Consider the following 72,089-nt stretch of genomic DNA (forward strand, 5'->3'; position numbering starts at 1 on the left):
GTTTGACAACATACTGGTGACACATTTGTGAGTTTCTAATAGAGAGCTCTGTGGCTTCTTGCTGCCTTCTTGATGCTGTGGAGCTGAAGGACTCCGTTCAAGTGCAGGTTCCAGGTGTGGTCTGTTGAAAGGTTTGGGACCTCAGGCCTTCTGGGCTCTCAGATATGGGGTCTAGAAATTAGAATCTTTGGGCCCCTTGGCTTCAGCGTGAGATGACTTCCTGTAATCTCCTTGGAAGAGAGCTGCCAGGTTTTGTCCTTCTACTCTATCTATGTAGGGTCCCACTGATGACTTTCAAGGACTTTTTCTGAAGTCCTTCAGAGTAAGAAAAAAGGCAGAAAATTCTCCAGAGCTGAGAGCAATCTATTTCATTCAGAAAAAAACTCCCAGTGTTTTGGCTTCTCTAATTTATTTTTTTTTCTTCTTCCACAATGTCCTTAGTTCTGGATACTTATAATTCTTTTCTTGTTCTAATTCAGAACAAAGCTTTCACCAAACACCAGAATTTCCCATAGGAAAGAAATCTTGTTTTTCAAGCCTATGTACAATGTCTTTGGATTTGATCTCTATGGGGATGGTGCTTGCAAAGGACATAGTAAGGCTTCAGTGGGCCACTAACTGGGCCTTTGCTTTTTAAGAACCATTTCTGGATCCACTGTTGAGATAAATTGGAAACAGTGTTCCTGCTTTGGCTTAACTCCCTCAGAGCACACTAGAGCAGTCATTATAGCTGCATCCTGCTACCCTTTCAGATGTATTTCCTAATGCATGTGTTAGCCTCATTAGACTTCGTTATTCCATCATGGGGATGTCTCATATTTTACTTGATTATTTTTCTATTAATCTATTTCTAGAATTAGACTTCCTACAGAAAAAAATGAAACACAGAACACAGAGTAAATCCTTTCATCACATTATAGCCTGTCTAGCTGATTTCCCATTGCCTGCCAGGGCTAGTATTTAATGATTTTATATGTTGTCCTGGGCTGAGCTGGCAGCAAACCTTTCGCTAAGGCTTTACATAAAAGGCGCTGGGGCAGTATTTCTTCTGCAGTGAAATGGAGCAGTTGTCTCTTCTGTCTCTGCCAGATACTTGTTCTGTTTTGCCTGGTCTGCGCAGATCTGGACTGTATTATTTATGCTGGATTCACAGTATTCTTGTCACAGGACTGGGTGCTAAACAGAGCTGACATTTGGGAAGGAGGAGCAAAGAGGAAACTGCCCTATCCACTTTATTACTTATTTCCTCACTAAATTTTAAAATTGGAAAACTAAATAGATTTTGCAACACTTGTTATCAAGATCAACAATATCAGTTTTTCAAACTACATATACTTTGTGCAACAGAATATGCTAATGTTTTCAAATATTAATGTCCTGCTTTTACTTGGCCAGTAATCTAAGAGGTCTGTTCTAGAACAAGCAGCAATCACAAGCATTGAGGCCATGTTGCTGAGAACACAGCTGTGCTGGGCAGGGCACGTCTCCAGGATGAAGGACCAACCACCGCCTCCCTAAGATCTTGCTTTAAGGGTGAACTTAGCCACCGGCTCCGCAAGAGAGGAGCCTCAAAGAGGAGATACAAGGACTGCCTGAAACAACATCTCAGCCTTGGCCATATTGATCACCATAACTGGTCTACTCTGGCCTCCAGTCGGAGGTCTGGAGACACCCCATCTATAACGTAGCTGTCTCCTTTGAGAACACACGCAGGATCACTGTCGAGGAGAAAAGGCAACGCAGAAAGAACCGTGTTCTGCAGAATACACCATCTAAGGAGTCTTTCTACTGTGCCTTTTGCAATTGGATATGTCTGTCTCGTATTGGCCTCATAAGTCACCAGCGTGCCTGTAACAATTGTGGATAGAGCCTTCCCAAATCTTCGTTCGCGAAGCCCAGCCATGAATCTAAGAGGTAAACAGATAAAACATCGGTCATATTCACTAAGGAGGACTGTTTAGGGCAATTGATGCTTTAGTGTATATGAGGGGTCTGAAATTACCAGTGATTACAATGTGTTTCAAGGGCTCCTAATCCATGTAATCCAGAGGAAAAGGCAGAACTACAGAACCAAAATTCACTCACTGAACATTTGTTTAACTTCTAGTTCATAGTGCTGAAAAATAAGGTCTTCCTTTTGGAAAGGTTTTTGAGTTGAAGACTCTGGAAGCATTGTCTGATTTAGACTTGTGCAAAAATGAATGAAACTGTTCAACCAAACTCATTGAGCTCCAACCCCTGATTAGGGACCACAGCAAAACATGGGTCTGTGCAGGGGCAATACTAGTGCGGCATCTTAGCAGCAGTGCTGGTTGACACTGGGAATTTCCCTCAGGTGGACAAATTCTTGATACGAGCAAGATAAAAAAACTATCCTGATATCTGCTGAGTGCAATTGACAGCATAACTAGAAATAGGCTTGGTTGTTTTGATCTAATACCTGAGGCAGGAGGAGATGGCACTAAGGAATGTCATCTTTCAGATCAGCTAGGGCCATCTCGCACATCAGAGCCAGCTAATGCATTTGTTGACCTTTTGAGGGGTTTGGAGTAGGTGCATGTGTGAAAACTGGTGTAGTTTGATCCATGCTCAGCAAAGGAAAAAACACTGAAATAGATGCTGATAAGCTCTACTAACAGTTCTAAAGCATCATTGTCAGACATACTCAGCTGAGTGTAACAGGCTTCAAGACACGAACCCCCTGGAAAGCCAGGTACTGAGCACAGTTCAGTGCTGACAGGCTTGCAAAATCCTTCTGCCTTGGGAAAAATGAGAAGGCTGCCAGCACAGTAGTTTCCTGGGAGACTTCTGTTGCTGACATCCGCTTCTTCAGAGGCTAAACCTTCATGTAAATGGAAGAACTAACTTTTCAGTCTGTGCAAAGAAACCCTTCTGAGCATGAATGTTGGCAACTGCTTGACAGGATACAAACAGTTTCTAAATCTGCCTCAGTTCAGCAGCAAAATGAGTGGAGAGGTTTCAGTAGCCACTTGTGCAGGTTTATTTTGAAGCACTCTACAGAGGCAGGCATAGCATGGGCTGCTCAAGTTCCTTTTCTTCCCTGGAAACACACATGGGGTTTGTACTGCACTCTTTGCAGCAGCAGGACCTAGAAGGCTTGGTGTTGGTAGCCCTGGATCTTTTCAGGCTTCTCCCAAGGACTCGAGAGGGAAATACCTCTCCAGGATCAGGCCACATGATCCAGTGGTTTTGCTGTGCTAAGTGAGCAGGCTTAAGGAGTGTGGAATATCTGCTTATTGAGGGCAGGCTCCAGAACAGATCTAGAAAAAAAGTTTGGGAGCACAGTGCTCTTCAGATCAAGAATGGTTAGAGGCTGTGCAGGTGATGCATGACCCCTACTTCTCCCAGAGAAAATTGGGGAATCATGTCTAATTCCTTTGAATAAATCTTCACTCCAAATGTTATAATGATTCACTGAGCACATGGAGCTGAGAGAATACTCTGGCACTAGTGAAATGTCATACGTTGATAATGCATGTCTATTGTGTGTCAGGAGCAGAAAAAAGTAAAATAAGAAAAGTACTGAAATTATTAAAAATAAATTGTGTGATCATGTGATGCAATGTCTGTTCGGAACTGTAACTTACTGTCTGCTTTTCTCCCTTTATGCTTTCCTCCTATTGCTTTGCAAATTTTGCTGATAAAGGGAACCATGCGTTGCTCTCTCCAAGTCCTTAAAAACACAGACGTTTCTTCCAGGTGGCATGTGGATTTTTACTTTCTTCACGGCATGACTATCAATCATGACACATTTTCCTCCACAACTGTGTGTCCACAGCCCTCCATCCCTCTTCAGTTCAGAGTCACTTGCTGTGCTAAAGTACCAGCCTTTCATTTATACTCTTGCTAACCATTCTGCCCAGCAGTAGGAGGATTATAATAATTTATCATTTTTAAACTCAGTAGGGGTGTATTTGACTTTTAGTCATTCACAACATGCATCAGAGGGGGATGAAATGAAACATTAGCAGTGCAGGTTTTCTCTACTCTCTGAACCCTCTGAACCACTGGGAACAATGGGAATGAGCTCTTGCTGGGTGTGGATTGTTTAGCTAGCACAAGAGCATTATTTCATAGAACACAAGACCTTAATGTACAAGGTAGCTCATTTCTTCCATCTCAAAAGCAGCAGGTGGGTGTTTGCCCTGTGGTTATTTCCCTTTGTCTTTTGCAGTGTTTTGAGGGGGCTTAGCAGATGATTCAGCACTGTGTGAGAGTGAGGGGTTTTAACAAACACACCTCCTAAGGCCTTGTCCTTTGTTGGTGTCTCAGGATTCATCATGACAGAGGTGTGTGTTCCCTGTGTGCTGTCTGTGTGGCTGGTACCACTCTCCTGTGCTCAGCAATGGTGCTGAGAGGGAGCTGTCCTCCCACAGGCCTGGCCTTGTGAGCTTTTGAGCCACTGTCCTGAGCGACTCTACTTGTTGAGTGTTCCCTCATCCAGCAAAGTGATTTGGTCACAAAACAATCACATTGGTCACAAAAACAGTCTAGGAAGAGCTCATAACCCTTTGCATATCTTACTCCTGAGGTGAAGCATCAGGAAATGTTCATGAGGCAGTTTAATGGTATTGCTTATTAAAGCAACTGCAGCATATGCTGTAAAACCTGACAAAAGCACAACAGTGAAATAACAGCGGTTATTAACAGATTGGTTCATGCTTTTTGAAAGGTTTATTAGAGTGCTGTTTAAAAAAAGAAGTCATAACTTACAGAAACCTGAAAAATGTTTTTCTGGGTTCAGGTGTTTAGCACTCTCTTATGAACTACACAAGTAGCACAGGTTGTCAGTCTGCTGCTGCTGTGGTAAGCTTGCTGAATCATGATTTTCTGTTACTACTGATATAATACAATCTGTAACTGGAGTTTCACAAAGAAGTATAAGGAACTTACTAGCAAGGATAGGCTTTCCTTTCTCCTTCCCTTGCCAGCAGGTCACTCTGGATGGGCTCTGTGTTGGAAATGGACAGCTATGGCAACACCAACACAACACTTCCTGTTCTTCCTGTTCAGCCTCTGCTACCAATCTCTGGCTCTTTTAGAGACAGTAATTGGCACACAAAATTTCTTACGCGACGTAGAGAAAACAGCCTAGTGTTGAAAGGAAGACACAAGGAAGAACTTCCTCACAAGAAATCCTCTGTGCTGTTAATATGTTGATATGTTATATTTCATTTCTAGACAGTTTACTGGATATTGTGTCTCTCACCATCTGATGTGGTGAGAAAACAGGCACAAGCCCCCTTCCCTTCATTGGTATTAGTTATTGCATTGGTATTCAGAGACAGGTATGGCCAATGAACCCCAAAGGTGTGTATTTCTTTAACTCCGGAAGTAGATGCTTCACTTTCCTTCCTAATGTGTGTTTATGTTGCTTTCCAGGTTGTTGTAGTAACATTGTTGCAGTCATTTATGAGCAGTGGTGGTGTAACTGAGGCAGGTCTATATGGAGAGGAAATGCTTAGAAATCTATAGCTGTGAACGTTGAACAAAGATGATAATAGGCCCTACTGCCATTTTACAGGGCTGGACATAGATGGAAAGGGAGTCAAATTGGCACTGGAAGACATGTGTCGTCATTCCCATTTATGTGCTTGGTGATTTCTCTTCAGTCTTCATCTCTAGACGTGTGAGCAAAAGGCACTGACATAAGTCTGGTTAATGCTGAAGCTCGCAAGCTGATCTAAAATTGACTTTATCATATACTTAATTTCCAGAAATTAATGGTCTGGTATTTGCATCTTCACATATTAATCCTTAAAGCACCCAAAAGTAATAATGACTGATAAGACACATAAAAGGAGCCTTTCCTTCATTCTGTTGTCTTTGACAGTCATTTTTCATTCTTTGGTTACACATGTGTATTTTGAGCTTCAGGAAGTGTGCAATCCATGTGGCTTTGCCAGATGGGAACTTCATAGTCAAGATGGTGAAGATATGGACAAGTGCAAGAATTAAGTGGGCTGAATGTGAGGCAACAGTAGGTTATGCTGAAGGGGGGGGGGGGGGGGAGTAAATGTTAGAGAAGTTTTACAAATGGACTGGTCTTGTTTAATGTATTTGTAAATGGCATGGGTAGGTGAGAGTACACATATAAAATTCTTCAAAAATTTAGAAGATTGAAATATACAGGAAAAGCAGGAGAATTCTCAGGACTGAACTAAAAAAGTGAGCAGTAATTCCACAGAGCATGGCACAAGTCTGTGCTGCTAGAGACCAGAAATAAGTTTCTTATATGCTGTTGGAGCTCTACATTTGAAAAAGAAGAAAAAGGAGAAGCAAGGTATAAATATATTCATTGATCAGAAGATGACTGTCACTATAAGGGAGATGAATGTGGACCTAAAATATCAGGCAATATTTTCCTACTGGAGATAAGGCTGTGTGCAAGGTCCTCTGTTAACTTCATCTTAAACAGTGTGAGTATTTTACTCACACTTGTGTTCAGAAAGGACTTATTCACACTGAAAAGGTACAGGAAAAGGCTACAACAATATTAGAGGTGTGAAAAAACCTGTCTTATAAGTGGAGACTAAGCAGACTTAGCTGGTTTACTTTGGCAAGATAATTATTCTCCAAGTATATGCTGTGGGGTAACATCAGAGGCTGGGTGCAGAACCAGTTCCATAAAACCCAAAAAGCAGGATCTGATGACTGATGTCTAGAACTTGGAGGAAAAACCTAGAAGTAGTAGTTGTGTAGGCAGGGTAATAGCAAAAAGTGTAAATGAGGGAGCCTGATCAGTTTGTGAGAAGATTTAGTGATGGGGTCAGATGCTGCAGCCCAATACTTCCAATCTTGATACTGTTAGAGGCCAGGGGAAGCTCATGGATTTATTTTTAAGTGACTTGAAACTACTGAGTTGTCAGCTAGTCCTGTAGGCCCTTGAGTTCCTGAGAAGTGTGTGAAATAAAGTTCCATGCTTCGTAGTAAAGTCAGAATGGCTTTTAATCAGATTGCTTTTGGCTGTTACCAAAGACCCACATGCTCAGATTTAATGTAAAATTCTCTTGCACTGTGGTTAATAGTTGGATCATCTTCTAAAGTCAGTTAGTATAATTACTCTGATTTCAGTGGAGTTCCGCTGATTTTGAACAGCCCAGTAGTTTGGAATTACTGAATTTTATATTAAGTCAAAGAAAATAATGTAGCTGGGGTTCCCTGTGCTATCTGGAGGATTATAGTAAAGAGTGTTTAAAAAAAGTTCCTATCAACCTGTCATCATGGAACTTTGTGATATATAGAGATCACTTGAAAACCTTTAGAACTCTGGGATTTTAAATTGTCTTACTTGTACTAGGAGCCTGTTGGCAAGAATCACAGCATCACAAAAGTCTAGAAAGCAGTAAACTAGATGGGGAAGGGACAGATTGCATAGATCACATCTAACTTCTTACTTGCCACTGTGTACTCTGTGTTCAAGGAAAAAAATTGTTTTGGAAAAAGGTAGTCTTCAGTTTGATAGTCCATAATGCACCTTTCAAATCTAGGGTCTTCAGATTTGAAGATCATGAAAGATTTGAAAAGATCTTTCAGATCTTCAGACAGTCTTCTAGGAAAATAAATCCAGGAGAATCTAATCTGAACTAAAGTGTTCAGGTTTAACACCGAACCAGGATCACACAGAATCACAGAAACATGGGATTTGGAAGGGACCTCTATAAAGTAGGTTGTTCAGGACAACATCTCGTTGGGTCTTCAGTATTTTAGAGGATAGAGACTCCATAAACAACTTGCTTCAGGATTTGACCATTCTCACAGTAGAAGTAGCGCTGGGGTTTTTTTCTCATGTTTAATAGAGTTTTGTCTATTCAGTTTGTGCCCACTACTATTTCTGCTTTCACTGGGCACCCCTGAGAAACATCTGGTTCATATTCTTTATTTTCTTCCATCAGATGTTTATACAAAGAGGAAAAATCCCCTGAGCCTTCCCTATTCTGGGGTCAACAGTCCCAACTCCTTCAAGCTTTTCCTTACCTGACATGCTTCAGTCCCTCAGTCATCTTTTTGACCCTTCCCTGGGCTTGCTATTTCCCAGGGATCGAGGTGAGGCTGACTGGCCTGTAGATCCCTGGATTCTCTTCCTTACCATTTTTGAAGATAAAAGGAAAATTTACTCAGAAAAATCCCCTGGTCACTATGACCTTTCAGGGGTAATTGAGAGTGGCTTTGCACTGTCATTGGCCAGCTCCCTCTGTGCTTGAGTGCATTCCATCAGGCCCTATGGACTTGGATGTGTACTGTTTGTTTAAATGCTTCCTAGGATGCCATCTTGTCATGTAAGAAAAGCTGCCTTTCATCTTGCATGCAGCAAGCTCCAACAGAAACTCCATGACATCCAGAACAAGTGGTGGATCAATCTAGCTGAGAAAACTCAATTATGTGCAGATAAGGGTGATCACAGAGGATTCTATGAGGCCCTGAAAACAGCATATGGGCCTACATACCAGGTCCAAAGCCCTCTACTCAGTGCAGATGGTCAAATGCTTCTGACAGATAAAACCTCCATTCTGAATCGATGGTCTGAACACTTTCAGACTCTTTTCAGTACCAGCCGCGTAGTCCAAGACTCAGCTATTCAGTCCATCACACAACAACTGGTGAAGAATGAATTGGATACTGCCCCCACTTTAGGAGAAACTCTTAAGGCCATACAGCAGGTGAAAATTGGTAAGGCAGCTGGGGTTGATGAAATTCCACCCAAAGTCTGGAAACATGGGGGCCTTACTCTCCATGCTAAATTTCACGAGTTTGTGGTGTGCTGTTGGGAACTAGGCAAACTACCCTCAGACCTTTGTGATTCAGTCATTTTCACCTTGTATGAGAAGAAAGAAGTTAAATCAGACTGCTCAAATTACCATGGTATTATTCTGCTCTCCATTGCTGGCAAAATCCTGGCCAGAATACTCTTGAACAGACTAATACCCACTATAGCAGAAGGAATTCTACCTGAAAGCCAAGTGGTTTCAGAGCCAACAGGAGTACCAGAAACATGGTATTTGTTCTCAGACAACTGCAAGAGAAGTGTAGGGAACAGAACAAAGGTCTCTATGTAACCTCTGTCGACCTCACCAAGGCTTTCGATACTGTGAGCAGAAAAGGTCTGTGGCAGATTTTGGAACGTTTAGGTTGTCCCCCCAAATTCCTTAAAATGATCATCTCACTCCATGAGGATCAGCACGGCCGGGTCAGATATGGGAACACACTTTCTGAGCCCTTTTTAATTAAGAATGGTGTGAAACAAGGCTGTGTTCTTGCTCCAACCCTATTCACAGTCTTTTTCAGCAGGATGCTCCAAAGGGCCACGGCAGATCTCGAGGATCAGGACGGGATCTACATTCGATACTGTACTGATGGAAGCTTTTTCAACCTAAGGCGACTGAAGGCCCACACCAAGACCTTAAACCACCTTGTCCAGGAGCTGCTTTATGCTGATGATGCCGCCCCTGTTGCCCACACAGAAGCAGCTCTGCAGCGTTTGACATCCTGCTTTGCTGAGGCTGCTGAGCTCTTTGGGCTGGAAGTCAGCTTAAAGAAGACAGAGGTTCTCCATCAACCTGCACCTCAGGAAGTCTTCCATCATCCCCATATCACCATTGGCCAATCAGAGCTCAAATCAGTCAAGCAGTTTAATTACCTGGGTGGCCTCATCTCCTCAGATGGTAAGATTGACGGAGAGATAGACAACAGGTTAGCAAAGGCATACAGTGCTTCATAAAAGAGTTTGGCAAAATAAACACTTGAAGAAAAGTACCAAGATCAGTGTTTACAGAGCCACAGTGCTGTCTACTCTCTTATATGGTTCCGAATCATGGGTCATCTACTGCCACCACCTGCAACTCCTAGAACACTTCCATCAACGCTGCCTTCATACAATCCTAAACATCCACTGGTCAGATTATGTGACCAATCCATCTGTTCTAGAACAAGCAGCAGTCACAAGCATTGAGGCCATGTTGCTGAAACACAGACTGCGCTGGGCAGGGCACGTCGTCCAGGATGAAGGACAACCACCCCCTCCCTAGATCAGTTGGCTCTGTGGCTTGACACTTGCCACTGGTTGCGCATGGAGAGGCAGCCCGAAGAAAAAGATACAAGAGAATCCCTGACAACAACATCTCAGCCTTGGCCATATTGATCATCATAACTGGTCTACTCTGGCCTCCAGCTGGGAGGTCTGGAGACACACCATCTATAACGCTGCTGATGCCTTTGAGAACGCACACAGGATTACTCTTGAGGAGAAAAGACAATGCAGAAAGAATCGTACCTTGCAGAATTTACCACCTAAGGAGTCTTTCCTGCTGTGTCTTTTGCAACCGGACGTGTCTCTCTTATTGGCCTTTTTAGCCACCAGTGCGCTTGTAACAAATGTGGGTAGAGCCCTCCCCAGATCTTCGTTCACGAAGCCCAGCCGTGATGATCCTAGGCAGCTTCCACACTACAGAGCATAAATCTCCTTTTCAGCAGTAACAAAATTGAGGAAAGCATCAAGTAAGCTGCTGTCCTTGCAGTGAGTTGACCTCACAGCAGGCTTTCTCCAGACCTGTGCTGAGTGCTTGTAGGGTGTGTTGTTCAGCAGTGGGCAGAAAGCCTTAGCACCTTTGCACAAGGAAATTTCCAACACAAACCAGTCATAAGTTGCTTAGTGCCCATACACTGAACAGTTTTGCAGCTATGTTTGAGAAATTATAAAAGGAACTTATCAGTTGAGCTAGAAACATGATGAATAAAGGAATAGAACAACATGAAAGCAAACCACTAAATGGATTATTTTCTCATGTACGCTTATATCAGTTTAAATATATATTATCAACATGCTGTCTGACATAGACACCAACTGAATTTTCCTTCATCAAACATGTTTCCTTCAGGAGTCTTTCAATGCCACTTTATATTTTCTAATATCTTTCATTGTTTTAATCCCTGCTGTATCTTGAGATGAAATCCAGTACTTTTACAGACTTTGTTTAAGGCAACCCTTTGAGAATGCCAGCTGCAGCCTCACAGCTTGGCAGACTTTGACCTCACATGACTCTTTTTCCTCTGCAACTTCTTCTCCTTTCTATATCACATTTTGATGCTGAGATCTCTGCATGTCTGCTCTGTTTTTCTATTGCTTGATTCAGCATGTATATTTTTTTGGATCAATATTTGAAACCACCCTGTCAGACAGCTGACTTGCATGCCTTGTAACAGCACTGGATGATCAGAAAGAGTCTCTGAAAAGACAAATAAATAAATTAACTTTTATAGGTTTGGGAGAGTGGTTCTTGGTATGACTCACTGCTTGTTCTAACCACGAATTCTGACTCACTGTGTAGAGTAGCATGGAAAAGTTATGATAGAAATAGCAGAAAATCTCTAGCAGTCATACCTAAGGCCCTATATGGTGATTCCTGGCATCTGGAGTTCACTCATCCCACAGTGAGTACAACAGATTGTTATTTTTGGAAGCCCTAGTCTCCAGTAAGTCAGTATCTGATATATTTTCTCCCCTGGCCTTTGTGTACAGGGGTTTCAGTAGGGTCAGGCTGTGAACCTGAGGTGGTCAGGATCTCTCTTGTGATGCCTTTTGAGTGGATGTGGGGGCTACAGCAGGTGAGGAGGTGATTTTGGGACTGCTATTTAACACCCAGGATTCTTGAAGCATGAGGTTCTCCTTTAGCTTCTGCCACACACCTTTGTCCTCTCAGACCACCAGTCAGGCCTTGTCCCATTGGCAAACCAAAACAAACAGTGCAAGCCAGTTCACTAATACTAACAATAAGGATAAAAGAAGGAAGAAAACATTCTACCTCCATTTTAAGTGTTAGTACCCTTCTGTAAGCTTAGGAATGCCTATATGTCCTTTTGTGCTTCTTTCTCTTGCACCTTGTGGTTTGTAGCTCGCTGCTCCACCAATATAAGCCAGCAGGATAACTTTAGGCTTTTACTACTCTGGTGGAAATAAATGTGTACAAATGAATTTTCACTGATACTTTGCCCCAGTCTGAGCTCTCTAGTTTTGCTGTAGAGGGTGCACTGATTACCTTGACTTCTCTTTCATACATTATTGCACTGGGCTTAGTCTGCATCCTTCAATTGACTTATGCTAACTAAACAATCCCCGTTTTTGAGGAGATGCTCCCAATACTTTAATAACCAGTTTGTCAGCTGTGTTCATTGTAATGTGACACTGCAAGCAAACACTAAGCAGCTTGGGGGGTTGACCACAGCAGCAATTAGCTCTGAAGTGACTCTCTGCTATAGGCAAGCACTTCATTAAGTATTTATGAAACTGAAATGTTTCTGTTAATAAAATGAAACTGTAGTTCTCAGGGAAAGATTGATATGTAAGTGCTTTCCCTCCTTTATCATTTAATGCATTCACTGACTGGTTATGTCTCTGGGATAAAAAATAAAAGAAGATAAAAATAAGAAATAGAAGCAGCTGCTTTGAACTCAGCGATACCTCACAGGAGAAGAACAAGCAGGAATTGCCACTCCAGTGTCTCAACCTCTGTCCAGTGAGATGTGATCCCATGAGTATACCAGTTCTGTGAACTCAGCTGCAGCGTGGGCTTGTGCTCTTGTGCGAGGAAGGCTGTGCAGCAGCTGCCAGTCAGCATCCTATACTCATAAAACCGTGCATCTCACAGCACAGCTGGTCCTGGAAGCTGCAGCCACCACTTAATAGGCAAGGCACAGAATTTCCATTAAAAGTCAAATAGTTATATGCTGCTGACAGAGGGAGGAGAAAGCATGTAACAAATCAAATTGCCTCTGGATTAATACTGAGATATTGGGTCACTTCATGACTATACTTAGTGTAGAACAAGTGCTTTTTCATATGAACATAAGCAATAGAAGGCATCTAAAGGCTGGGGCTATGAGCAGACCCTATGTTATGATGAAGTATGGCAGTCAAGGTGGTGAGAGCAGCCAAGGGGCATAAGGCACAGCTCAGGAGTTTAAATACAGACCAGCAGAGAAGGAGATACGAACTCAGGGAGTGAGTGGTTCACCAAGACCTGGGCGACTGGGACCTTCCCTAGTGGAACAAGTTACCTGTTTCCTGCACTAATTAAAAGCACTGCTGCCTCACCTGGAGGAAGAGAGAATGCCCTTTTCTCTCTTCAAAGGCTGAATTTCTCTATGTCAATTCTCCTAATGGAGCCTGGCTGGGAGCCTGCCGTGGCTGTGGCAGTAAGTGCTCAGCCTGTCAGGAAGCAAGACTGGTTTGTACAAAACCATAATGGCATGAGCTAATTTTAAGCTAAATGATCTCAAACAAAGCAGTGGTACACTCCAACAGCCTCCACCTTCCTCCTGCTTCTGTAGAATTAGAACCAGATGAATCTGTGGCTCTATGATCAGCCAGCCTTGATCAGGGGCTGGACTTCTTGTACTCAACAGGCCTTTTGACTTCAATGTGACTATTGCACAGCTCCACTCTTAGGTGGGGAGCTGGGTGACTTTAACTTCATTTTTACTGTAATCTGTAGGAGTGTTTGTCCTTCACCTGAATGGAAGAAGGGCCTAGTATCACTTTAGTCTTCTTAATTAATGGCAGGGTAGCCACACATCCAGGGAAAAAAATTACAGTCCAAGTGGTTACACCAGTAAAATACCATATGGGTACGTTTATCCTTTTATGAAGTTTATCAATCCAAACATGGGCTAGAAAGAAGTATTTCACATAGAAGAATGTCACCAGTTAGTCCAGGATCGTTTCAGTTATCTGATATACCTACAAATATTTCCTTAAGGAAAAGAGTAGTGCCCAAGGAAGAAAACTGGATTCAATATTAGTACGTTTTTTATTTAAATTATATAGTTTGATAAATATTTCCAACATTCCCTAAAACAACAAAACTATAAAAAGTACTGATTGTAAAGCAGAGGTCTTAAAAGTCAATGAAAATTATTTCTTCCAACAATAAGCAAGTAAATGAAATGAGAATTCAGCCTGCATTGTGTTTTCTCCTTTTAGCTTTAGCTAAATACAGACAGAAGTTCAGTTCCCTATTTATTTGCAAACACTGCATAATAAACATAAATGTACTGCTGTTAAGAATAATAATTCAATGGTAATGATTCTGAAAAGTAAGCAGGGGAATAAAAGAAGCATCTGAAGGAAAGGGATAGGTAATTACACAAAGCAAGGAGATGAGATGGTAGATAAGTACCTAAGAAAACTATTCAGTAAAGGTGATTAAAAATAAAGGAATATAAACTGTACATTATATGCTAGAACAGAAAATAGAGGAAGTACTGATAATAATGAGCCATGAAAGATGAATCTGAACTTCAAGGGTTAAGGATTGAAATGTAGCTGTCTCACAGTCCACTCTTCTCAAAAGAACATTACAGCTGAGAACACTGACCACAAATAAAAGCAGAGCAAGCACAGAGGTTTTGCTCTCCATATCTGGTGCAGGGCACTTGGCTCTGCTGACAAGCTCCAGCTCTCCCAGCTCCTCCCTCCCACCTACCTTTTGTGTTACGGCCTCACAGGAGCTCCACTGTCTGCTGTTCACTGATGCTTAGCCATGGTTTTTCACTCATGACCCATTTCCTGCTATGCAGTTGGCCAAGAAGATTTTCATCTCCTCTTGGATGGGCTCCCAGTAAATGGAAATTTAAGAGATGCCACCTGGATCAACACATCTAGGCTAAAAATACAAGGCTTTTGCATATCCGTGAAAGAGGATGGTTCTCAAGCTGACAATTGCAAGACATTAAAAGTCTCAATGGATCAGCACGAGGGAAGGAAGGTTCCTAACAGGCGGTGACCAGTAGATTACATGAATTATCATGATTTTGAGTAAATTTTTGCTCCTACTCCGCTCTGTACCACTTTTTCCATTGCTTTTGATGGAATGACCTTATTTCTGTTTTCCAGGCCTATAACTGGACAAATACAAATAAATACATAGAGGTATTCACAGGAAAAAAAGTGCACAGAGCGTTCAAATCTTAGATAAAAAATCTTAATTAATTTTATTAGTAACCATAAAGTAAAATATTCTGAAAGTTTAATTTTTATGCCTTTTTGTGGTCAGCAATAAAAACTGGATTACTTTCCATTTGGAAGTAGTGAGATTGGGGCACTACAGTTTGTAATATTATTCCTGCTGAGAACCAGTTCCCTTATAATCAATTGCTACAGAGTTGATGCTGAGGAACAACAGGTTTAGTATTGCCAGTGAATGCCTCTGATTGAAGGAAGTTTTAATCAGAAATTACATCTTGGAAAGGAACAGTAAAATTGCAGAAGTTCAGCTTTTCCCTGGAAGAAGCTCCGACAGGAAGCCAACTCCTTGGGTGTATTGCTGTTGTGAGCAGTTACAGCAATTGCCAGATTTTTTCTCCTCAGGAAGGAATGTCTGTGCAAACTGAGCAGCATCCAGATGTTGTCAGATACACAGAGGTGCAGAGAGCAAACAAATGGAAAGTAGAGCCATACAGTGGCATTGTTTCACGAGGGAAAAAAAAGTCTATTTTTTGCTACTGCTAATGACAGTAACTCATTTTTTCTCAGACTTGATTCCTCTGGGCCTTCTTCCCTGGCTATCTCTCTGCTGTACGTGCCTTTCTTTTCAATTTTTTGGCAGTCAAAAGATTCTGACCAACCATCTTTTTATTTAATAATCACCTTTGAGTATCCCAAGCACCCCAATAGGGAACAACTGAAAAGTCATAAGCACTCAGATGAAGGGTTCCCTGTGAAGTATCAAGTAAAAGGTCAAAAGATTAGGCCTCTTGAAAGCCACTAGTTGCTTTGGAAGGCTCACGCTGCAGGGCATTGGTTTCCACCTGTGGAGTGGTTAAGAGCACTGTGATATTTATTTAATATTTGTAGAGGGTAAAGTAGTATGTTTAAACTATACTTTTCACAACTGAATGAATACTTTCCCCTACGACAGTGCAAACTTGACTTTTGTTTAAGATTAATGGCAAGGATGCCTTGAGTGGTTTAATACCACTTCAATTTAGCTCCACCAACCAACCTTTATTGTTATTACTTTAACATTTCTAACTGGTCGTCACCTGTACTCCTTAAGCATGTCATGGTAATGAAAATTTAGTTGATTTAGCGAATAACTGAGTTGATTTAATTATCTTAGGTAAATAATATTATATGCTAATGTAAGTTAACTTATTTCTTTTTAATCTCTTAGAACCCTATATGCTGCAATCAGATTCTTTAAATATTTACTGAAGTGCTTAGATGTAATAAATCTGATAGAATTATTCTGGAGTGACATAAAGCTAGTGCCAGCATAAGTTCCTTCTCTGAGCATTCATGGAAAAGATGGGTAAAACGTTCCTGCTATGCTAGAGATGGAGGTAAAGTGATTTTTGAGGCATTCCCAGGCTCTCATTCATACTCATGGTAATTCATGGGCTGAAGCTGCCTTTGTATTTGCCTGGCCAGGGAAATGGTTCCTGCTGCAGTTGGCCTCCCTTCTTCCCACCAATATTCCCACAGCTCCCCTTGGGCAGAAAGGAAAGTGGGAGCAAGGGAAACTGGCTGAGGAGAGGGAAAAGTGGTTGGTGATGCAACGGTGGTAGCAGGAGGAGGTCACAGAATGCAGTGGGACAGCGTGTCTGGTGAGGATTTCCTTTGGGAACACGATGCTTGGAGTCAAAGCAGAAGCTCAGCATCACTTCTGGCTCTGCTGCTCCAGCGACTGTCCTGACTTCCACAAACATGACACAACTGTGTGTCTCCAACCACGTGCTCTATATGTGAGTCTTGTTGCATCTTGCTCCATTTCATTCCTGTTAACATTTATAAAGAAAATTAAATATTTACTGCTTTAATACATGCAGGCCTTGGGAGTCTCATAAAAATTCTCTATTGATTCAGTTCTATCCTAACCTGTTCTATAAAACTGCTCTAAAGATCCATAAAGTTGCTAATTCCAGGGAAGCTCGTATAAGTCTGTGTCTGCCTTTTATAGCATTTTGAATATAGTCATTGAAGCTGCCCGGGTGTTTTGTTAGGCAGAGCTGTGTGTTCCTGGATGTGTCCTGATGCAGACTGTGCATTGTGTCTTAAAAGTCAATAAAAATTATTCAGATACAGCTTGAGCCTCCATTTAGAGCAAAACTGAGGGACACTGGACAAGATTTGAACATGCAGAGTAAGATGCTGAAGGATGAGCTGTTCTGAAATTCAGACCATTTCAAGTCGGTATTTAGGTGAGCATCAAGCCTGTTTAAAATGCCCATCCAGTTCTGTGGGATGAATATTTGAAAATTTGACTCAACATCCACAGATAGCTCGTAGAACAGTTTCAAAGTTACTAGATTATGTTCATAGGTTGTAGTGAGAGTATTCTTAGAACTAGCAAATCTTGTATGAATGTATTTAATGGCTCAGGTCAGTAGCAGATTTTCAAATATGACATTTGAAGCGTCCCTTTTCTCAAAAATGGGTAAAAACATTTAGATGCCTTGTAGTCTCCATAACAATGCTACCCTTTTTCTTTCTTTCTTTTAATGCTGAGATGTCTGTACTCTTTACACTAGTAAAAGGATAAATCTGATCTACTGTCTACCCTAAGTGTTGAGTAATTGGTTAACCTCACTGAACAGAGAATATTAATAGCAGTCTGAGTACATGCCTGTCTAAATATATCACCGAATACTTATTTCATCAACTTAATAGAACTTATAAATGCTAAAAATAATTACAATTCCTATAATAAATAAAACTACTGGAAAGTAGGACTGGAGATGAGAAACCATTAAAATCAAGACATAACATTCTTGCACAATATTTAGAAGAAGTCCCAAAGGCAATACTTACATCACTAAATTTTTTGCGTACTTTCGTAGTTTGCTAAATGCAGGAAAAACCCCACACTGGAGAACATCTGCAGGATGTGAGCCATCCCTAACTGCTGAGAAAGGACTGATATGAACAGTACTTGTGGAGTGGTTAGCTTGTTCAGTATTTGTGTCCACAGAAATCCTATCACACTTGGATGTCAGAGTTGGTTGAATATCCTACAGATAACTCATTTTCAGGCCTGAGTTCTGAAAAATGTGCAGCACGTGATAAAAGAAGTTAGAAAAATACTCTGTAATCTCCTGCTTCTGAGGCAAAAGGGAATTCTTTACCATACATTAAGTGGCCATTCCCAGGCACTAAGCAGTTACAGAGATAAGCCCATGTGCATTGCTTACAGCTTAGCACTGTAATGATTGCTTATTGATATTTATATCACACTTTAAAGCATCAAGGTTCTTCACATTATTTACAATACATATACCTCCACAGCTACATCCTCCAATCATTTTCAGAGATAAGTAGATGCACTGTGGAAACCAAACCTGCTTTCACGTTCGTGTGCAGGGAAATCAGATTTGTAATTCCCTACTTTGGAGGCCTCACAGCCAATTCACACCAGCAGTTCTTTATAGCTGCCATATATCCTATTCTTGGAGGTGGCTTATTTTTAATTTCTTCAGAGCTGAGCTAGGCAGATTTTGGGCAAGTGTAGCCTGTGGTCAGATTTTGAAAACGTTTGCCAGAAGCATAAGACAGAACAACCTCCTGCATGGAGAGTCCTGGGAAGACATGAGCTTGGCTGGCCGGGGTGGGAAGTTAGAACATGGCAGTGAATGCTGGAAGGATATCAGAGCTTGGATGAAGGACAGCAGAGGCCACAAAATCAATAGTCAAGTCAGCATAAGCAGAACAGCTGGGTCCCCAGCAGGCCTTCTGGCCCTGAGGTAGGGAGTGAGGAGTCTGGCTGGGTATAGATGGAGTCAAAAAGAGTGAAGAAATTAAAGTAGAGGGGCATTGTGATGGTGACAGAGCCAGATGGGAAGGTGTTTGGGAGAGAGGGGAGCGGGAGATGTGGGACAGAAGAGGAGCTCAGGTGTGTGGGATGTGAGAAGCTTTGGGGTAGACAGCTGAAAGTCTTCATAAATTTTGACAAAAAGAATGGAGGGGGACTTGGGCTGGGGTAGATTTGGGACAAGAGCTCAGGGAACAGTTCTGTAGTGGGAGAGCAGAGGAGCTGCAGGGCTTGGAGACAAGCTCCTGGTGTGAGAGGTCTGGGTGCTGTGAAGCGCTGTGGGGCATGAGGGTCGTAGGTATCACAAAACTGCTCCATCTGGCTTGGGAGCAGTCACGGTTCTCCCACCCATTCCCCATGCTGCCTTCCCTGCCTGACCATGGGCAGAGCGTGTTAATTCCAGGCCTAGAGTCTGCCTTTGGGTTAAATTGTGCTATTTCAACATTCAGGCTTTTGTTTGAATTTAGGGGCTATTCATATACATAGGCCTGTCAGCTTAATATGTAGCCCTTTACATCCACATTTCATTTTCTCTGAACAATAGAGAATGCTGAGTTAATTCACCTTAGCCCTTGGTTGCCTAAAGCTTTCAGGTACAGTATAAAAACAACAGCATAAATAGAGCTTTACTTCTACTAGGGAATTGCAGGCTGAATTTATAAAATGGTGATGAGAACTGGAAATCTTTCTCTTTTATATCAGTGAGAAGATGTGCCTTTTCAATCCAGGAAGCATATATTTTGAGTTGAGGGAGACAAAAACAAATATTAAAAAAACCCACCTTCTTAGACATAAAGAAAACACAAAGCAATTCTCTTTGTAACCTCCTACATATAAAACACCTGACATGAAACATTGAATGGCAGCTAGAAGACAAGGTATGCAGAAAAATGAATTAATTTTCTCTTCTTCTACCTGTCACTTCAGACTGTTGATTCAAAATCTGGCCCCAGATCAGAGATTGGGTCAGAGAGGGGCTTTGGTGCCACTGAGCTGATGCACTCCAAGATGAAGAGTCCTCTGCCTGGGTGCTGAAGCTGTCTCTCAGCACTTGCAGACATGCATTGTTTTGACAGGTTTGGGGGTAGGTAGGCACTTATCTCACATTTAATCCTTGCCAGGCTTCACAAACTAAGAGTCTGTCTTCCTTTTCTCAAAGGATCTCGAGCCTCAGAGCAAATCTAGTGATTTGGTCTCAGCACCAAATACAGCTGACAAAAAGGTTATACTTTCTTCCCTGCTATCCAGCAATTAAGCAGTCAAGGCATTTGCTTAGGATGCAGAAGGCCTGGACTCGGTTATTGCTTTTGTTGTGCCACGTGCATTTGTAAGTTTGGGCTATCCTGGCCTGTGTGAGGACTCTCATGTCCTCCTACTCAAGCTGTTCCACTTTGCCTGACATAATTAAATATTAATTGGGCCAGACCAAGAGAGTAAATGATTTTTTACAGTCTGGCAACTAGGCCACTCACCCAGGAGAAGAAAATCTCAAGTCTTAGTGCTCATATTTTACAACTAGAAGCATAAAGCTATATTTAAGAATGTGAATGTTAGGTTTATTTTTTTAAAACATATAGATGTTGCTTCTTTGAACTCCACTATACTAAGCCTTTTTGAGGACCAATCCACCTTACTTGGATTCCTAATGTAAGGATGTATGCGTTGAAGCTTATGGCCACATTAAAAAACAAAAACAAAACCAAAACCCAACCAACCAAAACCAACAAAAAACCTCCAACAAAATAAGCAAATGAAAAACACCTTACACCTTTCAGCTGACTTTGAAGAATCTGAGAACAGAGGTCAGCTCAGTCTGATGCTGCAGGAGATGATTCACTTTGGAATTTTTTCAAGAAAATATAGTGAGTTGCTATAAATCATTGCCTTAATTGCCCAGTTTGAAACAAGAGGGCTGCTATTTCTGGAAGCCTCATTGAGAGCACTTATGTTTCCAGACAAACCTTTTCTTTCATAAATTCCAACAAATAAAAAAAAAAATTACAGGTTTTTATAATATTCAAACCTCCATTTCCAGTATAAGTAACTGTCTGATGGATTAAGGTGTGTGTTTGTGCCAGGCGTGGGTAGAGCTTAACCCACAGGCTGCAGAACACACAAACGCCTTGTCCTGGTGAGACACCACAGCTGACACTGGAGCTGTGCTTGAGAGAGGTTTGTAACACCTGTGAATTCCTTCTGCCTTGTCTCCCATGCGTGTGTGATGGAGCAGTGTGTGCCAGCACAGGTAGCTGTGGTGTCCAGGTTTATTACGGTTCAGCCACACTTTTGATTCTGGCAAGTTGCAAGCAAAAACTTTAGCTTTGCAGAGTCTGGGAACCACAGGCAGACACAGTGAGCACTGACACAACTGGGAGAAGCAGAGAGGCCCTGCAGAGAGACCTCAACAGATCAGAGTGCTGGGCAATCCCCAAACATAGGACGTTCAATACAGGGAAGTGCCAGATTCTGCACCTGGGGTGGGGCAACCCCGGATGTATGGACTGGGGAATGAGGTGCAGGAAAACAGTGCCAGGAAAGGGCCCTGGGGGTCCTAGTCGATGGCAAGTTGAATATGAGTCAACAGTGCCCTGGCAGCCAGGAGGGCCAACCCTGTCCTGGGAGGCAACAGGCACAGCATCACTGGCCGGGCCAGGGAGGGGATTGTCCCGCTCTGCTCTGCCCTGGGTTGGCCTCAACTACCACTGCCTCAATTGTGGCACTTTTGGGTACCACAGTATAAGAAAGATATTAAGCTGTTAGAGAGTGTCCAAAGGAGGGCAACGAAGATGGTGAACGGCCTTGATTTGAAGCCGTGTAAGGAGCAGCTGAAGACACTTGGTGTGTTCAGCTGGAGAAGAGGAGACCGAGGGGAAACCTCGTTGCAGTTACAACTTCTTTGTGAGGGAAAGAGGAGGAGCAGGTCCTGATCTCTGCTCTGTGGTGACCAGTGACAGGACCCAAGGGAATGGTCTGACATTGTGTCAGGGGAGGTTGAGGTTGGATATTATAGAGGTTCTTCACCCAGAGGATGGTTGGGCACTGAACAAGTTCCCCAGCAAAGTGATCGTTGCACCAAGGCTGAAAGAGCTCAAGGAGCATTTGGACAATACTCTCAGGGACATGGTGTGACTCTTGGGAGTGGTCCTGTGCAGGGCCAGGAGCTGGACTCGATGGTCCTTGTGGGTCCCTTCCAACTCAGCATATTCTATGATTCTGTGAACACTTCACATCCTTATCATATCAGTGTCATACAGCATGAGGCAACACCATCACCTCTTTCAGTGACTCAGGAGTGTGAAGCTGTTAGAGGACACTGGCCCAGATGGAGAACAGGCAGAGGAAGAGAGGCTGCCTCGCATGCAGGGACCTCCACCTTCCTGGTGGGGGAGGAGGTGCTCTGGGCACCTGGAAATCTACGTGTAATTTAAATTCAGGGAGCAAAAGAGTGACTGGCCCTGTATGGGGCTCCCAAACATCCTGTTCTGGGACTGACCAGCCAATGGGGACTTTTCATAGTTTAAATAATTGAACCAGCAATGCTGAATAATAAATGATATTAAACATTTCATAAAATTTAATTATTAAACATTATTTTTTTTCAAACTTTCAATATCTTTTATCTGCAAAGCATTTATATTCACTGGTTTCCTCTAAAAACACAATATCACTGAAAAACACTTTTAACTCAAATGAAATACATAAGAACATAGCTCCTCTAGTTATTCTAGATGCTTACAGTATGTGAAAGTGGATAATATTTTTATGAAATTAGGTGCTACAATGTCTGTCTCATTGAAATAAAAAACTGGGATCCTTGAAAGGGAGGGGATCTTGTTCTTCCTTCTCAGAAATTAACTGGTGTCATACACAGTTTCTAGGCTTCCTCAAGCATGCTGTGAATGTAGCATGTGCTTCATATTTTGCTTGATACAAATCTGATAGTAAAAGTAATGCTTAGCCCAAGTTATTCTTAGCATTTCAGAAATGTATAGACCAGAATCAAATGAGATGTTAATTTTATGATTTCTCTCTTTAATAAACTGTCCTGTATTTAGTAGAATTAGGGAAGGCCTTTGCAGATGGACACAATTCCATGTCCAGTTTTTTTTCTTTTGCTACAGAGGTTCTTCATTAAAGATTCACAAGATACACCTGAATAATTTACATTGCCTTAATTCACTGGGCACAATAGTTAAGGTAAAAAAGACCACAGTCATTCAGTCAACAGAAAGAATATGTTCCAGAAAAAGACCTTTATTAGAGCCACTCTCTTTGAATAGCAGACTCTGTGTGTGTGTATCTACATTTTAATGTTGGCTCTTACTTGTCTGTGCTCTGTAGGTGGTTTCCCATTTTAAGATGCTAGATTGATAGTGGAATTATTTACTGTTTAATAAACTCTGGGCCATTTCCACTCAAGTCAGTGGAAAAAGAGTCTTTGGTATTTTACATCCTTGCTTCCTGTTAAAGCAAAGGGCCACAGAGGAATGTACTCCTGACCCTGAAGAAGAGAAGCTTTACATTTTCTCAGCGATTCTCATGGTGATTCACAGCAATGCAGAGTACTTAATACAATATGGCTTTCAGACAGTCATATAATAAAATATATAGTGCATACACTTTAGCTCTATAAACATAGGTCGCTGCCTCGTGGGAACTTCCATGATTTAAGTCTGTGAAAATACTGATGTGTATTGTAGATCTGACATAGCCCTTACTAAGACATTCTACAGAGAACAGTCCCCATCTACAGAGGTGAAAAACCTAAATAGTGAGATTATCCATAAAGTTGCATCCAAATGGGGGAAGACAGTTTTCAAATCCCATAAGAAACCTCACTGGATGGTTTACTAATGTCACAGTAATAGTGTACGTACATGCATGCTCAGCCAGTGACTTCTCTGCAAATCTGATCATCAAAATGCTGCCTGTTGCAAAAAAAAAAAAAAAGGAAGGAAAAAACCCGGCAGAGAGCAATGCTGAAACCTGAAACTTTGCTTTTGAGACCTTAAAATTTAAACTTTATGATGCCTAATTGTTTTCCAAGGTTACCAGTATGGAAATAAGACTGGGAACTTCTGTTAATGGTAAAGTATTGTGATTTTCCTACAAAGTACATACTGTAATGTGGTAGTCCAGGTGCTTCCAGGTGCAATCATGACTACAAAGTATATTTGTCAAAGTTAATATTTGATACTCAGTGCAAAAACAGTGGCTTCCACAATCTATTTAAAACCAGAAAAATTATTCAATAAATGCTTTGACAGACAGCAGTATCTGTGCAGATGGGCCTTGTAATCTTCATTGAAGTACAGGGGAGTATGTTGACATTTTCCAAAAAAGAGTGATAATATATTTTGCCTAAGATATGACCTTCTAAATGACAGTATAGCAAGCTTGTTATTGGTGCAAGAGTTTTCTTGTCCACATCTTACTGCTGATATGTGAATATATCCAGATGCAAAATCAACGCAGGAACAGGTTTCCTTCTAGCAAAATTCCAATGTTATTGTGAATAGATCTACAGAAAATATTAAACATTGAATGAAGGCTAAATCCTGTTTATATTATGTTCAAGTGTTATCTCTCAGATAAGCAAACCTTTTTAAAAATATCCTTTGTTGATTCCATCAGAATAATTATAGAAGAAAGCAATAACAATTACATTGTAATTTCTCTGAAAAGTAATAACCCAGAACTTTGTCCAACATCTAAATTAGATTATTCAAGAAATTGCAAATGAATTAAAGTTAGCCTTTCAGACTTCCTACTGTGAAAGTCTGAAACCAAAAATTTCTCTTTTGTAAGTCACTCATGCTTTAAAGGCGTTTCTGCTTTTCCAGAAAATGAACCTCAAATTCTTCATCACATCAGATGTGGAACTGAATCAGCTAAAATAGCTGTGTTTGAGGTTCTTTTTTTTGGTGGGAGGGGAGGGGGTTCTCCTAGTATGTAATTTCAATGTCAACATCTTTTTCAAGGAAACACACAGTGGCTGAAATTGTTATTTTCTGTTGACTCATGTAAAATATTCATCTGTAAAAGGGAAGGTCCAGGCTGATGCCTTCACACCTCAATAACTATAATTGTGATGCTTAGGGCTGAATCCACACAGGGCTTAAACCCCTTCAGCCTATGGGCAGCAGCAGCAGCAAACGATGTGCCTCTGCTCCTCGAGAGACGCTGGCAGGAGGATTTGGATGCAAAGGACTGCCTTGTACCAAATAAAGTGATAGAGTTGGCCAGTGGGTGAGTCATGCAGCCTGGTCTTCCACAGGATATCACAGCTGGATTTAGAGGAGTCTGCTGTGAATGTAGCCATGGGAAATGCCAAATCCAGGAGCATTTGCTGGACAGGGGCTGCCCCTTGAATGGCTGCAGGTGAGCGTTTTGCCACCTCCCCACTATTGCTCCTGCTGAGCCACCACGTCCCTGCTGGCACTGCTCGTCTGTTCCCAAATGAGGCATCCTGCTCTTCAAAACTGCTGAGGATCCATAAATAATTACTCATCACAGTGGGAGCTGTGGGATAAGTGGTCTGGAAAATGAAGTGGTGTGTCTCTCCACTTGAAGTAGTATCTCAGGAACTAGTTTTGAAATGCTTGTCTGAAATCCTTTTCTTTCTCCTTGAATGTGTCTGAACCGCTCATCAATTTAGGAACTTCTGATTCAGATGATCAGTGTCCTGACAACAATCCTACTCAGAGTACAGTGTAAATCCTCCACTGGACTGCTCCTCGGGCAGGAAGTAGAGGAATGCGATGGAATAAAGGCAGTCCATAGGAACACCGTGGGTGCTTTATTCACAATTCTCCAAAGGGAACAGTCCCTTGTCAATCCGCTTGCCTTCCCAGCAGTCTGCTGCTGGATCGACAGCCTGTCAGAGGACATCTCAAAGCAGACAGACACACTTACAGCAGTGACCACAGGCCTCAGTGAGTCTGGCTGGTGTTCCTAGGGTTTTCCCACTCCTGACTGTAAGACTGGGATTTTGAAAACTGGCACCAAGGCATGACTTTGGAAAACCCTTCTGAGTGTGCTGATCAGTGATGTGTTTGGAGTTTCTTCAATTCAAATCTCTTTCTGTTGTAAAATTTAGCATTTATTTAAATAGGAGAATTACCTTTTTTCCAATGACATTTTGTCTGTGTGTTTTAATGCAGTGGGAATTCTGAGCTCCTGTGAGCTGTAGGCCTGTGTCTTGTGCTTTCTGCAGCAATTTATGTTTGCTGTTGCTGGAATTTCTTGTTTCTACAGGCGAAGAGTTGATCTTCCTTCCATTCACCCACCAACCAAGCAAAGTCTCATCCATCCATTAGCAGCAAAGAATACAATTTCTCCCACTTCCTGGCTTTTCTGGCAGCTGCAGAGAAATGACTGTCCCACTAATAGTCCCTCTGTTCCAGAGATTAGTGCTTTAAGCATGTGAAAACAGTATTTCTCAATTTATTTTGACAGTTTTATTTGTCAAGTTTACAGAAAGCTTAACCAAGTCATGCTGTGACACCCCTTCCAAAATCATCTTTAACCAGTTCTAGTGAAGAAGCTGGGATTTGCTCACCACCTATAGTGTTCTTTCTCCCCACACATCCTTGCTGGTATTTTGCCCTTCCACTCACCTAACACCAAGCACACTGTAGATTAAATATATTTTTTTTTTATTTCTTTCTTCTGTGATACAACTATCTTATTGCATTAGAAAAAAGATTAACTACTACTATATCTGACTGCAGCACAATTATATAGCACCAGAGGTGACTTAGGTAGGCAAGGAAATGTTAGAAAGTTCTCCTTCATAACATTTAAACCTAGTTTTTTCATGCTTAAGGGACAGAGACAAATGGACCTTAACCAAAAATAAATTCTGGAGCATGGAAGAAAGTTTTTACCAAAGGATTGTGAGCTTTGGGGCAGCTCCCAGCAGGACTAATGAGGGGATCTAATTGTCAAGTGGAAAGACATCACTTCATGAAGCTCACTGTATCACGTGGCTGTCTGCAGGAGTGGGGTAGACATGGTGATGCTCAGGGATGATGGCAGTTGTGTCTCTGTCATTGGACAGGTACTGTGACAACAACCTCTAAAAGCCACATTGCTTGATGGTTTCCTTGCTTAATGCTGAGGAAAGTTTGTGGGGAGGTGAAAAGGTGACTGATTGCAGCTTCCCCTGTGGATTCCTGTGTGTGTTCGAGCTTGTCTGGGAAGACAACAGGTGTGCCTTGAAAGTTACACTTGCCAGTAGTGCTTTTAGAAAGCAAAATCCAAACCCTTTGGAAATTGGTTGTATCCTTTATGTAAACACCCAGGAGCTCTGTTCAAACCTGTCAGAAAGCTAGAAACATCCTGAGGGGAAAGGGTAGCAGAAGGGAAGCACTGAGGACTACAGCTAAGAGCACAGCAAGTGATGCCCCATGCTCCTGTGCATCAGCTCCCCGGAGTACATGATGCCGATCCCCCACAGTGTTGAGGGATGAGCAGTGACAGTCTGAGGAATGAGATGTCTTCCTGAGGCAGCAGAAAAATCAGGCCCTGTGCATAAATACTAATGCACAGGGCCTCCCCAAAACAGGGCAGGCAAAGCAGCAAGGGGTTTCCTACAGGGAGTAATGCTGTGCGGAGATGAGATGGAGCGGGTCATTAGCAGTGTCTCTGTCATATATAATAACAAAAAGCATTCACAAACATTCCATTAAAATGAATTTAATGGCTGGATTTAAGCCGTTATTCCAGAAGTTAAATGCCAGTTACCAATGTGTTAAAATGCACAATCAGCACTGCATAAATAAATACATCTGTTGGTTCAATCTGTAACTATAGAAATGCTGTGCACTCAGTAGAATTGTGCTGGGGGGCCCTGGCTTTCAACTACTATTGCAAGAGCTGTCATCTATCACATTTTCTTGTCATGTTCATACTTTTGCTATTGTTCACTGGTTAAGAAGGAAGGCCTTTTTTGTTTTCTGAGCAACTCTGGGAATTAGGGAAATGGAGAAAGTAGGAGCCAAAATTGTAGTGTTGTAGGTGTTAAACATTGTAAGGCTAAGACAACAAATCTCTGGGTTTTTCAGTTTGGGAAGTTAATTTAGACTCCATAATTTTGATTTTAAAAGGAAAGCAAGACCATTTGGAGTCATTGTGGAGCCCACTGCAGGCTACAAGGCTTTGCAGGAATTCCTTCATGTTTGCTGATACTGCAGAAACGACCTCAGTAGACCAGCTGTCACATCTGTCCAGTCTGGCATCTTGTCTGCAAGAGGGGCTGACACTGTGTGTGTCAGAAGATACATGTGCTATACTTCTTTGTTAAAAATGTTTAATTTTCGAAATATAGAAACATGAAGCTACAATGATGTTCTGAGGGTGTTGTCAAACAGAAGTGAATTTTTAAAGAGAAAACATCAAAATTTTTATGGAATATTTTATGACAAAAAGCCAATTTAAGAAAGCACTTCAATGAATAAGTACTTCTTAATAATGACCTGAACTCCATAAACAATGTTAAAGCTGCCAATATTCTTGGGACAGTGCTGAGAAGTCCACCCTGCTTGTTTGTCTCTTACATTAGCCACACATTTTTCCAAGATTTCGTTCCTCCTTTAGGATGTAAAATTTATTATGGAGTGAAATCACTGTGAAACAGTACATTATAAAAACTCTAATTAATTGCTTCCTGTTACTTGTTGACCTTGCAGGTTTCTCATTGACTCTGAACTAACCAGTAGGCACAAAACTCTTCTGTTGATTCAAGATGCTGTAACATCTTGACATGGATGAAACTTAACCTGGTGAGCTCCTCTTGGGTCAGGAAATGGTCCAGCTTTTAATAAATTGTGGGAAAAAAACAACCAGGAAATTAGTGACTTGAAGTGTATCATATAAAATATTAAAGAAATGCAAGGCCAACTTAGCAAATGTTTTCCCCTCAATGGCTGAGTGCTGTGTCTCTAGCTGAGACACTTTCCTCGAGGAGCCTCCTGAGACCATCCATGGTGCCACTGCTAAGGCTGGGGTTCCACTTCAGTGATGGGAATCATCCCCTCTCTCCCCTTCCCACCACCACTGCCAATGGGCTGCTGACCATACTGGGGAATTAGGCTCTGAGTAACACCCAAGAAACCTGAGCTGACTATTGTCAGTACCTGTGCCATGTGGGAGTTCCATCTCCCACGTTCGCTGTGTCCAGGGAAGGAATGTTGTTTGTCTGGGGGCCCTACACCCCAAAGACAAAGCTGACCCAGAAAGCAGTTGGAAATGTTCAGAAATAGGCCCAGCTGGGGGGGGAACTACAAGAAGAAAGGGTTTGAGTGATGTCTACCTATTGCAAAGTAGATAATTAAGTTTTTAAAGCATATTAGTGCAAGAACTCTACCAGAAATAGGTACAAGAAGAGTGAGTTATCACATTTTATGGGTCCAGGAAAAAATGAGGTCACTCAACCCTTTTGGCTCTGTGAGCCCCTTCATCTCATCTTTCAGCTGTACTGGTTGTGGTCTGTTTGTTACCATGCTTATTTAACTATTTGCATATGATTGAAATGAATTTGAAATGGGCTGCAGACATAAGGTATTGTTACACATTAGCCTTTGACGCCAACAGACAGCGTATTTGACATGCAGATACACTTCATGGGCTCTAATCTGACTCATTTTCTGTATTTTAATTCTTAGATGGCAGAAGATCTTATGGAGGTCACTTCAGCCTCTGAGCATTGCCTATTAGATGGGGACAGGAGGGAGGATAACATAAACAGTGTTCAACTGTATGTGAAAAGGTCATTTAGAGAAACAGAGTCAAAGGCTTCATCTGAAGTGAAGAATTGTTCTATCACAGAGTTTTTAACAGAAAGAGCATAAATGGGCATCCCAGTCAACCAAGCTGGAGAACCCAGGTGGTCACCTTACCTGCACTCGTTCCCCGGGAGAAGTGTGGCCCTGAGCTGCAGCCACTGACACCACCCTCCATCACAGGGCTGGTGCTTCCCACTCCACAGCCAGCTTTCCAGCCCTGGACCCCTGGGGTGCTGTGAGCAGGTAACATGGGAGAGGGGAATGTGTCTGTGTGTTATGCCCAGCCACTCCTGAGGTGTGTGCCTGAGAGCAGCCTGTCGGGGAGCTGGGAATGAAGATTTTGATCATGTGTAGTTCCAAAGGGCCTTGTAATTGATTGTGAGCCAGGCTGCGAGAGCATCCCAATTCCAATTCCAGTTACTGCACTGTGCCCACCTAAATCCCCCTCGACATGTTATTTGGATATTGTGCCACCTTATAGATTGTCCATAAACTGCCAGGCAGGGCTCCTTTGTGCTGCTAAATTATTGCTGTGCTGTTACACAGAAACTGCCCAGGCACTGCCTGTGCACAGCAATATAGAATTTTATACAGAGTTTGTTTTTTAACAAGAGAGGTTGTCTATGCTTTTATGATCATATATGGGTGCCAGGTCTGGGCACCTTCATTAATTTTACTCTGTCTTCTACTGAAGGTACCATATATTGTGTTTATTGGTTGTCCATCGTGATTGATTGTGACTGTTACTTGAAGAGATGTAGATTTTATTTTTTTTTTTTTAATTCTGTGCAAGTCTTCATCCAAGAGCAGATTAGTTCTGAAGAACAGGTGTGCTGGAAGTGAATCACTTGAATTTTAGGCGATTGGGAAATGGTACTTTATTGTGAGAGCTCTTCCCTGTCTCTTCTCATCACCACCTTGGCAACGTGCTTCTATTTGAGGGCTTGTCAGCATCACAACAAATTTATATCCTCATGTCTTTCTCCAGACCAGTTTCTTTCCAGTTACTGATATTGATCTGATAAGTGCTGAGAAGAAATTGAGTGCTATTACAGTAGATAGTGACGGGTTGCTTTTAAATCTTTTGTCCTGTCACAGATGAGGAAGATTTCACCAAAGTAAATACCATGTCATCAGATTTATAGATAGAGATGATATATTATATATTATGTTATTATAATTGGTTGTGGCTAATCAACAAAAGCTGCCATATAGACTTTAATCTAGGCCACAAAAGAAAAGACCTTATCTGGCAAGAAGAAAACAAGCACATTCCTCAGAATTTCCTTGAGAAAGCAAGAGACCAAATGAACAGCTTTAATAAAATTCAATATTATTCCTTTGGTTTATTCAAGACTTTGCAAATTACTACCCAGGCTTAATGGCATTCACTGACATTATGACAACAGGGGATGCTCCACAGACAGAAATGGGAATTAGAAGTATGCAAGGTTAACTGAAATGATGCTGCTAGTAATAAGCCACTGGAACTAGCCTGTCACTCACCCTCTCCTTCTGCTTCTGGATCCCGATTAACCTGTCAGTTGTTCATATGCTTCTTCCATCAGCTTCAGTAAGAGGAAGGTGTGAAAGAAGATGAACAAGATGGTCATATATTTAAATCAAATATACTAAATACTGTAAATATAGGGTGTGACATGTCCTAGATTATGTCTATGTCATGATATATCATTTTACTGCCAAAGGATATGAGATGATATAGGCTAATGCAATGTGAAGTGACACAGCCTAACTACAAGTGCCTTTTGATGCAGAAAAATACATTTAAAGAGCAATGTGATGAATCCATGGTGTGCAATGACTTTTCAACAGGATATCCAGCCTGTTTGTGCTCAGAGTTGTGAAGTTGTTGGACTCTCTCCTACTTTGGATTTCCTGAGGCTTTCTGTTCCATGACCACTAGTCTGTCTTATGGCTGGAAGCTGGTGCTTCATCTCACTGGTGTTTGACAGGGGGACATGTTTCAACTGAGTGCCAGAAGCCACTTGTGATCTATTGCCATAATTAAGGTTGGATATACAGACTTTTTCCTGTGCAATTTTTTTCTTTCCTTGTTTTCTCAAGCACTTGAAAAAATGACAGTAGCTAATGTTTGCTGGGGGGGTCATTCCCACTCTTTCCTCCCAGAAATGTGATTATCTGTCTTCCTTCTGTGCACCCCTTACATGTTTTCTTTCCATCCCATAACTGCAAGCAGCTGCATTTTCCAAAATGCAGCAGTGGAAACAGAGCAGAAGGGAGCTGAAACAGTTTTGCATGTGGATGTAGAGGCCTTCTCACAAAGCACTTTTAGAAATACGTAGGACCACACACACAAAAAAAGAGTAGAAGAGTCCACAGGAAAATCTGAATGGTTTAACAGCAGCAAAAACCACCCAAATTGTCATGTGCCAGGCTATTTTCTTGGTCTCGTACTTGGGGAGGAGATCTGCACATTCTGCAGATGTCCTGTCATGTCATGTCTCTCTTGGGCAGCCATAGTAACTTAAAGGAAAAAGACCATAGTGACATGTCCCAAAACAAACTTAAGCAAGTTCTCTACAGCCAAGTGAAAGTGGAGTTCCAACTGGGTTTTCCTTCTGTGTATTTCAGGCCAAGAGCTAGAACAAGGCTCCCCATCACATACAAAATGGTGAAGTGTTTGGGCAACTTGGCAAAAACTCAAGAGAGCAGATGAATTAATTGTATTTTTTTTTTGTGAAGTTTTGAGATCATTGTACAAAGTTCTGGATTTGAGGCAAGTCAGTGTGGCTAATAAGGAAGTCTTAAGAGAGTCTTGAGCTCTGGCATTTTTCTAGGTGCTACCATTCAGATAGCTTGGAAGAGGAATATCAGTGGTACATGCTAACTGTGAGATGTAAAAGAGTCCTATAGCTCCGCTGCAACTGTATTCTCTCAAAACATGTAAGTTTACATCCAGGAAATTTGAAATTGTCAGCACATGTTTTCAAAATGAATAGGAGCAAGCACAGACTGACTACCTAAATATACATTGTTTTCTGGTAGTTCTCAATCAGCTGCTGTGAAGTTTTCATGCAGTTTCTGTTAGTCATGCGAGTGCTGGTACATACTGACTGTGACCTAGGCCAGAACAATAATGTGTAAGGAATCATATGGTGAAAGTCAACAGTAATTGTGTTGTGAAATTGTGTCACAGGGCTGGAGATGCTGGACACTGCTCTGTACACCTCATCCTACCTCTGCCTCCTGTGCTTAGTCCTGACACAGTGCAGAATCCCAGACAAAGCCCTGCTTTTCCAGAACCTCTCAGAAAGGATTATGCAGAGCTAAATAAACATCAGTGCTGGTTTGGTGTAAACTGACTGTAGGTGGAAGAAAGGAACTGTCAGGGATCAGTCTAGGGGTGCCAGGGAACATGCTGTAGCTGGAACACATCTGGGTGTCTCAAGTTGAAGCCTGACTATGTTCAGGCTTGAAGCAGAGCCAGTGGGAGCTGCAAGACTGAGCTGACTCTGAGAGTGCTCCTGAGGTGTCCTTGCATCACTGTGGTGAGCAGAGAGCTGCCAACAGCACTGATCTGAGCCTGGAAACTGAAGATATGTAGCTGTGTGTACTAGTTTATCAAGGGAAAAGTGGAGACTGCCATTACAGGCAGGGCTTTGCCTTTCCTCCTTCAAATGTCTTTGGCTTTATCTATCACTGACCTGTAGGAAATGGGAGGTAATGAAGTCTTGGGGATATTTTCATCACAGGCCAGGTTTGTCAGGATTTTCAGGATTTTCATTTCCAGTGGTGTCCAGGAGAGTACTCCTGCCTGCTGTAGTGTGGGAGCATCCTGCAGCTCCCCACTGAACGGGCGGCGGGGATGTGGTGCAGGTCTTTGGCCAACAGTGGAGGGAGCTGAGTGGCCACAGGGGCTGGTCCTGCAGACTCCCTTAGTTTGGGTACCAAGAAGCTGTAGTTTGAGCTGATTTGTGTAATGGGCTTTTTGCCTGTGATTGCTGCTTCTAAGATGTTAAATTAAGTCTTTTTTCATACCACCGATGTGACAGTGATACTGCCCTTCCATTTTTCTCTCTGTCCAATACTTCCCAAATTACTACTGGGGTTTGCCTAAATCTGTGGCTTATGTAGGAAAGGAGGTGTTTGAGTATGTCTTTTGGTGGATTTACTGTCATTTACTTACACAGTTCCTTGTTGCTGTAGACATCAACAGCACTGATCTGTACATGCACTGTTGAGTAAGAAAGGTATGGCTGTTTCCAAGTCTCCACAAATGCTGCATTAGCCAATTCCTACTGGAGGGTAGTTTTGGTTGGAGTCAGGGAGCAGGTAAGTCTCTTTGAACTCATTCGTTAAGCAGGAACTCCAACTGAAGTTTGAGGAAAGGGTATAGTGTCCCTAAATTATTAATTCTGCTCGAGTAGGGAAAATTTATGTGCTGCTCGTGACTTTAAAAAAAGAAGTGTCTCCTTGGCTAACGGTGCACTTTAACAAGGTGGAGCCTCGCCGCTGTTGGCCTGAAAATGGGAGCAAGTTTCCTTCATACCTGACTCTTCCTTTAAATTTTGTTCTTAAACTCTCACTTCATTAACATGCAGTTAATCATTTGGCAATTAATTTAGCAGACATCTGTTGTTTTGCATATTTTGTAATGTAATAACAGTTGCAGCCATTGGAAGATAGCATTTGCCAATGAGTCTGAGATAATATGATGGAGTCAGTTCATTCCAGGCACAAAACAAACAGAGACTGCACTTTCATCCTTGAGAGGAACCTTTCAAGTGCATCCAAGAATTCCACAGGGCAAATGCCAAGTCTATGCATCTGTGTCTCCAAGCTGTATTCTGACTTTCTTCCATTTCTTTTTGCCTCTAGGGATCCACTAGCCACAGTATGTCTGAACTGATCACTTACCCCCAGAATCATCTGTGTTTTGGATATCTTTGATATCTTCGGCTCATCCCTCACAGCAACATCTGAGGCAAGACTCTAATTAAGGACTGTTGTCTCTTCTCTTGGAGGTTAGTATTCTTGTACTTCCATGGCCTCTGCTTTGAGACTCCCTGACTAATGTCAAGGACTGAGCAAATTACTCAGAGCTTCTTGTCAGCGATGTTCCTTTTCAAAAGTTTAATTAGCAGAGAATAACGCAGTTTGAAATAAATGTAGCCAACCCAAAAGCCAGCTCCTGTGAAGGGCTTTGCTTGTTAGCACTAAGGCTCTTATGACTATATCTCTTTTTGAATGGTGCAAGCTTAAGACAAGTTGGAGAACTCCACAATCAATGAGTCCCAAAACTACTTTTACACACACCTGCAGACAAGCTAAAAATATAGAACATCTGTTATGTGTATATGTATATATAAAATGAGGTTTTTTTATTTTTCCTTGAGTGCTGCTATGTGGGCTAAAGCAACAAACTGTTGCTAGTGTACTTTAGAACTAAATCAGTCCAAAATCTAATTAATTCTTTGATTGTGGAGACTTACATGCCATTCTGCAGGAGTCTGGAACAGGGACTTCATTATTATCTTGTGATGCTGCAGAAATTATTGTTTGAATCACTTCAAGTGTTCACAAACCTTAGTGAAGCTGGTAGGAAAAATTTTTAAAATAGATAAAAGAAAGTGCTTCTTTATGCAGTGGGTGATGAACTTCTGGATCTTGTGGCCATAGATGTTCATATGAGCAGATGCAAAAAGAGAGTAGACATTCATGGACCAAAAGCCTATAAATGGATACCAGGAGGACTGAGCGATACACCCTATAACATCCTTGATACAACAGCTTTGGGGGAATGAAAAGTAAATGGAGAGCAGAGAGTGACTAGGTTGAAAGGCTCTCTCTAAATAGTTTATCCTGTTGCTACTGAGTCAGGATCTTGGGTCCGATGAAGCATCAGTCTGAGCCAGGAAACAGTTCCTAAACCCTCATGTCGTTCATGTGACTTGTACTTGAGCAGTGCAGGTAGTCAGGTTCAGCCTTGGCTCTAGAGGTCCAGTCCTTATCAAATCTACAATCAGAAGTGGCCCCTCCCTGGAGCCCTCTTGCTGACACCAGGAGCACAGGCTGTTTCAGAGCACAGCTGAGATGGATTGGCCAGTCTGTAGGGAAAATGGTTACCCTGACTTTTCCAAAGAAGCTATACTTTATCATGCAAATCACAAGGATCATTTCTCACCAAGCCTCTTACTTTCAGAGGTAATTTATCTCTAGCCATTTCCATTAGTTCATTGTCCTTCCCCAGCACTGTCCTTTGGCTCAGTTGCTTGGCTTCAGTGTGAGGTGAGATGGATCTGAGTGGCATTTGGCTAACATGCTCTGAAACACTCAGCTCATCTGAAAGTCTCTGCAAAGTACTAGCTATTTCTACAACCACCTTTTTTTGGAATTAACAGGACAAATCAAGGGCAGTAAAAGCCTAAGGAAAGGGCTCTATTTCCCTTCTGTAGAGACAACACATGGAATTTACAAGACCCACATACTGGATTTCATTTCCCCTCTTGAATCCCTGCAGTGCTGCAAAATACTGCTTGCTTTGAATGGAAATTTTCTTTTTGCATTCCGATCGCTTCATACTGCACATTCTGTGATATCCATCTCTGCTGTCTGTTTTCACAGAGCTTATGCAGTCAGAAATCTCTGTTTGGGGTCAGATCATCAGCTGACAGACACGTGCTGCTCAGGCTCCAGTGAAGCTATATTGACATTCTTTGGCTGAAAAGAGCTGGGACAGTATCTCTGAGAACACAATGTAAAGTGCTCCATATTTCTTTTGCTGGTTCAATGCTTGGAAGAAATCCAGCAAAAAAACAATGTGAATTAAAAATGGAAGCTACTTCCCCAGCCCTCTCTGCATGCTAGCTTAGTGATCACATGAATTAACTGGGCATGCCTTTCGCTTAGTACAATGCAAACATCTCCCCATGTGCAACTTGGTGTTAAAATGTGAAAAACCAGTGTTGGTCTAGCCTTCTTATGTCACCCTGTCACCATAGCTGAATGTACCTTATCAGAGAGAGCACCTTTTATGAGAATGTGCCCCAATAAAACTCTCACAGGTTTCAGTTTCTCCCATTAGCTTGCACTGCTCACTGATTGCATTGATTTCATCATTTGTCAGGTGCAGATCGAAGGCATCTCAGCACATCTAATACACAATGCAGACCCTTAAGAAGTGCAAAAGAAAAACCAGCCAGTTCATACACAAACTCAGTGTAATAAACCTAAGAATCTAGCACAAAAGCAAAGCCAGTAACTGTCAGAGAAACCACTTGGGTAGTAAAAGGTATTTTAGAAAGTACTGCTCCTAAAGCCTATTTAGGCACAAAGCATTCTTGTCACACTTTGCAACAGCTGTTATTAAAAACTACTTGAGGGTAAATGTGTTTTCTGGTATTTATCAGTGGGTCATTAACCTTAACAATATCAACATTTCAATTGTCAGCAAGATTAAAAAAGCCCATTATAGCAAAATGAGTACATTCTATGTAGAGATATTGGAGTGCTGATGAATTACTAGTTCTATTCAGATACAGCCTTCAATAAGGTACAGCCTTCAGTGTAGTGAGAAACAGAGGATGAATTACTTGTTGTGTGAAATAAAATGCTGAAGAGTTAGAAGCAAACCAAATGAGAAGGTCTAGCACGTGGAAGGACTTAAAGGTTTTCTCCACAAGACAAAGAATATGCATAAGCTTTTAGTTTTTGTAGGTGATGGCAGTAATGATGATGCAAAACTGAGTAATGAAGTCTGTGGATTCAGGCCCTTATTTATACACAGAGGGGAGAAGGAGTCCAGGCGGGAAACATGCTGATTCCACTCACAGGACCACACAGAGGGCAGCAGAAATGAAAGAGAAGACCTGCCAAGCAACACTGCACTCTATCTACCTGGTCCCTTGTTCATGTGATTCCAGAGGAAGATAACCCAAGGACCAGCTAGGCCTCTAAATTTTGGTGTTGGAGCATGCAGAATCTAGGGCCCATGTGGCAGGAATTGCTAATTGTTACCTGGTAATGCAGTGGAGATCTAATGTGCTGAAACCTGATGTATAGAGAGCCACAGTCACAAAACTCATCTCAGAGGAACAGTCACATCCAGTGCCGGGTGAATGCAATGGAACAGAAAGCTCGGGGGGGAGCAGGCTCTGAGGGAAAAGAGGCAGTTGGGATAAGAAAGGTAAAGGCTCACTGAATATTTTCATGTTATACTGAGATAGAAGGGGGACTTGACCCTTGCAGTAACAGGATCTTTGCCATCCTCTCAGTGGCAGAGTTTGGTTAGAAGGGAAGCCTTAGGAATGAGCTCTTTCCTGCATCACAGGCCACATCTCCACTTGCCACTTGCTTTTGCCAAGAGGCCTCCCGTGTGAGGGACTCTGCAGGATGCAGAGGCACCAAATGCTTGTGCACTGCAAGGTAAGAAGGACCAGGAAACAAAGGTCATGCTGGCACCCCGGGCCCCCTGACTGCCTTGTTCACTACTGCAGTTTTTAAGTTATAACAGTAAAGCTATAACAGGAGCCTTTGAGAAAGATTTTTTGTTGCTCCCTTTTCCCTCTGCTGGTTATTTTTCTAAGTGTGTGTGCACATGAGAATATTCTTAGGGGTTCATTTATTCCTGTCAGATAACTTTCATTACTGTAATAAAACTCGACTGTGTGACGACTTTTATTTCTGGATTCTGACTTGTCATGCTTTTCCGAGGTTTTCCTCTGACCTCTAGAATGTAAAAGGTTGGGGAGTGACATATCTGGCATTTGTGAATGTTTTAGAAATACTGGAATTCAAAAAGCCTGGCAGTTCCTGTCTGGTAGATCTAATTTCAAGCTCTAGTAAGACCATGGAATGAAACTGCAGGTCAGCCCAGAAGGCAGCACTAGGAGAAGGTTGATGCTCTTTAAAGCAAAACATCAATGCAGAGATGACCAGGAAGGTCAGCCACACCTGACAACTACAGATCCTCCAAAACAGATGAAGATTTGACACCCAGCAGCCTCCTCTTCCTTTTTATATTTTCCTTCAGTCTTCTGGCAATGTAGGCACCCAGTTCCTTCTGCAACAGCAGAGACAGACTTGCTCTGTTAAGGAAACTCTGGGGACAGAGACAGGCTGGTACCAAGTTCTGTTCTTGTAAAGCAAGGGCTGAAATACTTATTTTTGTGTTTCCCAAATGAAAACAAAAGCATATGCCAACCCTCTGCAAGGTGTCCTGCAGAAGTGTAGTAAGTCTGATGCTTTTTGAACAGTTACTGTGCAGGATTTGCTCTACCGTAATCTGGGTACGCATTCTGTTCTGTTAATCTGTTCAACACATTCCTGGTGGTTCTGTGAGTCCCAGGAAAGGAGTGTGCATACATGCACATGGCTCTTGTGTGGGCTCTCTATGTGCCATCCAGCCAGCTGGAGTTATATCTCTGACCAAGCTTCTGCTCCCACTCCAGCCATGCCTGCAAACCTCAAACAAGTAGCCAGTGCTCAGAGGGAATGCACAAAAGTGTCCCTACATACAGTGATGCCCGCTTCTCCTTTCCTGTTCTACTCCTGCCACAGGACCTTGTTGGAAAGTGGAACTGATCTCTCCTTTTCAAATAGAAGAGGTTTCCATATGAAACTGCTCAGGTATCCTGAACAGCACCCACTGCAGAATCATAAACACTTGCTTTATACTGGGCTGTAAGAATGAAACCTGACCTGAAAACTGGGTTGTTGTGAATTAAGAAGACTTGGATTGATATTAATGTGGTTTCTGTTGAAGTCTTAGAGATAAAATTTAATTTTGAAATGTTTTGGAATTTATAAGTGTCTTTTGGTTGCTAACTAGCAGAAGGGTAAGAAGCAATTAGAAATAAAAGCAGGAGGTTGATGCAGATGATATCCTGTGGAAATTATCATGTTCATATGAGATCCATTCTTGCCTAATATTTTCCGTAAATCTGAAAGAGCACTTGATGGCATGTGAAAGCAGATGTGATGGCAGAGTGGACTTGATATGGATGCTGCTCAGGATGAAGGAAAGGTAGAGCAGAAAGGATAGGTACTAGAAATATGACCTAGATGATGCTGAATAAGAATCTGCTTGGAAAAAAAAAAAACATGGAGGGCATCTAGTAGGAAATATAACTCCAGACCCAGAGATTTAGTGGCACGGAGGAAAATAGATGTGCAGTCCAAAAATTATACTGGACAGTAAGTGAATTTGTAGTGCAATGCAGAGTGGCAGGTAGAAAGGTCAGGGAATTGTCAGCTCTGGAAGCACGGATGACATGTCATCAGAGCACGGAGGCAATAGCCTTTCTCCATGTGTGCCCAGGAGGAAGAATGGTAGCTGTAGGAATGTTACTAGGAGAAAGTGTAGGCAACTGAGAGTAATGCCAAAGATAGGAACAATTAATGGGATAGAAATATATTTTCATAGGTAAAGAATAAAGATAGAAAAATGGTATGTGGCTTTCGCACTAATTTTCAAACAGTAAAGAGAACTGTTTATTAAACTGTCCTGCCCTACACCTTTGTAATTACAAGATAATGTCTGGAGCTTCTACATATCCGTAGTCTCCAAAAAGTCGTGGCATCAATGCCAGCACCTGCTGTAAATGAAGCTGGAGGAGACAACACTTTAGGTTAAGGGATGGTCGGCCAAATTTCGCTCTCTTCACATCTCTGCACTTCAACTAAGGTAAATAAATTTGCCCAAGGAGGTATTAAATGAACCATTCTGATTTATGACAGACCAAACCCTTGATGAAGGCACCATTCACAACAATTAAAAAGACTGAGCAATTAACAGTATGTATAATTGAGAGTGTAGTGTCTGATTGATTTATATATAAATGCATCATTATCTGTCAAAACATTTATTGTTAGCAATACAATATTCACAGCATAGCATTGATAGTGTTCTGCAAAGGACCTGCTATTCAAGCGGTGGCCGTTTGTCACCTGGCAAGATCCACTGAATCATATCCCATTGAATACTTTGAAAGTATTGTTCAACATCCTCCACAATGTCTGAATATTCATTGTCAAATACTCCACTAGCTTTCTCTTTGCACATCTTGAGTTACTGAAATTAGACTACTTAACTTAATGACTGCGGATCTACCAAATGGCAATGACTGAGGGGAGCAGATACATGCAAATGTGAGCACTCTGAACAGTTTCTGGAAACAAAACCTATTTTAAGGAATACATTTAACAAGTGTCTTGGGAAAAGTCATCTTCTCGGATTTCTCTTGCTATTTTTGGTTGACTTGAAGCAGAGAGGAAGAAATACAAGAACAAAAGACAATCGTGAGGTGTGAAACCAAGTTTCTCCGTATGTTTTATAAATATTTGATATTACCCTCTGCCTGAACGGAGCTTTGTTTGGGGGAATCAGGCAGCAGATGTTTGGCTTTACCTGATAGCTACTTTGGCAGCACATTTTACTTCCCTGTTTTGTGTGACATGGTGCTGAAGCCATATTTTGTATTTATAGGCCAGACCCAAAAGCTGCAGAAGTGACAGGAAGACTCGCGTTGACACAGTTGGCTCTGGACCAGGTTCAGCCTCACTGTTTCTCCAAGCAAGGAAGGGACAAATGCTGTTTTTTGCCATGTGACTATTAGATGAAAAATGCTGCTTCTCATCTTAATCATCTTTCAAATAGCAGAGAGCCATCCCTCTCCTAGTATCATATTTCTATATTAAGACTAAAAACTTAGGAAAGGTTTGAACCTACATCTGTATGTTTTCAAAGTAAACATGGATATCTGATCATTTGAACTAGAATGTAGTTTCTGCAGCAGGTACTAAAATATTTGTATTACTTTTGCATTCTGCTTTTGGACTAATATTGTTTTAAGTACTCTGTGTTCATAACGGAGATGGTCGTTCTTGCAAACAGCCATGTAGTGCCAAAGAACATTTCTTAGTGCTATTTGTTAGTGTCTGCTGGCTAGTTAAGCACCACTGCAGATGTAAGATAGCCTGAATTTGCTAGAACTTAGCCTCCAGAAATAAATCCCTGCTGTAAACAAAACTGGGCAAAAATACTGTTGCTCGCATTGAGCTATAAGCTATAAGCGGCAGAGAGAGGAGAGATTTCAATAGCACAGGTGCAGAGTGGAAGCACTGTTTCATCAATGTTAAATACCTTGGAACAGGAATTGTCATTTGACAGCAATGACCTTACCTGTCCTGCAAACACACCTGTGTGCCATACTGTACCCTGGCAAAAGACAAAAATTCCTGAGCACTTCTGTAGCCATTCCTCCTGGAGTCTTAGCCTGCTTATGGTCTTGTGTGGGTTGTAACTTTAAAAGGAAGAGCTGGCAGCAAATGAGCCGGAGTCACTTGCAGGTTTTTTTCCTCAGAAAGCCTTCTGACCTTGAAAAGCCTTAAAGCTGCATTCCCTATGAAAAATAACTTCTACTTAGTGCTGAGCACGTGTATTGTTGCACAGACAAATAGACAAATAACAATGTGAGTACATGCCTTGATCATTTATCCTCCTCGGAGGGCCATAAACCATGAGTAAATGCAACAAAAGCAGAAGATTAATAGTGGCTGCATAATGCTTTGCATTTTTCATAACGATTCTCTACAGATAGAATCAGTAAGTGTCACTAATTGGTAGGCACTTGTTCTGCAAGGGGGCCCGATCCTCCCTCTGGTAGCGTTGGAGGCCAGTCCCTGGCTCTGGTGTGGGGAGAGCAGGAGCAGGCTCCTGAGGAACTGCAAGGTCTGCACTTTTACAGATGCCGTTAAGTCAGGCAAAGGCTGTGTGCAATGCAGAGAAAACCCTGGGAGCCTGCACAGCCTGTCTGGGCAGGGGCAGTTGTTGCAAACCCACTGGTGGCTACTCAGGCTGGAGGAGAAATAGAAGCTTGGCCACAAGCCAGCTGCTGAATTTAACATGTATTCAGCTGAGTGACTGACTGGCATAATAATATCATCCTGCAGCATCCCGCTGATTTCCTTCAGATCTTGTTGGCTTGTTGTCTGCCCCTGATCCTTGTCCCCTGTGGATGCAGGACTGCTGCGTGGGAAACTGCTGGAAAGACTACCTACCCAGTGTTGTCCAAACATTGTCCAAAGTAGCAAGTTCATGCAGCAATACTGAGTGTTGTGGAGGCCTGTACAGGTCCAGGAAAAACGCCTTCATCAAACTTTTATCAAATTTGCTCTGTTGCTTAAATTGATTTTTTTTTTTAAGTCTTACATAAAGAATGAGAGCATATTGTGTCTATTCTAATGCTCTAACTCTGAAATTACAGATCTGCATACATCCAGTATTATGCCAAGTAGAGGTACCCAAGCTTCCTCCCTGGAACAGTGCTGTTTGGGCAGGAAGCTCTGCCAATGCAGCTGTGCTGCTCCCAGTGCCCAGGCAGATTTGACTCTTTATGTGCAGTCTGGGTGTAGTGTATGGGCTCAGAGAGTGACCATAAAACTAGTGCTCCGAGAGGGGAGCTGGTACCACACCCAGCGCTGCAGAGTCCTCTGTCAGACCTCCCACACTGAGATGATGATGGGCCCGAAAGCCATGAACTCTGGTTTGGGCTGGCCACTTGACTTTTGAAATTGCCACACATACGTTGCACGGCTGCTCCTGTTGCCAGCTCTCTGAAATGTAAAAGCCAATTATTTGGGCTCTGCAGCCAGAATTTCCCCAAGTGAACTCAGAGAAAGTTATCTCACACAGATTTATCTAAAAAGCTGCCTAGTGGTGGGGACCTTTTCCATTTCCCCAAATCCAGAATACCCACATCCCTGCTCACATTCTCCATAACATTTAGTATCTCCTTGTGCAATTTCAGGGATCTGCCCTGCTCCAGTCTGAGAATGCCACTGGAATGGTGTGTCCTCTGCAAAAGGGAGGATGTGGAACAGATGGAGACACAGAGGGAGGGCATATGCAGCTTCCCAACCTCTTTCTGTCAGCACCTCTCTTAAGGAAATGGACTTTATCCCTTTGTCTTCTCCCCACTCCTAGTTAAAAGCAGCTCTGTGTCCTATAGAGACCTCGATTGTCCTTCCCGAGGAGGCAGGAAAATAGGAAGAGCAGCTTGTTAAGCAAGGTAAGGCTCAGAGGAATGTCACTCCACAAATGGCTCTGGCAGAGGACAAGCCCATTAGGGAAAAGCTGTCAGTGCTTAAAGTGCCTCTGCTGACCAGTCATGTGCTCTTTTAGTTGTTTTTTTACCTATTGCTAATCCTCTTCATCTCTCCCTTTTCCTGGCTATTTACTGGCTATCTGTGCAGTGTCTTGAACACAATATGGCTTCAGTCTGGCTTCTTGGCACTGCTGTAACAGAGGTATTTCTGTTACTAAAAGCAGTCAAATAAAATCCAGCAGGATTGGGATGTGAACATTTGTGGTCAGTCTCAAAACCCAAACCAAAGTAGCAGCTTTGTTCTTTTCAGGCAGATCATCAATTAGGGCCAAAATTGGTAACATGTCAGTATGACTTACAGATTCCAGGCTGCTTTTTAAAAAGCATCCAAGATACATAGACCATTACTTGACATGATATAGATATGCGTACAACATTTACCCTGCAATTATTGAGATGCTTCTGAACCCTCCGGGATGTTTAACTTCAGAGCTCCTTCATTTTACTATTTATTCAGTGGTGGCCACAAACAAACCCCTATTCCTTATGTGAGGCAAAGATTTCTAAGAAAAGAATGTAGAATATCACGAAGTCCTATCCACTTAAGTTAAGGAAAGCCATTGCCTGAATGGGAATGACCTGAGCATTCATTCCTAAACTGTGCCATCAGGTACTTTCGGGGTAATCAGAGGTTATCGCCTCCAGAAAAAGTGCATCTGAAAAGAGAGACTGGCTGCCAGACAGGCATCTCTAAAGGGAAAGGAGCTTCTCTGCTGCAAACCAAGGAACATATGCTCTTCCCTCCATGCATCAGTGTACGGTAATGAAAAGGAGCAGGGCTTTTAGCAGAGCTATCCTGGCACACCAAACATACATTTGATGTTCAGTGGCCTAACATGAGTTAAAGGGAAGTGCATGGATGGGAAACATCTAAAAAGGTGTCAAATGAGGCCACCAATGCACTATGGATCAGAGCTTGAGTATACTGCCTGAAAAAATAAATTCCCTGCAGAAACCCTGTTCCCTTTTTATTCAATGTCTCGTATTCTGTTATTTACTGGTGCTCTCTATAATTTGCACCACTGCATGTTAGGACTTGCTGGAAACAAAAGGAGAGCTTGAGAGAGCAGATTTCAACTAGAATGTCATATCCAGGCAAGTTTCCTTGATATGAACTTTTCAAAATTTCTGGGCTTGGATGTTCCACTGATTTACCTTGGGAATGGTTTACTAGTACCGATGTACCCACTGCAGATCCAGGGAGATCTTTCCTCCTCTTGTTGCTTTTTAAAACTGTACCTCTGTGAGCTGACAGCTGCATCTCTACAGTTAAAATAATCTTTTGCCAATGGATTTTCTGTACACTTTCTGAAAATCCCTGCCTAGAAACGTGGATCTGTAAGAAGGGAATATCTGAATCTTCCTCTAGGCATAAGCGCAGTAGGCTCTTTTCTAGGTAACATGTAGTCGGGGTCAGGGAAACAGCTAATATCCCATGGTTTTAATTTGCTATATGTCAAAGCTCTGGAGAGTCAAGGTGGCTGCTGCTGTCATTGATGGAAAAGAATTTCAGACATTGCAGGGTGAAAAATCAGAAATGATAGCTGATAGGTAAACAAGTCCTCAAAACTATGTGAACCAGAACATGGATGTGGTAACTCACTGGAAATCAGTAATCGACCTGAAAGAGTCAGTTGGGCTTGCTAATGCAATTGGAATCAAGTTGGTAGGACTGGCAGGAGGATTTGCCTTCTGAGGGTTTGTTTTCATTGCTGCATGATAAACTGCACCTGGAGCAGGAAAGGGTTTTGTCTGGCAATGAGGAGAATGGGTCACACCTGAGAACTCTGGCTTAAATTTATGGCTGGGATGGCAGTGCTTTGTAACAGACCAACATGAAGGGATGGTGTGGGGCTGTGGTTCTAGGTCCCCAGGAATTCAGGGTGAATCTTTACTGCAATCTGTCTTTATTTGCCTCAGAGAAATGTGATTTTTACTAGCAGTATCATAGGGATTTTTGTGGCAAAGTGTGCACTGTACTATGAAGGTGTTGTCAGCCTTCAAAAAGCCCTTGTCTGAAGAGGGCTTTTTGAAAGTGGTTGTTTGGGGTTTTTTTTACATCTCTAATTAAAACATGGCTAAAAGTAAATTTCTAGAAGTAAAAGTAGGATTAAAACTTAGTTAGATTTTATGAAGTAATTAGAATGGCATTCATAAAGCCTGTGGCCAGATCAAAAATGCAGTTTTATCCAAAGCACATCTGCTGTATCTTTTCTTATTAAAGCACTTTGACCTTCTACTGTGAACAACAGAAGGTTTGGCAGGTGATATTATGTGCTCTAACCACAAAAAAGTAGGAGAGAGTTGTAATAACCCTGGAGTTCATGGAATTTTGCTTCCAGAGAGTTTGTTATGATTTTCACTTGTCTCTATGAAAACTTTGCACTAAGGGCAGATTTTATGTGAGCTCAGAGAGAAAACAACCTGAATGGTCATGTATGCATATCCCTTCCTTCCATGGCTAAGCTGGGCTCAGGCTTGTCCTAAACTTACCTGTTTTTATGTGTTTACCTCTTTTATCTAGTCAGACATAAAAAAATCTTATGTGCTTGAAGACTTGTTTTATTTTTTCCTATCAAAGAGACTACATTTTTCCACTAACTTTGCCTTGTTAAGATCCTCCCTAAAATAACACAGTGGCTGTGAGCACAGTTATTTCATGCTATCTGCAAGTTGGCCAAAGCCAGCTTTATGTTGTTCCTGAATGATGCCATAGGTTGTGCCTGTGGCTCCTGTCTTTACAATACCATCCCAGAATACAATTCCCTGGAGAAGGTGGAAGTTGATCACCTTGCTCTGTGAGAGCAGGAGCTGGAAGAGCACCAGCTGTATTAGATGGTAGAAAAGCTCCTGTGAATTTCCTTTGAAGCCTGTGAAGAAGGTGGGTGGTGGGGTTGCTTCCAGCTGTCTCTAACAGAGAGATGTTTGTGCTGACTTTCCTCTCTGCCACTTTCTGACACGTAGACTAACCATGGACAAAACTAGAAATCCTCACGTTAGAAAATTAAATACCTCCAGTAAAGCATAGAAAAATTTTGTGGAGACAGGTCTTCAGGAGACTGAAGAACAAGCTCAGGAGAGATTCTTGAGCAGGAGAATAGTCAGAGGTGAGGTAGACTGTACCCTGGCACAGGGGGTGGGACTCTTTCCTCCTCTGTTCTCTCTGTGTGTTGTCAGCACAGTCACAATTATGCAGGTACGGCTTCTAATCTTTCCCTTATAGTTCAAACCTTTACTAATAAGAACTCTCCACTCTGTGGACATCTCTGAAAACTCCATTTGCAACATCTTACAGAGACTATCTAAAAAGAATAAAAAGCAATCATGGAAAATCAGATCTTTGATAGAATATTTCCAGTTGGAAACCCAGGACTGTAAGCCACATCTGAAGAAAATACGGATGGCTTCCAAAAGAAAACATGTATTTTATTTTCTTTCTTCAAAGATAAGATATTGAACTAAATATGATGCTATATAGTGTGGTATTAAGTCATTGCAATCAGGAAAACCTACTGATTTTCTTTCTCTTGTATTTTCTATGCAAAGGTTCTTCTAAGAGAGCTTTGCTTGGCAGCTTTGCTTTTCATGGAAATGGGGTGTGGTGACACTACAGAATTTCCTTGTCTTTTCCAAGTATTTATCTGACCCAGGGAGTCAAGTGCAGGGCTTAGACAAAAACACATACCCACCCTTGTCAAGCCATGAAGGGATGGAGCCCAGCTGTGTATGGGGGGTTGCTTCTGCTGCAGAGTCCTTCACTGAAGGAAAGGGAGAGAGATTGCTAATGCTCAAGGGCTTCAAAGATAACAAAAAAACTGGTTTTCTTTAAAACAGTTGAGTCTGATTTGGTTCCCATTATATTTTCATTCACACCCTATGCTGCAGGAGATGGCATGTCTTGCACTCACACTTAAGCAAAGACCTTGCTGCTCTGTGTAGAAATGCCTTGAGAGGGGTCTCACACAAAGCTGTACTCACCTGAAACATGAAGATGTTCTCAGTGTCCTGCAGGTAGAGATGGCCAAAGCATGCCTTTCCAGGCCTTTGCCTGAACTAAGGAAACAGGTTCAACCTGCAGTGAAATCTGTTGTTAGTTGTGCTGTGGGACTGCTGTGGGATGATGACTTTTACTCCTGTTACAACAGTGGGCAATCAGAGGGACTAAGGATGTTTCAGCATGGGGGTGGTGTTTTGTTTTCTTTTTTTTATTTTTCCGTCATTTGCTTGATTCTTCTTGTAGTCCAATCTCCTGTTGCCTTTCCTTGAGAAACGTCTGAAGCAGTTCTGGTGGGGGTTTTTTGTAGTTACAGAATCAAGCAGAGTGGGACTTCCTCCATTGCTGGTGTTTGTAGGAGCCAGGGTCACACAGATATCTGTGCTGCACAGAGATGTCTCTGCTGTGCAGGCTGGTGCTGTGTTGGGGGTGTCAGCTCCTGAAAGCAGCCACCATGCCAGCACAGCCTTGTGCTCAGGTCAGCTGCTCAGTGTATTTTCAGGTGCTGTCAGGTTGTGTATGAGCAGGAACACCACTGGGCAGTGCCCTGGTGTGTGGTGGTGCCAATTCCCCAAAGCTCTGCTCATGTATAGTGGTTACCTCTTAAAGGATACCAGTTAAGCAGAAGCATCAGTGCTCGGCAACTTTGCTGCTCTGAGGAATCTCATCTGACGATGGGATGAGCAAACACATTTTCAAGAGTTCTTGTAAATGAAACAGCCTGCTGGAGAACTTAAAATTCAGGTCCTTGTATTTAAAAGAAAACTTTTTCATTATATTCTCCTACAGTCAAGAGAGTTAAATTAGTCTCCACCATTCTCTCTGCCTTCCAAGCTCTTTGGGATTGGAGAGGGAAGGACAGAAACTACTTGAAACAGACACTAATGGCACCAAAACGTGATAGAGCTGACTCTGTTTGAATCCTTTTTGAAGTCCTTCAGGTCATTGGGATGGCTTTCCACCATCTTCAGTCAGATCTAGCTGTAAGCACTGTTTGGAAAACACCCCGATCTATAATTTAGGCACCACCACAAAGGATGTATCAAAGCAAAATAGGAGGAGGGCCGTCCTTTTTCCAGAAGTGATTTCATATGTGTTTCATTACCATAAACCATCAGGGAAAGAGGAAAATATGACTCCAATACGAAGTGCATTCAAAACACATCATGAGTCTTTGTTAACGGGTGACCACAGGGGTATTGATTAGTGTCTGATTTGTTTTGCTGTTGTAGCAATGCTTTTCTGTGCTGCCCTGAACACAAGTTTTTTCTATTTTACTTTTTTTTTTTTAATTATAGAATCATTCCAGGCAAAGAGTCCTGAGTTATTAACATCTAAGATAGGGAATTCACCATGATTGTTCTTATTTCTTTGCTAAAGCATTATCTTATGAGTTCCTTTATTTCTATCAATACATATGTCTGTCTTTGGAAGAGGATACAGTACCTCATTTTTTTAATAACATAATAATGATAATTTTTGTTTGCAAATGGAGTATACAAAGGTATAAACTGACTTGGCATCTTTCCCTGGCTTCCTCAAAGAAATTACAGCTATAACGTTTATATAGCAAAATGACAAGGACTAGACATCACTCTTTTGAGATTACCATATTCTTCCAACAGCAAGAATTTCCCTGAATTTATTTTCATTGTATGTGTTGTGGCAGGTGCATAGGTGTGAAACAAATAAATAATATGAAAGAAACCTTCCGCAGAGAGAGAGAGAATATGTTCTGAGATGGTTATCTCGGAAAAAGTGAAAACTCCTGCACGGTCTCTTCAACTGCTGAATAAACCCAGCTTCAGAACATCATGGAACCTGTTAATCTCTCATTTTGTTTATGCTTTAATCAAAAACTTTCATTGCATGTTCAGAGGTAATATCTTATGTAGCAGTGATGCTGAATCTACAGCACTACATGTTAAATCATTCATACAGGTTTAGAGATAGTTACCTCTAAATGACAGTCTGGGTTTATTAAGGCTTTGTTTAGTGTCTGGAAGCAGCCCAGGGTGAAGGTAGTTTGTTTTGCCAGTAGCAGTGTCATTAGCGTACAATCTGTTGGAAAATGCTTTGCTCTTCAAAAATAAACTCCAGCATACAGTTGTGGTGAAGTGGACCCGCATGATTTGTATGCATTCAAAGCTGTTCTCTTGATTATTGATTAAGGCACTGTTCTGTGAAAGTCAAGTATTCAAGAAAGCACAGTTGTGGTTGCAGGGTTTCTTTCATTGGAGAAATACTATGGATTTTTTTCCTCAAATTTACAAAGATGAAAGTGAGGCAGAACTTGCTGACAGGGTTTTCATGGGGATCTACAGAATTGGATGAGATACGTGGTTGTGTAAAAGCCAGAGAGAAACAGAAGGCCTTTTTAAAGGTGTTAAAAACTCAGCCCTTGCTGAGTGCTTGCAGTTTTAGCAAACATGTCTGAGCTGGCCTGCAGAAAATGCATTTCCACCTCAGAGTGAAAATTCCACCAAGAACCCAGGCACAGGCTGAGGCTCTCATCCCAGCCAGGGCCTGAATAGGAAATGAGAAAGCATAAAGTGCTGATGACACTGCTGAGGAGCATAGTCCAGGCATGTTTTCCGCTGTAAATGACTTTTCTGGATGCCCTTGCTGTGGGCAGAGATGCAGGCCTGCTGCTGACCCCAGTCTCTTCCTGCAGCACTCTGTGTTTCAGACCCACTGCACACAGAGGCTCCTGCGGCTGTTGTCATGGGCTGCTGCAAACACTCACCCTTCTGAAAATGAGCAGCTCAGTTTTACTACTGGTCTGTATGCCAAGTGATCCGAAGTCTTGGAAAAAATGAAGTGGATTTCATTTTTTTCATTCACTCTCTTTGTTTCTCTGTGCAACTGGAAAGGAAGGGAACCTTATGAAAGCCAATGTTTCTCATTTTTGGGATGTCAAAGATTACTTCTAAAAGTAATTGCAAAGGGTATTTCACGTCTTTGCCTAAAAATTTATTATTCTATCTCTTCTTGCTTTTTTAAACTGTCAAATACACGTCATGGCATGGACCAAGATAAAATATATTAGTTCTTTTTTTGCCAAAGCTTCTTATTTTTTTAAATAAGTGCAAGTTTTGTTTCTACTTAATTGGTAAATAACCAGTCTGCTGAGGCTTCAAATAATCAGCCAGAAGCACCCTAAAACTCCTTACCTCGTCTTTCAGCAAGGTCTAATCTACTCATATGAACAAGCTATCTGGAGTTACGTGGTTTTCAGCCAGTAGGAAGGTCTCTCCTCATCTCCAGTGGATACAGAAGCAGTGACTGGAGAGGACTGAGGGGACTCGGCAGGGTCTGCTGTGTCTCAGAAACATTGTGTTCCTCAGAGGGAAGTGTTTCTGTTGTTTGTCTTGCCAGGGAAGTGTATTTATTTAGTGAACCATGCCAAACCCTCAATGTCTTGCATGAATAGCAAACAAACAGACTAACATCAGCAGACACTGGGAAATGGGAGATGACAACCAGCCAGGCTCTTTAGTGGTACACAACGAAGATGGGGCGCTTGTGTAACCTTAGCACGTGAGCCCAGCATTATTCCACTGCGCAGTGGACTTCCTGGTCACTGCACAGAGCTCCCCACACGTTGTTTATCCTTTCCCTTGCCCATGAATAGGATTGTCTTGTAATCAGTGACAGACTCAGGGACGGTTTTCTGTCTCTTGATCTCAGGGGGGAACCATGATGGAAGGAGAGGAGTGCACATCATTTCTAGCTTTAGGCAGATGATGATTAAGCTGGATGGCTAAAATAAGATCCAACCCAGGCATACTGTTGACAGCACTCAGGGAAAATTCCCAGGGACAGATTCCAGCTAACCCTGGTGCAGCCTGCCCACCATAACTGCAAGTCTCACTGTTGGCAGCTCAAGATGTGTGCACTGAGCTCTCCTGTCTCCTTCGTTTTTCCCCAGATGTTTATTTTAAATAGCCCTTTCCTCTTATACACATCTGGTTCCACATGTTCCCGTGTTAAAGTCAACATAAGGTTCCAAATAAATCCCTGATGCAACTGTGACAGCTTCATTGAACTTAGTGGCAACTGCTCTGAGCTACAGAGGGTGGTGACTTCATTGGAAACTACAGCAGGAGGAGGAAACTGGGATGGAAAAAGGAGGTCTGGTTTTGAATTCCTCTCGTTGCAGGCTTAGGGCATAAGTATCCAGAGATCCCAAGGACAGTTAATCCAGATTAATTTCTGATGCGTATTACTTCAAATGCAGGAACCTAAACTTTGGAAATTAAGCTCCCTAATGCATTGTGACAGTTCAGTTTTGTTTTTTTAAGAAGTGTTTAGGCGATGTGTTTAATGTACTTTAACTGCTCAATGGAGCCCCCATATCCTTGTCTACTATGGGCTCTCAAGTTGGTATAAAACCTTAGAAACAATGTAGTATTTACATACACCTTATACATGATGTTACTGTCACCGTGGGCTAAGCATAGAAAAATGTGCTTGTTTTGTTTAGGCATGATTTTTATTCATAGGATATGTGGATTTTTTTTCCAGGTGCTGCTCTTCCCTGAGCTTACAGTTGTTGAATTTCAAATATTGGCAATTGATGACAGAGCCTTTAATTTTTCTTCAAGGTCAATCTGTGCTCTTTCACTTGGGAAATCCCTGAAAAGAGTTTTAGGGCTATAATCTCCAAAGATGAAAATCCATGGGTTTTAATGGAGTTGTGTCAGCAGGGAACTTGCTTGTTAGATTTGGCAGAGCAATGGAGACAGCCTGATGGCAGTAGCTTCTGTTGTTGTCCCTGCAGAGAGGAATGAGGACATGGATAATCCTCTTCAAAAAGGATTGGACTCTCTCTGGATTCCCCACACAGAATTTCAGAATGAGTTTCATGCTGCATCTGTATTTCTCTGCAGGAAAAAAAAAAAGTAACTTAAGTCTAGATAACCGAAGTCAGTTAAAAATATATATTCACACACACAATCACAGTTTGGGATGCAGGAACAGAACCCATGAGTAGGAAATCAGGTATCAGCAGTAATGTGCTATTACATGGAACATGCGGGGCAGAACACTATCTTGGCTTTCCCATGAGGAGGAGAAACGTGGAGTGTTGGGCTTCTGTTTTAGGAGCCCAACAGGCAACACTCTCCTGTGTCTTGTGTGCTTTGGTGTTGGAACATAGTTCATCTGTAGGCTGTGACTTACAGAGTGGCCTGTTGTCCAGTGCAGGACACCAGTCATGGCCCGTTACAGCAGCACCCTTGGTAATGAGGGCTCCATGCTGCCACTAATGACAGTGGGCTTTCTGCTGCTGCATCCAGGCTGCCTCTGGTTCCCACTTGGGTCATTTAAAATGGCATGGGCATATTTACACTGTCCTGCAGCACTGATACATCCTCACGCTCCTGGTCCTTATAAATGTGGGGTTTGCACACTGGGATTGATCAAAACCTTGGGATCCTGTGTCAAAGAATTGTTCTGTGTCCTCGCTGCAGAAACTGTAGATCAGAAATAGCACTACAAATATCTGTTGTTCTGCTTTAACACTGGCAGGTTTTTACAACCTTCTGAATACCTATGTCCTCCTCTTGTGGGGAATACAGTGGACTTTGTATCTCTTTATTAAGTACTTTAGTCAGTAGTTTTATTTCATACAGTCCAGTTTAATGTATCTCCATACATATATGTCAGTTCCTACCTGTAGGAACCCAAATATGTGTTTTGCATGTTGTTTACATATAGACATATGTACATAAAATCATGCATGCATCTTGCATGGAGAGTTTGTGCATATCTGTACTGTGGGTGTATTTGCCTGTATAAAAATATTTGAAAAAGTAAATTAGAATATATTTTTGTATAGTTTTTTTTCTGTAATACTGATAGGTTCTAAGAAGGATACACCCTGCCAAAATTACCTCACAAGATGTCTAGAAAAGATGGTCTTTTAAACATCTTAAAAGTTCCATGATATTTGCAGAAAAACCAAATGAAGTGGTGACCTCACAGCAACACCAATGATCCAGAAAGCAGGAGGTATAAGGTATAATTTCCAATGCTGTAAGTTAATATGTGTACAATCCCACATGCTTTCCATGTACGTATGTGCCTACACTCCTCCAAACTTCATCCTGAAAACTCAGCCATGGCTGCGTGGAGCTTCTCCATCTTCAGCTTTCTTCTGAATACTGAGAGGATCTAAATGACTTTGTCTATGTTAATTGAAATAAATTACATTTTTCCTCAGGCCTTAGATGGCTTTAGTGAACTGACATCGCTTCCTCTATGAGGGACAGGGCAAAAGAGCAAACAATGTTTGCATCATGTTCATGTGAACTAACCTCAGCTGCTGTACAATGCCATGAAACCTCTCAAACCCAGTAACCCCAACCTCTATTAACCTTTCATGCAACCAGAAACAGAAAGGTGCAGCAAAACAGCAACTGCAACCCGAGGGCATGACAAGTGGCTTTATGTGACAGAAAGGAGCTAGGTTCAGTAATGCTTCTGCTGCTGTATCCTCGAAATTACTTGTGCCAAATATATTTTCATTAATGTTTATTTAAAAAAAAAATCCAGAAATAAAAAAAAAAAAAAAAATTTTGGCTTTTCAAAAAGCTACCTTTGCTTCTCCTTTCTATCCCAACTGAAAAATATTGACTTGCTTCAGTCAGAGGCTGGAAGTTGTGCATGTTTATTGCTTCATTTTCTGATAAGCTAAATCTGCTAATGGTCAGTAACACTGGGAGAAAATTAAACACTACTTCTGTGAAAAATATAAACTCTAGCCACTGACTGTATTAGCAAACACTGAATGACAATAGGCTCCTGTATTAAAGCATCAATTAAGCTTGCTGTAATGAGTGCTTGTTGCAAATCAGGACCACAGTCTTGTAATAGAAAAGTACATGAGGATATTTTTAATGCACTAATAAAGTTATGTCTTAAATTAAAAGACATATTTGCAGAAATTTGCTTTTACAGGAATAACTAAGTGCGAAGTAAGTTCAAATGAGTGTGTTCAAGAGGAAAGGAGGCTTTTGTATGAACTGTCCAACAAAATTCATCTAAAAATTTTGTATTTGTTGAGTTCCTGAATGACTGTCAGAGAGTAGAGTGTGGAGAGCACTGAAATGAAACCTTCCCATAAGGAGGAAGGAGGGGAAAACAGATGCCCATTTGACTAGAAGCGTGAAAAGTGTGTACAGGGGGTCAAAGACTGTCAGGACAGAGAAGAAGATGAGATGCCTGGTCTGCCAAGACACACCACCTGTCTGAAGTGGCAGAACAGATTGTAAAGCACTGGTGGAGGGGGGAAAAGACATGCTAATACTTATTACATTAAACAAAGAGTGTGGTGGAAGGAGCCACTAACAGGGAAGTCAAATGACTGGGGGAGGGCAGGTGGAGTGTTTGACAGCAATTTTTTTTGTTCAGCTTAACAGAGACAGAGAGCTTTGCACAGAGGCAGTGCTGCTGCGCTCAGAGGGCTGAGTCACAGCTCAGCAGTGGCCCAAACTGCACAGGTCCACCAGCAACCGTGTGAACGTGATCATTCAAAGACCCTGGTTCAGCATCCTGCAAAATGTGTTTTGTGTTCTCTGTCTTCAGACTTTGGTTCAAGCATTCAAGCTCTAGGTGTTTGGAAGGCCCCAGTTTCTCTTGATGGGTATGGTGAGTCTCTCGAGCTGGTCTGTGTTTACATTACATTCAGGAGTACGGATCCAAAGCAGATTTACTTTTTAGTCCATGTGCTAAAAAGTGCAGAGCATCTGGTTGGTAGCTGAGCAGCCTTGCTGGGCTGGTGTAGAGACCTGCCTCCAACGTGAGCTCTGCTAGGCAGGAGGAAGGGCAAGTTCCAGCCAGGTCTCCACTGCCGAGGAACCATCAACCATCTGCTACACAAACCACACTGGCAACACTTCTTGGGGACAGGGACAGAAGTTTAGGGATATTGCTTCTCCTTTTCTTGTTTAAATGTATCAGTGAGTCTGGTAATTTATGTTGTACAGTGAAGATCTTGGATTGTACGTTCTCGAAAGGTTCTTTATCTGAAATCCCTAGTACTCAGTCTTTACTCTGACTCCACTTTAACTACCTTGGCTGACTGACTGAGGAACTAGCTAACAGCCAGGATGAACTTCATGTCTGTTTAAATGCTTGTGGCTTTGGTGTATAATGTAATATGATGCTGTCCCCTGGGACATCGTGGGAAAATGTAAAAACCAATTCCATACGCATGTTTGCAATATTAGAAAGGCAGCTTGATCAGGTTGGGCAGGCTTGGATTCTTTTTATGGTAGGACAAGTAAAACAAGATTATGTTTCTCAGACTCTCTGGATTAAGAATTTCTTTCACATGAGTAAATATTTATAGAAGTTATATTTAATGGTTTCTTCACTGTAGAAGGATAGTTTATTTTATTTTTTAATGAGGATTCTACAAACTGAGACAGCTTGGTAGACCCAACTTTTTCCTCATTTAACCATGTATACCAGGGTAAACAAAAAAAAAAATAATCCAAAATCAACTTCAGTTCTGGCATTCTCAATTGCCTAATTAAAGGTTTATAGGGATCTTTAGGTAGATGTGTTTAATTACACACCTGACTTTTGCTATATACAGTAAACCGACATGTTCCTTGTATGCAACAGAAAATACTTTCCCAGAAGTTACCCAGAAAAGGCCAACTTCTATTTTGCTGTTCTTACAAAAAGGATGATATTCCAGTGCTTCTTTCACCAGGTTGTTAGTGATAGTGGAAAATGTGACTGCAGGCACCTGAACTGTAGAGTGACTAAAGGTGGTGCCAGAGAGGCATGTCGCAGCCTGTGTCCCTGCAAAGACACCAACTGTGGCTCTGGTCCCAAAGCCCTTATGGTGCCTCTCAGAGTCCCCTCCACAGGAGGATCTCAGTCAGAGCCTCACATTCTTCCTATGTGTCAGGAATCAGTTTGCAGAACAGTGTGATCTTGAACCTGCAAGATATTCTGGAGCTGCAAGAGGTGAACAAGCACATGGACCCTGTCTCAGGGAAAGCATGAAGAAAAGTAGCATGTGGAGGAAATACAGCTGAGTTTGAGCTGCGCTCTTTCAGAGTGATCAAGAATAAGTCACAAGATCCTCAGACATTAATTTCACTATTTATGACTAGAGAAGTAAAACATTTCTCTGGAGACAAGGAAGTAAAAGCAATTCTCAGTGCCCTGGGCATGGGACCATTTTGGGCCCGAAAAGCTTTAAGAGGTTCCTCTTCATTCAGTCCCAGTTACTTCTGCCTATCTGAACACAAACTTCTGCAGCCTCTTCCCAGGCTTCTTGTTCCTGAAACAAAGTCATTTCCATTTAGAGCCCTCCAAGCCCCATCCACTATAAGCTTTTCTTTGACCTGCTGAGTGTGGACAGTTTCCCCAGAGCACACTGTCCTGCCCACCCTCCCTTTACCAGACATGGCCAACAATTAAGCCAATTAAGCTATATGCAGAATTAAGTCTATAGGGCCAGATTCACAAAGGGACTCTGGTGTTTGAAATGGGAATTAAGCTGATTATCAGCATATCGCTCTCATTATACGGTCTTTGAAACTTTCATAGCCTTGTGCTTGTGCACATTTCCTCTCGGAAAGTTCCTGTGTGCTCAGAGAGGGAACAGAATTCCCTTTATGCTGCCCCCTCAGTGAGAACTGCCCCAGGGCGAGTTGTGGGCTGGGGGTAGCCAGCCCCCACCTCTCCCATGGTGTCCTCAGGATCCATGAAAAGCACTCTTCCCCACATCCTTGCAATAGGCTCTCCTTGCTCCGTGTCTTAGGAGAGCCTGTTTGAACCATCTTGTTTCACACCTTTATGTACATAGTCATCGGGGGACAAAGGACATTTCTATTGGGAGAGCCTCACAGAGCTTTTCTTTCATGTGTGACAGATGCTTTCAGAATACATTTGAGGGAATCTGCATAATTGATACACAACACCAGTGCCCCAACCTGAATGACTTAAAGTCTATTTTCATCTCGTGTGGTTCAGAAGCAGCCAGTTCAGAAGCAATAGAATTTGTAAGGCTCCATTAAGATGTGCAGGTCTTCAGGCTCTCTAGCAATGGGGACCGTGTAAATACCTGAGGACAAATACCCCGGGTTTCATTAGCAAGATAAAATCCTCAGGGTGAAACATGGGAAATCAAATGCAATAAGGAAGTGATTGTGAACAGGTTATGCATAATGTCAGCCACAGCAGGCTGAGGAGTAATGAAAGCAGGGGAGAATGATGAGCTCTAAACTGCAACGATTGCCCTGTGAGCCTTGACTGCTGCAAGACATTTCCTTCCCCCGTCAGTCCTAGAAAGGCTTAGCAAACTTTTTAATAAAAAGCCAACATGGAAATTTTTTTGACAAGGTACACAGTTCAAAGTGTTGTTTCTGTCAGCAGCATGTTGTACTACCCCTCCCTCTTCAGATTTTCATTTTCATCCAGGCATAAAGGCTCATCCCAAAATGAGAACTCAGGTGGATTAGTTTCCTCTCATTGAACAGAAGGTATTTGAATTGCCCAGGCTGTGAGCTTGATGATTCTGGTCAAGCCTTTTGGAGAGGCTATAAGTTTCCCAAGGATGAGAGTTAGATAAACATTTGTTTCATTTTAAAGACATTTTGCAGACCATTACTTTGCTTATTAATGGTTCTTCCTTTCTTTCTCTGATTTTTCTCATTCCCTAAACTCTGTGATTTACTAGAGTGCCCATGCCTTGGTTCCCAGGGTATGTGGGACTGCAGCCCTTATGGGCTAGTGGAGTTCTGCTTGGGGTCCCCTGCAGGGCCTGGCCTTCCTGAGGGTCCCTGTAATAAAGACTTCAGCAACGTTCAGTAGAGTTTGAGTGTTCTGAAAGTAATACATCTGGAGCCATACAATACTCGCTTCAAATAAAGTGGGTTTATCCCATGTTCAGCTCCCTGAGTCACCATAAATCATTGGATGAGTTGCTCTCTTGTCACCATGCTCCATTTAAATTAAGGATAAAGTGTAGTGTTTCTTCACCTGCCAGGAACACTGGCTTTGCACTTAGTTTCTCCAACCTTCCTGTTCACTTTCTGGTGTCTCTGCATGAATGGCTTTTGCTGAGAACCCTTGAGAGATGGGCTGCAAGACCACCTGGGTTGGATCCAGTGTGGCAGGTCCCAAGTTCTTGGATGCTTCATGGCAGTGCAGCTATTGTACCTGTAAAGTATCAGTGTGGTGAGCAGGGCCAGTCTCAAAGACAGCATTTGTTCCCTTTCCTTCTCTAGTTTCAATAATGTTTCTGAAGTCATGGTTACTCTTCTGTTCCAGTTCTCTGTGTGATGACAGAGCAAAGACATCTCACAGAGACAGCGCAGAAAAGCTTGGCGGAGTATGGAAATCACATAAAAAATGATCATTATCAGTAAACATGAATAAGCTATTGGCACCATTCAGCCTAACATTATAATTGCTACAAATCATTTTGAGACACATTTATGTTTAGTGGCCAGTAAGAGTGAGAAACTTGTAATTTAGTTCTGACAGACACACTAGGAAGTGCCTCTTTACAAAGTGCCTCAGTACACAGAACTCTGCATTACTTGCAGACACTATTGACTGAGAAAGCAGTGTCATAGACTTTGTATGGCTACTTCAAGAAGCCAGGTAGGTTTTGTACAAGTGAACCCAATGTGAACCAATTGCAACCAGAATGCAGCCAACAAAGGAAATGGGAAGCCTGAGCTCTGAGTTTCAGGTCTTCATCTTATTCTTCCCATTGGTGAAGAGACTCAAGCCCCTCTTCCTCTTCCAACCCAACCCATTCTGTGATTCCCCACAAATGGGCAGGGTGTGCTAAACTCCTACAAGCAAACTTGTGCAGCTCCAGGACAGGCTTCTCCAGTTGTTCTGAAACTTCCCAGCCCCCTATCTAGTGGGGTGGCACACTCCAGGAGTTTGGCAGTGCCCCCTTGAGTGACAAATTTGCATTTCCCTGAAGGAGCACAGTGGTGCTATTCTATCTGTAGGTTACTAGAGAATCAGCTTTATTGCTTGCTACAGGAACATACATTTGGAATAAAGAGACTAAGTTACAAAGGAAAGAAACTACATAGCATGTTATCAAAGTTAATACTGAATAAGAGAGGTTCTCTTTAACGTCTGCAGACTTTCACTTGCTTATGAGCAAGCTGTTTAGCTCTTTGAACCTAGTCCAGGCTTAATGTGTCCTGGAGAATTCTTGAAGGAATGTCTTTTCTACTCTTGTTTGAAGTCGGGTCTGTGCTACCCAGGCCACAAGATTATTTGCTCTTGTCATTAAACCAAATGGAAAAATCCAGCTTTATTTTCTTTCCCATTCATAATTCTTGTGTTTGGAAAGTTAAGACATCATATGACCATGAAGATGTTTGGGTCCTTTTGTCTCCTTCCCTGACATTTTGATGACTGTGCCTATTTCTGTTCTTTCTCTAGATTAAACATTGCCTTCATCATTGTGCTCTTTCTTGTTCATTATGGAGCCTTAAGACATAGTAGCAATATTTTATACATCTTGTATCACAACACTTTATAATTCTACCTGCATTTTAACAAGAGAGGTAAAATTTACTACTGGCAATCTGTAGAGTTCAAAAACACTATTTGGACATGAAGGAATTAAAAAATGGAGATGCAACACCTCTTATAATTTTGAAAAGATTGCATTTAGAGTCACTGTGGCGTGTAGTATATAGGAAAATGTGTTACTTTGGCTAGGAAACACTGCACCTGCATAATTCTTTGTTCAAATCTCCTGCAATATTAGTCTAGGTCCTTGTATTACAAAAAAATTTCACTGTGATTAAATGGAATTAGTGGATGATACATCACTTAATGCAGAAGTAATAATATGACTTCCCTCATTAGTGCAGGACTGCTATAGTTTCTTAATTGATTTTAATCGGCATTTAATTAGAAAATGTGATTCCCCTGTGGCTAGTTCATATTTTACACTATTCTAAGGTAGACTAATTTCTTTTCTACAAGTGGCATCCCAATTTCAGGTTAGGAAAAATATGAAATCTTTTATTTGGCTTGTGACCTTTGCGGCTCTCTCTGTACATCACAGACTTGGGCTGCTTATCAACCCTAAGCCTCTAAAGGTCACCATCACCGGTCTCAGGAAAGAATCCCTTTTTCTATCTCTGGAGTAGAGTTTCCTAGTGTTGAAGTACCTCACAGGCTGTTGTACTTGTACAGCAGGTATTCAAGTATTTCTTGGGGAAATAATGCAAGGACTCCATGTTCAGAACTTGTGGGAAGATACGGACAAAAGTTTTATCATCTCTGTAAGGCTGAAAATACCCGTGAGTCCATATATTGAAAGGGTGGCGAAAGGTGCTCAATGTAATACTCTATTGTTTCAGCTCCAGAAGGAATGTCTTGAAATAGAGAGGGAGAATATCCTGCTCTTTGAATGAATAGCATAAAGAAATCCCTGTGCTAGCATGATATGAAAGTTTTATCACATTCTGGATTTTCAATTGTGCTGTATTAAACCATATTAATATTTGGTTTTTCTAGGGCAGTCGAAAATCATTGGTAATGATGAATTTTTCATTTACACTAGTGCCAAATGATCAGCCTTAGTGCTCCTAGGTCAGTCAATCATTCCACTCTAGTGGAACATTTCTGCCTTTAAGGCAAATGAAACTTTTTTCTCTCTGTCTCAAGTGTAGATAACTTATGGGACAAACTCACTAATAGCTTATCGTGTGTGCAATGGCTGCTGCCCTATGATCCATCAACATACCCAAAATGAAAAGTGATTTCCCCAGAGACTCAGGGTAGAGCTGCTCATAGGTTTTTTTTGTGTACCTGAATGTAGATTCTCTATTAAGCAGCCAGATGAAGCGGAGTCTCTCTAACCAGCCATGTTGTGACTTGCTAAGAAGGAAAAAAACCCCTAGAGTCTGATCCAAACATGGGTATAATATACGGATATCTTGATTCCAAGGACATTCAGAACAGTAATCCTTCCCACAATTGGAACAACATGAGCTCATGCTGAAGCAAAATTGTATTTAAACAAAATGATCTCCAAAAACATTAACCCTAATAGTCCATTTTGTAATAGAAACCTACAGGGTTATTGCCCAAATTGTGTTTTTGCTGTGAGTTATGTATGGTGTAGATTTCTTAACAGTCATTTGCCTCAGTACAGCAAAGAAGGCAGGTGTGGCTGCCCTTAAACCCTGCTTACAACATCACTTCCAAACAAAAGCATCTGACCCTTTGGTTTCTGGCTTTGTTTGGCACAGAATTGTAACTGCAGGGATTTCTCAGTGACGTTCACTCATTTTGTCTTTCTTTTAATACTGCTGCTCTGAGATTGGTGGTATATTGAAACTTGAGTAATTACATCTGCCTGCATGGTGTATTTAGCCTTACAACACAATATTCCTTTCTTTGCTTTATGTCTTTTATTATTGCCTGTTTTCTGAAGCCTTTGAATTTAGCTCAGACTGTAAGGTTGAAAGCTGTTGATTTCTGAAAGGTAAAAATGAACAAACAACAACTCCTCCAAAGCTCACTAAATCAACATATTTGTTTGCAAACCAGCACTAACAAAAAGGTTGCTGAGGAGACCTCTGCTTCTTTCTGCTTCATATCCTTGCTTTGTGCTGCTTGCCTATCCTGCTTTCCCTCTTTTAATTTCTTTTTTAATAATGTGTCTTTGTTTCTTCTCTCCCACCTGCATTTTTCATCTGCCTTCTGTATTTGTCTCCTGTACCTCCTTCAAGTTTTCTTCCCGAGGAACCTTCCATCCTGAAGAGAGCATTGTTTGAGAGAATGTCTCCCAGTAAAATACCAACAGACCAGGTTCTTAGGTGCCCTGTAATGGTGGAAATCAGACACAGTGAGCAGGATTCACCAGAAACTGTATTATTTTTCTACTGGCATTTTACTTTTGTTCTAACCCACTTAGGCTGGCAGGAATAATTCCAGTGCAAGGCATGATGTGAACAGTAGTCGGATCTCAATCTGGTTTACTGAGGAAATGCTGTAAATCCACTCCAACAGGTTGGTTGTTTTGGACTTTAGCACAGACTTTTCACACCATTTTTTATGATGGTTCAATGAGTGAGGTGCCCAAATCTGAGGTCATGTAATCTCCAGTTGTTCTTATTGGTGTCTGGACAAGTAGTTTTCACTTTGCATCTGTGTTATTGGTTATGTCTGGACATCTTTAGGCATTTGAAAGCACTTTAGCACTGGTCTAATTAAGCTCGTACTAGGGGCAATGGTAGAACTGCTGTTGACCTCACAGGAAAGAAGTTTGACAAATGCCAAGTGGTTTTGAAAAGCCCAGTGAAGTGCTCTACAGTTGTCCTGCTATTCTGGAGCAGGAATGAATAGGGATGTTAAGAGTGCTGCTTAATGGCCCTTCTCAGGCTGCTCCTGCAGTGGTGGCTCTTGCTTTTGCCAAAGCCAGTGGGGAGAGTGAACGTTACACAGGAGCTGCTCTACGAGAACTACCCCTGCTCAAGCTCAGATTCTACTTAACACGGTATATTTCAGATTTATTTTTAAAGGCTCTTATAAATATAGTTTTGTGGTACACATGTCTGAGGCGAAGTTAGAACCTCACATCAGTCGCGTGCTGTTCTGCAGCAAAGACAAACACGCATGAGAAGCATATGGGAAGTTGAATAAAAATGCAGTGCCTGAATCTGCTCTAGAGACAAACTTGTGAAGTGGCCTTTCCCCATGTTTCGTGAAAATGAGAATCTCTTACTAGCCCAAAGTGGAAAAATGCGTTATGTTTGTATGTAATAAAATGTGTTGTCTTTGAAAAATCTATTTATAGGCCTTGTCAATGGCAGCTGTTCAGCCTACTGTCTCACTGCTACCTGCCAATTTTCTCTTTATGCTTCTATTAACTGGAGCTTTGGGATTCACAGTTTATTCTAATTCATTCTTAATGATAGAAAGTCAAAGTCTCTTGTGTCAGTACTTGTGAGATATGCTGAAGCACTGCAGTCAAACTTCGTATGGAGAGGGATTTTTTTTTTTTTATTTCTCTATACTTCTGGATGATTTTTATACATTCAGAGTATCAGGATTACAACTGGTGTCAGAACAGAATGTGTCAGTAAGAATGAAGTTTTGCAATCTGCATTGTTTTAAAGGACTTTGATCCTGTCCATCCATGAATAATTTCTTGGTCTCAGGGATATTCCTTTAGTCTTTTAGACAGGGGCTAAGTAAAGGTTGCTGTCACTTTTACTGAGGCAAACCTGTGTATTTCTGAGATGTGATTCTGTTAAAGGGTTATGTGAGTGCTATCTCAGAGATGTTGTTTAGCAGTGTAGGGAAACGCTTGCTTTTGTAATGCAGATTTTTAAGCAGAGTTACTTGTCACTTCTCCTTTCATTGGCAGTAGAGACACTGATGGGAAGTCTGTGAGAAAGTTTAGCACACTTAAAGCAGGCAGAACAAGATCATGTGGGTCAGGTAAAACATTATTTCTGAAATACCATTTTCCATTATATGTCTCAGTAGCAAGTGCTGCTGCTGTTCTGTGTGTGAGGGGGTAGAGGTGTCTGCAAATTTGTGATATTTAGTTGATCTATTCCAACAAACTTAGCCTCATTTCCTCCACACAGACAGCAAGTCAAAGGAAGATGTATTTAGCAAGAGGCATCCTACTGAAGTTAAAATTAAAAGCTATAAAAAGAGCTGACACTTTGAGTTAGGCAGAAGAAACAATCCTTTATTGTCCCAATGAGGTTGAAGCATGACAGAAATGAAGGCTCAGTATGAATGAGTTAATAACAAAATCTAGTGCCTTGCCATGTTCTTAGAGCTGTTCAAGGGTGTTGAAGGAGAAAATGTAGTCTCCGGTCATATCATGATATTACTGGGTGCAATATGCACTGGTGTCCAAGGGAATTGTGCTGTTTGTGCCAGGATTGAATTGAAAACTTCATGGTTGTTTGTTTGTTTGTTTGTTTTTTTCTTCATTGCTTGGATGTGCAGATAAATGCAGTAACAGAAGACTGTCAGAAAATTAACAGAAAAATTATCAGTGGATATCAAGACTACAGCATTTCTCCTATCCTGATTGTATTACCCTTGAGCAGCCAGAAAAGCTATAAAAGAAAACAAATTTTCTACTGTACCAAAACTGACTGCTTTAATTTCTACTTTCATTTAGAGATAGGTATTTGAGAAGTAATAAATATTCCTAAGCTGTACAAAACCACCACTTCAGTTAACCCCAAAAGAAGAGAAAGAACAATAGGTGAAAATGCAGTGGACTCAAACAGAGAAATTAAACTGATGTCCTGGAAAAATAGACACAGATCAGGAAATCCTCTCACTGATGGGTACCCAGAAAGCACCGATGCATAACAGGGTCAACTATTCCTTTATGAACTCCCCCCCTCCTTTTTTAACCTGAATTTTAGAAGTTCTCTGCATGAGATTATTTTTCTTCTTTCTCTGTGCTGAGGGTCTTTGTAGAAGTGCAGTAAAAACACAGAAAGGAAATAGAGAGTCTGCTGAGGACAAGTGACCTAATTTATGGCTTTATGTCCCAAGTCTCACCAGAATGTCCAAGGATAACATCAGCTAGCTCTCTCACAGTTACTAATTATGAAAAAGCTTGGCAGGGCGGCCTGAATCTTTTTATTAGACCAAGTAATATGGCTGTGGGGAAAAAGGGAAATATCTGGAATAAATAAGATCTTCTACCAGTTCATTAAAAATATATGATTTGGATTGTTGGAAGATGCAACAACCCTGGGCTTCCTGACAAGCCCTTGCCGGTTACCACACTAACCTTCCAACTACCACTAACGTATGTACAGCAGTTTTGGATAATTTATTTGTTCATGTCCTAAGATGCAGGGCCTTGAATGGACAGGGTGGGTACCTGATAATTTTGGGGAACATGTGGTGAACTTTGAGACAATTTGGAGCGTGTTTGTCAGAGTTGCTGGAATTAGATCAGCATATGCTGCTTGAGGAGCTGGCCAGTACACAGATGTGGGGGAGAAATAAGGGAAAGGTACAAGTGCGAGTTAAGAAGCTGTTGTGAAAATCACTAGTTACATAATTTAAAGAAACGACTATCTGAGGAGGGGGAGAAGAGAAGGCAATATGGCCTTTTCAATGCAAAAGAAAACTCTGAATCAATGCTGAAAAAAACAAATGGCAAGGTCATTACATTGACAATGAATAATAGAGCAGCTAAGAAAGGCAATTGTGTGCTTCCATTCTTAAGAAAGCCATTTCTTCTGGCAACCAACCATCCCAACCAGAGACTAGAGTCTTATTAGAGTAGGAAATGAGTTGTTCTGCTGACTTCATGCGTGTAGTGAATTGGCTGCAGAACTTCTACAACAAAGTTCTTTTCAAACAAGTAGCAAATTGCAGATGAGATTCGTTAATATGCCTCACGGCACTCAGCTGTGTTAGTACATGCCAGAATGTGCACAACATATGGAGTTTAGGTATAGATTTAAACGTGTTAAATTTGACTCTCAGATTGATTATGTTAGTGTTAGACAAATATTATCTGAAAGGACACAAACACAGTAGTTATCAAAATAAAGCACCAAGCAGAAAGATGGATGTAGCGTGCCCAGGCTTAGCTGATTGCTGTACTGAACTTTATCAGGACACTGAAGCTGCACTGGTTTCTTACTTGTGTGAAGTGATTGTACTGTGTGATGGCAGCAAAGTCCCACAGATCTGATTGCAAAGATTAGTGAAAGGCTCAGTGTTATTAAACCTCTGTCATTCTTCCTCTGTTTTCCACAGACACAAAAGAAGTATATTTTGAGATATAATAAGAAGAGACAAAACTTCTGTTTTCCTGTGCAGGGAAGGCACGGGATATGCCATAACTCTCGGTGTAAGGAGAGCACCTGCTGAGAGAACTAACAATAGGCCATTCACTAAAAAAGCACCAGTAATTAATCCTGGAGTTATACGGGGTTGTAGGCTAGTTAGAGGCCTGGTGTAAATGAGTATAGTCTAATGGTACCCTAATTTACACCCCGGTTCTATGGCATTTAAAGCTATTTGCAGTATAAGCATTAGTTTTTATAATTTGTTCTGCCAGAGGAGAGATTCTCTTCTATATTGCATTGTGTAGGTACTGGTTTCAGCATTTGCTGGGAGAAGAAAAGTCAGGTCAGCTTGTCTAGTTGGGAACTGTTGTTCTATTGAAAGTAATTGCAGTTTTCATGATAAAATGTTGTATGTATTATATTAAATTTATTCCTATACTCTTGTATTGACCAATCGTGTAATTAAGGGATATACCAAGGATTTCTACTGTAGAAACCAACCACCTATCCTGAAGACTTTAATATAGCTGTAAAAGTTGATTATATGTTAGAGTGTGAGTGTAAAGATCTTGGAGAAAGAGCTCTTTAGTGCACATAAAGACATCTCTATATAATGGCTTATAAACATCTTCCCTCAAAACCTGACAATATTGAAGGGAGATGATGAAGAGCTACTCAAAAATCCATTTAACTGATAAGCTGAATGCTCCTAATAAGCCAGTTTCAGGTATCACAGTGAAATAAGTGAAAACACAATCTGAAGCAAGAGTCTGAGCCGTAAGAAATCCTGCCCTTTCAGGACAGTTTTTACTCAAAGTGTGTTCTTTAGACCTCGTTTCGTGGTGATAATGTCAGCCCTTGAGGTACCCACAGTTGGCACCTGCTGCCAGTCTCTCAGTGCCAGGTACAGCAGGAGTAGGAGCCAATCCCATCAGTCACTGCGGGGTTCTTCTTAAATATGGCAGAGCTCAGTTTAATTTCTGTACAGGAGCTGCACCTGCTGCCTGTGGGACAAAAAGCCTGGCCTAGCAGGCTGCAGTGCTGAGAGTCTGTCTGCCTGCAGAGGTTGGATCTAAGCTTGCTGTACTGCAAAGGACAGTGCTGAGTGTGAGTGAGCTCACGCCTGGGCATGGCTGCTGCTCAGGCACTGTGGGAGATTTAATGAGATCCACAGGGAGAATGAGCCCAGTCATGCCCACACAGTCCAAGGGCAAGTGCAGCTAAACCAAGGCTCTGGAGCTGCCAGAGAACTTCACCATGCATTTCTTTCCTGCCTTGAGCTTTCACTAACTCAGGACCTCTGTGTTGCACTCCATCTCATGCAGGACTGATGTCCAAAGTCCTACAGCACTGCAGATTATACACCAGGGCTGCTCTCATCTCTTTGCAGTGTTCTCTGGTATTCTTCCAGTACACCCTTTGCGCCCTTAGAATGGGTATGGGGAGTGGAGGGGGGGTGACCCCATGAGACAGGGGTTACAGCTTCCACAGGGAGCTGTGGAAGGACTTTCCCTCTGACTACCCCAGTGGGAAACTGTACTGAGTTTCTCTGGACTGGAAGTTGCTCTTTGCCTTTCACACAGAAACCTCTTTGCTTTTCAGTGTATCCTTTAGAGATTTTTGGCAGTGGTTTATTCAGTAACCAAAATTTTCTGCTTACCAATTCAGTTTCAGAACAGGAACAGAAAACCAAACAGAGGGTGCAGATGAGAACAGCAGCTGAACAGGGCAGGGTGAGCCTCAAGTGAATGACAGTTCCTAAGCAAATGCTCTACATTTCTTAAACTTTTGGATTTTTGCTATTCTGGCACAGGCTGTCTAGAAATAGCAGTGCCTGGGATCAGCTCTCCTGCAGCAGTGGGTTATGTGGCAGAGAGGAGCCCTTCTGCAGGGAGGGGCAGCTGTGAGCACTCTGCAACAGCCCAGCTGCCTGTGGCTCTGTCCATACCCAGCTCACTGGGGGGATCTGAGTTCAGGGGGTGTTGTGTGTGAGCCCAGGGAGCCCTGGAAGCTGCAAGATCAGAGCCCAAGTTTACATGTGCCATAACCAGGCTTTGTTTTCAAAATAAGAGGCTCTGGCCACAAGGCTGAGCTCTGTGCTCACCTGAGTTTGGAACTGCCTGTTACTCTCAAGTCCTGCATTATTCTCTTCTCGCTTCTGCCTCTCTAAGGGCAGGCCTTCAGGGCTTAATTTGTATATATGGTTGACATAATTATGCATGTAAATTAGACATGCTCTTTTAACTTCACATATCTGACTACCCCATTAAAGAGATTTAAGGGCACCTCTGGTCAGTGAAGGTGACTTAAAACTAACTTCTTTCATATCATGTGAGTATACTTTGTTTCAGCTGGGTCCTGACCAGCAGAAACCATTCCAGGTTTGTTCTCAGCTCATGTCTGATGGTTCCCTTAGGGCCATTATATTTATATATATAAGTGTATATATTCATATCCATATCTATATATAAACTCATTTTTAATCTAGGTTCATTTAGATAAAATAAAGCATTTCAAATATTTAGAAGAGAAAGGAAAGGACAAGTTGCTTTCTTGTGAGGAGAACTGAGTCTTCCTTGAAGACTGAGCACTTTGATAATTTTCTGCAGCAGTTATCTTCAGCACCAGATTTTGGCAGAACATGATTGAATTAGGGCCTGAGGGTACAAATTCCATTTCAGGAGTATGCTGGAAGAAGGAGTCTGCCAGCATAAAGACAGAGACAGTATCTGCAGTGTAAAAATTTGGAACAGACGGCATAGGGTCGGGAGAAGGAGGGGCATCATGACTGGAGAGGGAGCAGCAGACAGAAAGCCTCGGCCAAAGCCCCCTTTTGAAGTCTGTGGCAGAGCCAGACCAGGCCCAGGCACCTCAGTACAGGTGAGGGAGGCTGCAGGCAGTGGTGTGCACTTCATTCCCCTGGTAGGAAACACCCTGTACAGGCTAAGGGTAAGATGGACTTTTCTGATCCTAGCCCAGTATTTCCACAAAATCCTTTCCTGTCCCTGTACATTTTTAAAAAATATTACTTTATTTTAGCCTATCTTTGGGATTAGAGCATTGGCACTAAGTGCAAATGAGTATTTTCTCCCATGTGCTTGAAGACCACCCAATCAAAAACAGGACCAGAGAAGCTGGTGTTATGCCCAAGTTTAACTTAATCCACCACTGAACTTCAGCTACTTGCATTGCACCTCTTTTGTTGGTTTTAATCATTGTGTCACATTATTGTTTGAAGCTGGCAGCATTATATTTAATCAAGAGCATTTGCTTAATTCATTTTCAGTTTCTGCAGTGCATGTGTCTGATAGGGTAAGAACCAGTCACAAATGGCATCAGTGATAGTGAGTGGCCCAACTCCTCATACCCAGAGCAGCAAAGTTAAGCCTTATAAAAAACCTGGAGCAAACTCCAGGAGAGGAAAACATCCAATTGGATGGAATTACCTATAAATCCCAGGGGCAAGGGCTCCCTGTAGTACAGTGTGGGGCTCCAGAACAAACCCACTGTGCAGACATTAGAAAGGGAAGAAGGGGACAGAACAGCTGATCGTTTTAAGTAACTAAAGGACTTTTTGAAAAACAATTATTAAATTTAGTTAAGTAAATTAAATATGAAACTTATTGTGTCTATATAGAAGCAGTAAAAAAAAAATCAGTGCACTGCTTTGCACTGGTTTCTCTTTAAGGCAGGGTAAGCATCTTGCTTTAAGGACGTGCGTTGTGGGGAACTGCAAACTGAATCCAGTTCTTCAGGCCCTGTGACTGCCAACTCCAGTGAGCCTGCTGGACTGCAGGAGTTGGATGTCTGCTGAGCAAACTGGGGAGGAGAATGAACAAGTATTAACCTTTTCCTCAGGGGTCAGAGCACAATCAAAATGCCCTTCCACAGAAAGTAACAGAATGAGATTAATTTTACATGCTACAGCTATGATTGTCCAAGTGTTATAGGGAAGGCAGGATAAATTCAGGCAGACAGGGTTTCATTAATTGAGGGAATTTCCTGGCTAATTTACAGGTGTTCAGGGACCTGACCTATTTCAATTTGAATAATAGCTGATGACAGAGTTCAATATGCACCAGCATTCTATTTAAACAGAGGGGAGAAATTTGTTTTGGGCTGGGGCTTCTTAATTAGTATTCCCCAAATATGGCATCATTTTGCTATGCCCAGCTAGCACTATTTCCTTGTCAGATTTAAACTTAAAATCAATGCCTTCAGCTTTGCTCTATGTAAAAGATTTAAAAAAAAACAAGCTAAAGACACAAAACTTGGGTTATATCTGGTTATTGATTTAAGTTTTAATCTGAATTAAATGGGGGAAAAAACCAGAAAAACTCTCAGATACTTTTAAAATTCTTCCTTTGATAATTAGACTCTTATTTCAAGTTTCATTTGGTTAATGGACAACTATCTTGGCCATAAATTACACTTTCTATGGTGCTATGTTTTATACCCACCTGAATACCAACAGTCATCCCCTACTCACTCTATCAGTAAGAGGGAAACAACAAAAGGGAGGATGACCAGAAGCCATGGAAGACAATTCTATTACCAGCTCTGGTCTTCCAGTTATTCACTGTAACTTGAAATTACTTGCTAAGTTTCGAAATTTCAGCTAAAATTTTTAACTGTAGGGTTTTTAGCCTATTTAGAAAGAAATAATCTCAAGCCCTCTGGGCGGTCAGTTAATATTTAATGCTGTTGTACTCTGACATCAAGATTTCATGAGTAGGTAACAAAGAAATGTGTTTAGCTCACAAATTCCTTGAAGCACAGCACAGAGTGGAATGCACACCTCTAATAGTGGGTTAATTCAGCTGTTTTCTATGTCACTTTTCAGTTAATACAAAACATACCTGCCTAAGGTAACAGTGGCACTGAGCCTCCTGCAGTCCCTAGTGCCTGACAAAGGTAGCTCTGGTCCTGCACAAATACTGGTCTGTGCAAATACTTAGAGGAAGAAAGACCCTGTCTCTGGGATGTTTGCAGTCTCCTAGATGTTACTTACTGACTTTGTAGGTCTCTGTAATAAGCTTTAAGTAGAGGGAGTTGCTTTAAATGTGTAGCATCTCACTTAAAACCAGGCTTAACCTTCAGTATGATACTGCCCGGCGGAGCGATCTATCTGTTAATCACTTAGATTCCCTGCTGCCTGTTTTCCATCCATTTCCATCTCTCTGTTCTGGCTTCTCCTGGTTGTAGGAGGAATATAATATTTCTCACTGCCTGTCCCAAAATCTTGGCACAAATATTCCTCAGAGTTTGGGGCTCAGCATATACCAACCTTTAGAAGTAAACTTGTGCTAACAGCAGTCTTACTCCTAACAATCAGAGCAGCAGTAAAATGAGACAGCCCCAAATGTCAGATTAATGACAGATAACCACTATGCAACCCAATGCAAACTAGTTCCTGAGAATAACTCCTGTTGTCTGTCCCATAGTTTAAGAAACTGTTAGGCTCAGACAGCTCCTGTGAATGGCATTTCTCCATCTCCCGGCAAAGCGTGCACACTCATGCCCAGTTCTCA

This window comes from Manacus vitellinus, unplaced genomic scaffold, assembly GCF_001715985.3.
Source record: "Manacus vitellinus isolate BGI_N305 unplaced genomic scaffold, ASM171598v3 scaffold_60_pilon, whole genome shotgun sequence".
NCBI lineage: Eukaryota > Metazoa > Chordata > Aves > Passeriformes > Pipridae > Manacus > Manacus vitellinus.